General features: G+C 47.7%; 3 protein-coding genes across 3 annotated transcripts; all 3 read left to right on the forward strand.

The window, feature by feature from the left end:
- Positions 1-27,060: 27,060 nt before the first annotated feature.
- Positions 27,061-30,567, forward strand: LOC144098329 (cuticle protein 10.9-like). The gene is made up of 3 exons (XM_077630887.1): positions 27,061-27,185; positions 28,516-28,548; positions 29,441-30,567. Exons 1-3 carry the CDS (start codon positions 27,084-27,086, stop codon positions 29,813-29,815), a joined length of 510 nt encoding a protein of 169 aa, XP_077487013.1. The 5' UTR covers positions 27,061-27,083; the 3' UTR covers positions 29,816-30,567.
- A 9,912-nt stretch (positions 30,568-40,479) lies between these two features.
- On the forward strand, positions 40,480-43,830 carry LOC144098330 (cuticle protein 10.9-like). Its single transcript, XM_077630888.1, has 3 exons — positions 40,480-40,678; positions 41,732-41,764; positions 42,781-43,830. The coding sequence occupies exons 1-3, from the start codon at positions 40,670-40,672 to the stop codon at positions 43,108-43,110; spliced, it is 372 nt and encodes a 123-aa protein (XP_077487014.1). The 5' UTR covers positions 40,480-40,669; the 3' UTR covers positions 43,111-43,830.
- A 13,003-nt stretch (positions 43,831-56,833) lies between these two features.
- Positions 56,834-60,355, forward strand: LOC144098341 (cuticle protein 10.9-like). Its single transcript, XM_077630907.1, has 3 exons — positions 56,834-56,973; positions 58,105-58,137; positions 59,317-60,355. The coding sequence occupies exons 1-3, from the start codon at positions 56,848-56,850 to the stop codon at positions 59,647-59,649; spliced, it is 492 nt and encodes a 163-aa protein (XP_077487033.1). The 5' UTR covers positions 56,834-56,847; the 3' UTR covers positions 59,650-60,355.
- Positions 60,356-71,205: the final 10,850 nt, after the last annotated feature.

Below are 71,205 nucleotides of genomic sequence, written 5' to 3' on the forward strand. Positions count from 1 at the left end.
ATATGCGTGGCGCTACCTCATATTGCGTTTGTAGCATTAAACATTACAAAAGCATGCAAAAGCATACAAAAGCATGTCCCGTTCCTGGTTAAGCACAATCAGGCAGAGCATTTTACTCTTTTCTACGAAAATATTTGAAAATATCAGCCAAATAATTAAAAAATAAGACTGGTTACGAGTGAACGTGGTCGCTCCCAGAATTCACGTTTAGAACTGTGAGTTACAGAAGATTGCCCATTGAGAGCGACTTCTGCAGCAAAGCACGCAATCTGTACTCTTTGTGTAAGAAATGTACCAAAGCAAAGTGTAATGTCGTGTCGAATTTGCATTGGTAGTTGCAAGGTTGGAACTGAAACGGCATGGAAAAGGTAGAGAAGCACGATATATTGCTGTGGTCGTTTTGTTTTCCTATTTAATACTCCCAAATTTTTTCAGGATGGGCTGTCTAAGAAACGAAGAAGAACCTTGTTCCTGTGAAGTTCCCGGTTCTGAAAGGAGACGCCAGCAGTGTACAGCAACGCACATTGCGACGGTTCGCCACCCAAGGACTTAGGGCTGAGTACGCCGACCTGACGAGATGCGGCGCTGTAATCGTATCGGCGGCGCTCTACACGAACGTGCAGCCCCCTCGCTTTAACTTCAGCCGGCGTGCCTCAGTATCCTTTGATCCCGGCGCTAAGTCGAATCATTTATCACGAACATCCCCGGCGTCCTTATGTAAATGGCCGGTGTTCCGGTGTATATAGGTCCAGGCCAGCCGCCCCGCGAGGCTGCTGGCTCCTTCGTGCGGGCACAGTATTAATGAACTGTGGTGAAAGAGAATGTGCCCTTTCACCGCTGGACCGGCGCCGATAAAACCCTGCCACAAGCTGCTCGGTTCGGCTTAATTTAAGGAGAGGGACAAGATCGACTAAGCAAGGACGACGGCACGAGGGGAAGAAGTGATAGGCGCTAACAAAAGCAACTAAAAAAAACAGAAAAGGAGAATTTTTGTCTACAAGCAATTACATCCAAGACAAACCCTCAACATCATCGCAAGTCGCTTCTAGATTCCTCGCCCTTCAGAATTCATAATGGGGCGCGTAATTACTCCACTGTTCCAACAGCTTCAGCCACCCACTGGCGAGCAGTCTTTGAACTTTCGTTGCCATTTAATTTATTAACGAGGCATCTTAATGCATTAAGTCGAGCCCGGATATTTCGAATCATTGGCCGTATCGAACGCACAGATTATCCCCCCAAAAAATCTGTGTACTCCGATATATCTAACTGCGCGCTGCGCTTCTGCCATTGGTGCATCCCTTAACGGCGCTCTTGGATCACTTTTCGCACTGGAGACGGGTCGATTGCACAGACTTGAGCACCTGCTGGCAGCACTAGCGCTATGAAACCTTGCGACTCCACTCGTTTTGGATGCCACACCGCTCTCATGCGGTGAAACCAACCCAACTAGAGCCTATAGCGGCGGCCCTCGGCTGGCGTGCTTTGTTTGTTTCATTGCCGAAGGCGTTGCGAAGCCGGCTGTGCATTAATTTCAATGAGCGAATATTATATTTACTGTGTAAGGGTAACAGGATTAGTCATCTTGCAATAGGTATGTGTATATAGTTACAAACAGCCGACCGGTGCAGCTTGGATGCGAAGGTGGTTAGGCCTAACAGCGTGTAGTTAGCGGTGAGCTGCCAGCTCGCCCGCGTCACTAGCGTGAGTGGAATCTATTCTTACTTCTAAGTTGCAGACAAACGTATCTATTGCTTTTTTATATATCGCATTAATGATATATCGACCTATTTCGTAATCAATTTCTACTTCTATACGAGTATATCTGGGCTGGACTATAGTGGGCTCATGATACTTGATACTGAAATAAAAAAAGCAAAAATAAGCAACGAAAAATATAAGTGCTTTTTTCCCACCACTTTTACGTTCACGCTACTTCCAGTGTATCTATCCGCTAGATTTACTTTCCTCCCCCGTGTAATGCCTGAAGCCTGCAATGCCTTGCATGCTTATGTATGGCCTGCGGGCGTTTAGTTGTAAAATGATAAAATAAAACTGCAAGCCATTGCGAATTCTTGACCAAACGTCAGCTGATAAGGAGTCGAACCCGAGAAAGCTGCTCGCACGTATGAATGAGAAGGTCTCTACACTTCTGCGCTGGCCTCTCCCGTTTGCGGAATAAAGAATCGCCAAAGCACCGCCAGATCGAGAGCTACTCTTACGAGTGGACAGGCCGGGGCTTCGACAATGCTCCGTGGTCTAAGTCAGGTACGGCCTAGCAACATCTGCATTCATTAATGTCTTAGCATGCCTTTACAACCGTTTCGCTCACAGTGTCTGTTAGATGTCGTATATCCAGAGGCATATTTGCATAAAATGTTTCATACGTAATCCTACTTAAGATCGATTCGTGCTCGGCCTGTCACCGTTGGCGCCAGAGAGGACATTATTAACACGAATACGCCTATATGGGTTTAAAAAGGTAGTTAACTCTAGGGCACTCCCTCTGAGGGGCGAGGTATGCTGCACAATGTCCGGAGCATATTTCTATCACTAAATATACGGTATGCTTGCCCTTGCCAAGGGAGGTATATTCCCACCGCAAAGAATAATTACTTGATGCAGTTACAAATGGGAGGAGGATTTTAAGCGCGATGCAGGAGTTCTTTGAAGTTAGCAAAATAGGGGAGGCTGAAACTTCGGTTAAAATTTTCGTAACTGCTAGAACTTCGCATGTTTTGAAGAGGAAATTTATGTCCTTCGCCAACCGAAAGTATGACGTATTTTAGTGATATAAATCTATCCCAAGGCTTGGACAGCATAGCCTGCCCCAAAAAGGGGGTGCGTTAGAGGACTGCTTACTCACTTCTTATTCTTTCGCGTTTAGAGTGAACAATCGATGGGTGGTGGTGGTAGTAACTTCATTCACAGAAATATATGGGTGGGTCTCGGTGTCGAGCTACTCTTCTGATCTTTTGACGTGGTCTGTGGCTCTTCTGACAGGGTTGGAGCTCCTAGTCCAGGGCCCCACTGAGACTTGCCGCCAGGCAGGGTTTCCGGACCAGTCCTGCCTGGACCGCCGGATCCTCGCTGGAAAGCATCCTCTCCCACTGCTCCGCGCTCGGGATTTTGTTTATCGCAGCCGCATTTGTTCTCTTTTCACACTACGTTGTATGAATTAACATGGCTTTGTCCTCGCACCACGGGCATTTGCTGCTATATAGCCGTGGGTGGATCTTACTTAGCATGTTTAGATTCGGGAAAGTTCCCGTTTGTAGCTGTCTCCGATAGACCGCTTCCTGCTGGTGGAGATTTTTGTGAGGTGGGGGGATATATCTAATCCTGACCCCCTTATAGTAATCCAGAATTTCTGAGTATCCTAAGGGCACTGGTTCCACGTCAGGCTGCTCGAGGCTGGTTTGGTTGGAGGCTCGGTTTGTAAGCTCTCGAGCTCTCCTATCCGCCTCGGTATTCCCCGCGATGCCTGCGTGTCCCGGTACCCACATTATTATGTGCTGCAATTGTTTTTCCTTCGGCGGTAATTTGGCTGTCTTTAGGATGTGGAGCGCTGCCCCCCCCCCTCCCCCCTATTTTGCCATTCATGTAGTTTCTGCACGCTGTTTGCGAGCCTGTTAGAATTATTAGAGACCTTTGAGCTGGGTAGCCCTCTGCCGCAGCTAGGGCACCGGCAGCCTCTTCGGCCTCCTCAATCGTGCCATCCCTGATAGTCGCGCCTGCTATTTCTTTGAGCTCATGATTAATTTCTGTTGTGTTGTCTAGTTCTTCCGTATGCAGCCGCATCCGTGTACGTAATGTTTTCTTTGTTGGCGAGGTTCTGTTCCACATACTGTGCCCTAGCCTCCCGTCGCCCTTTGTGCAGGTTCGGATTCATATTTTTGGCAACTGGTGCTACCCTAATTGTTTGCCACAGTTCACCTGGTATTCGTTTTGATCTTTTTTATTTCTGACAGTGCACCCTCGTAGCCGCACCTTTTGAGCACCTCTGTCCCTGTTTTGGTCTTTTTTAGCCTCTGGAGCTGAGCTACGAGTTGGGCCTCCCTTAGCTCCTCAAAGGTGTTACGCAGACCTAGAGCCACTAGCTTCTCCGTCAGTGTTGATTGCGGTGGGTGTAGCGCTGTTTTGTATGCTCTCCTGAGTATTGTGTCCGCTAGCTTTATTTCTGCTTTGTTGCAGTTGTAGTACGGTATGCTGTATGTAATTCGGCTAACCACTAGGCTCTTTACTAGCTTAAGCGTGTCGCTCTTCCACATGCGGTGTGTTTTCCTAGAGACCCTGGTAATCATGCGGGCGACCTGTGTCGCCGAGTTCTATATTAGTCTGAGCGCCTGCGTGCACCTTTGGTTGGATAGAATCCACGTCCCTAATATTCTGATGGTTGTTCTTTCGTATGAGTTGCCCTTCTAGATAAACATCTAGTTTTAGACCTGTTTACGGTACTGATCGGTTGAGTTTACCTCGCCAGACCCTTAGTACTGATTTTTCTGTCGAACAAGCCAAGCCCCTGCCTCTAACATATCTTTCTACGCACGTTGCGGCAGCCTGCAGTTTCGCTTCCTTTTCGCTGAGTGAGCCCTCCGTGACCCACACAGTGATGTCGTCCGCGTACTTTGCGTGCCTTATGCCTTGTATGGTTTCTAGCTGTCTAGCCAGCTTAACCATTGCTGTGTTAAAGAGTATTAAAGTTAAAGAGTGTTAAAGAGTCGACGGGTGACGTCAGGTAAATACGTGCAGTCACGCTCGTGCTAACGCCGGACCAGGTTACTGGGGGAACTAATGCGTGCTGCGCCACGATGTGCTGCCACGCAAACACTCTGAGCGTTTTCAATGAAGACATCGAGATGTTCGACAGCCGAGGCGTTCGTCCGCAAATGAACGAAAAGATAAAGATGGGCAACACGGGGAGGGGAAAATGTTAGATAAATAAAGCATATAATGCAAAAGCAAATAAAGTATTGAATTGATGTACTGTAATAATGATGTGAACAATCAAAAATCGATATTAAGAGCGAAGACGTACAAAGTGCCCCGAGAATCTGGCGCCTCATGAAACAGGGGGAAAATTTCCCAACGTATTGCCGGTACTGGTGTTGCAGCGTAGGTGGCAAACTAAGCGGCTGTATATATATATCCGTGTTGGAGCGCTGCGGTAGGGGCGTTCTTCGCATTAGGGAAGGCCCATATTGGAATGGATATAGGCAGGCCATCCATACAGGTGCGTGTTGCTGCTGCCCCTGGACATCCTTGAGTAGACTTCCTTATTCCACTGAAGCTGTAACCAAGGGGCAAATAAGGGGACCCATCTGCTACACACTTCTACCGCTCTTTGTTGAAATCACCGACTTGCATGCGCTGAACAGCGTTAACGTTCTAGTTGATTACTAGCGATTGACACTTTATACAGAGGTTCGTCTTATTTATGTTCGCTAATAATAGTAATGTAACAGGAACATATGTTTGCAGAGGGGGAACGAAGATATGTGCAGAAAGCAAGCCAACAAAGCGGCGGACATCCTTCAGAGACTAGGGAACAGGGATGTCCTTGACGGCGCGGATATTACCGATATCCGGGCCGAGATGGCCAAGGATCGATAGCTGGCGGAGGCCAAACTGACGCTTTTCTGTAATGGTCTGGAGTCCTATTTTCTGAAAGACAACGAGGATAGCTGAAAGTGCGCTGAGATGCACAGCAAACGTCGGCGAGAAGAACACGGCATCGTCTACATCACAAAGACAAGTTGTCCACTTCAATCTCCAAAAGAGGGAGTTCATCACCGACTCTACAGTTGCTGGTGCATTACCTAAGCCGAGCAGCATCACTTTAAACTCATACCGGCTGTCAGAGGTAAAGATGGCGGCGTTTTCGGGATCCATGTCGTACATAGCGGTCCGCCAATAACCGGAGCGGAGATAGACAGATGAGAACTACTGGGCTCCGTGAGGACAGTCCATGGCATCATCTATGCAAGAAAATAAATTAACGTTTTTTTTTATTTGTGATCCGGTTAAGCTGAAAAAAAAATAGACGCAAAAACGCCAGAAACTGTTGTTCTCTTTAGCGACACCGGTAAGGAGACGAAAATCGACGCAAAAACACCAGAAGCTGATGTTCTCTTTAACAACACCGGCAGGTGTTGGTAATCGACGCAAAAACATCAGGAACTGTTATTCTTTACAGCAAAATCGTAAGCCTCACGGACTAGAGGACAGCTCAACAATCTCCTTGGTTAGCATCTTGTCAACTGCCTATTGAACGAGCGCCTGCTCGGCAGTGGACCTCTGAACTGCCGTCTATGATTAAAGGCAGCGTCGCCGGCGTTTATGCGAAGCTTATCGGTGGGACTTCGACCCAAAGGCCGGTCGTCAAAATCAAACATGTCTCGAAAAGATTCCAACACGCGTCGAATACACTGAGCTTGTGCTGGCGGCATGTCCAGATTTATCCTTTTCGAATATTCGTTTCCTTGCAGAATAAGAGAAGGTGCGCATCTAGATGAGGACGGCGCATGCGCTTTGAGGGACTTCATTAATTAAAAGATTTGCGTAGGACACAGGCGTAGAAGACAGGACGAGCGCTAAACATATGTCTCGAAAAGATGCGCTAGTCTTTTAATGAATGATGACACACGAACTAGCCCCGCTTTCCGCCTTGATCGCATTGAGGGACTTGATGCGGCACTCATTTGGGGGCCAAGGAGTCGCCAGTGACATTCCTTGAAGCAACGGCTGGGCAAAGCGGCGAAAGTGCTCACGCCGGTATGCGAATATCAGGATTTTCATCGAGAAGAACGTCAGTGCCTCGGGAAGTGATGTATTCAGCGTCAGAGACTAGAGGTAGAGATAAGAAGGAAACGTAGGTATAGACGGACAAAGTCGGCGGGATACGGGTGGTGCACGATTGAATCGGGCGGCCACGGGCAAACAGGTAGGTGTAGAGCACTTGTGGCGCAATCGAATGAGGGCTGAATGGTCAGTGACAAAATCAATGCAGAGGATGAAGACTCGAAGGCACTGGTCGAGGATAGTAAATAAAACTGCTGCATCGACAGCTCTATCGCCACCGACAGCGCCGTATACGTCAGCTATAAAATAGCGGCATCCACCTCCAGCACACTGTGGGCTCTGCGGCAGTGCCACTGCACGGACCGCTAATCCGCTTATCTTTGTCATGGAGGTTGGAGGTACTTATAGCCTTTTCGCTAAGAAAACAGGTAATTGTCTGGTACTGCTACCGAGCCCACAGTGCTGCTTTGGTCTTGCTGCTGAATGTGTCAATGTCATCCTTGCTTTCCTGCTACTGTTGGACGATGTTGAAACAAATCCGGGCCACCTACTGCTGATGCCGTTTCGGTCGAACTATAAAATTTAACCACTGGTCAGTCAAAACTACTCCGCGAAGTCCAAGACCTCAAACTATTAGTAGCCACCAGAGGTGGGCAACCTCACGAGGTTTAGACCTCCTCATGAGATCGACATCAACCTCAAAATTACCTGAACCTCACGTCGTGAAGTTAGGTTGAGGTCCAAATGGAAAGCTTTGCACACATACCTAATAAACTACTTTGCGTTACTTCAAGATTATTAATCAGACTACCCGCCGCGGTGGCTCAGTGATTATGGCACTCGGCTGCTGACCCGAAGGGCGCGGGTTGGATCCCAGCCGCGGCGGTCGAATTTCGACGGAGGCTAAAGTCTAAAGGCCTGCCTACTGTGCGATGTCAGTGCACGCTAAAGAACACCAGGTGGTAGAAATTTCTGGAACCGTTCACTACGGCGTCCCTCATAGCCTAAGTCGTTCTGGGACGTTAAACCCCCATAAACCAAAAACGATTCGTATTCTTCTAGTAGTTTCCTCCGCCCCTACCGCCGACTGTAGGGACGGCGAAAGTTCGCAGCGTGGCGGCCTACTTCCCGTGCGATTTCTGGCATGCTTAAGCATTTGTACGTAGCTGTTCATGTTATCGTAAATGCAGTAGCTGCACGAAACGATTCTGAATGGCATGTCGCCTCGCGCGGTTACGGAACCGTAAAAGTAGTAGTAAAAGTACCGTAAGAGTAGTAGAAAAAACCGTAAAACCATAAAAGAACCGTAAAAGTAGTAGAAGTTAGCGCACAAAACTGGGCGAGAGAAGAGACAATACGAACTCTGCTAATAATTATAAGTTTATTGAAAACGACGCAATAAATATAAAACGTTGAAAACAAGTAAAAAAAAGATGAACATATCAGACAGCGGAACTAAATAAGGTTTGACTTGAGGCAGTCATCTCGACAGATGACAACATTATGTCCCAACAAGAAATTTTTGACAACTTTCGGATCACGAGTGGTGTACGACCAGCGAAAATAAAAGGGAATGCTATCAATTTGTGCGATTATAAAACTTTGACAAAATTGGTCTCATCCGTGAAGGATAGCCGTGACCTGTGCATATAAGTCTTTTTTTTTTTTGCAGCGAAGACACATAAGGATGGCTGCCCATTAAAGGTCGTCATCTCGAAACGAGGCACATGACGGCACCACCTTGAACAAGCTCGCTAGATTATGTAAACAAGCCAACGGCTCTTATCAGAAGATGGGCTGCCTCAAGAAACAAAAGGCTCGTTTTGTGCAGTGCAGGAGGATGCAGGTGCGAGATTCCGGTCTCTTGCGGTGCACTTCACGCATGTCACCCCTTTCATTTTCTAATAGAGCTAGCTGCAGCGCGAACATAAATTTTAACCAAAAAACACATGACGAGGAATATGTACGAAAAAAAAACCTCTTTTGAAGCAACAGAGTGACATGGCACATAATTGACATAATTAACAACGCCCTGCCCCATTTCCTAATGATTCAGAAGGTAAGCTCCCGCTCAGAAGGGATGCTTGCATCAAATGCTATGCAACTAGCTCGATGCATGACAAGTAGACGAGTCAATAGAAGGCAAGTAGAGGCGTTTTTCATGACCAACACAGGAACTATAGCAACCCAGTTTCACAGGAAGCAATAATTCATTTATTAACAACGAACAGCGTTTTTTTTTATTGCTACTACGTCGTTTTCGCAGACACGCACATTGCGATGGACGTTCAGAAGGTGAGCCCCCCAAAAAAAGATCAAAGAGGAGTACCCGCAAACAAGATTGTAAACAAACCTTTGACTGCCTGACATTAGCATAAGTTGGGCGACAAACGAACAGAGCAAGCAAATATGTGTCAGTGTCAGTTGTAGCAGCGACAAACTTAATTCACGTTTCTCACGTAGGAGAACCAAAATGAGCTGACGAGTTTCGCACATCCCAGCTTGACACACGGCGCGAATAACTTGGAGAGCACACAGGCATGAATACAGTGGACGCTGATTCATCTCGTCACGCCGTTGACAAATATCCCAGGGTGAGTTCGAAGCCGCAAGCAATGCACACACCGCAGTTACACTAACTGGGAATGCGTTTCGCACCCGGGAAAGTCGTCTACAAGGCTTGTTTCGAGCATTCCCTGTGGCCGACGCCCTCTGAGTTCGGTGGGGAGACGCTGGCGCGGGCAGGTTGTCGCGATCTATTCACTATCAATTTTTTTACAGCACGGATATTGCTTGTCAGGAAGGCGAAGTGACTGTGTCGCATGTACTGTCTGAACACGTCAGGGGCAGCGGTTGCTTGGTCCGGGGGTAACACTAATGCTACCGTACATTTTGCCGCATCAATCGAATTGATCGCCTATAGTTTAATATGCTCTTGTTCCTGGAGTAGTGCAAGCGATGGCGCTGAGATTCCGACTGAAATACCGCCAACAGACTCGTGATTCGTTGAAAGCGCGTAATCCTGGCTTCAACCATAAGCCATTATGTCCCATATTGCATTCTAAATCGAAATTAACACATTCACCAAACCAAACGAGGTCTTTGCTTCGTCAAAAAACTGGTCAGCATTGCAGCTGGCAGCAAGACAGGATAAATTTATATTTTATAGTGCAAGAGTAATGTAGTTCGTGTAATGAAGTTCGATTTTCACAGAGCAAAGACATTCTTAATGTTCAAAATCAGTAGCACTGTTCCTACTATCTCTGCACACCTTTACTATGAATGAAAACCTTTTTATGCAAAATTACAATTTTTTTCTTTGCATAACACTTCGACGTCACGAGGAAGTAATGCATGGCGTCTTTGGCACTAGATTCGAAACAGGGCCTTCCGAGAATAAAACTGAGCAGTCCTACACAGACGACATCACGTTCTACTTCTATCCTCGCACATGACCGCGTGTTTCCGTCTTTAATTTGCTCCGGATGCACTTTGTAACAGGCGTGACGCTTTATGTAGTGTGCTCAATACCCTCTAGAACCTTACAGGCGAATTTATAACGGAATTTACTTTCTAAGGCTTGGCTCCATACATCCGTAAACATTCGTTACTGGGCCCCTGCAGGTATGAACGTTGCACTCCAAGAGTTTTTGTCAACTGATTGATTCAGCGTTGTAACTAATATTGGTTGATAAATTCACTGATTGGTTCATTGTTTAGCTCAATAAATATTTATTATCGTGCTATTGATTGCTCGATCCATCGATTCCCTTAGTGATCCAATGATTGATGTCTTGCATGTTAGACTGATCGACTGATCTTTACGCGCATAAAGAGATGCGCCTTATTGAAATGTTGTTTTTCGTGTCTACGCGGGATAGCAGCTGCTCAGCATAAATTACCCAGATGAAAAATAAGGCTTTTATGCTTGAAACCGAGGAATCGTGAACGATTCGCAACGCTCACGAGAGGCGAAGTGATTTGCGCGATAGAATTTGCATTTACTGTCACTGCGAATGATCTGCAATGCTAATGCTCGTTTCTGCGGTCGCCTCACTATAAACCAAAGGTCCAGGTTGAACTGGTTTGCATTCCAGGTAAGATCCAAGCCAACCACCTAACGGAAAAAGAAAAGTTAATAACGGCAGAATCATCCGGCTTTGTGTGCCGAGTAGGCAGAACCAAAAGCGTAATAATAAACGACCTCCGTTTACTCAATTACGCAAGAACACTTGAAACTTGACGCGCCGGAGAGACCCCCCCCCCCCCCAGCCCTGCATCCTGCTCTTGCACCGTCTAGAGCAAGCATACAGCGCTTAATCACGCCCTCCGTCACCTCAGGCTGCGAGCGAAGTTTACACAAAGTCAACCGGGGGGAAGCACTCCCGACATCATGATGCGCACAACGTTGCACTCGTAGCGCACACGTGTATGCAAATGGAGGAGGTGTAAGCGGAAGTGGAGGCTCGACATTGCGGGGTCATTAATGTTTTTCTCCCGCGGCGCGTAGATATGTTCCGCGCGGAAGTGATCAGCGGTGCCGAGCGTGTTTCTTCTAATGGTGACTCACTGGAGCAGACACACACACCGACACGCGGCTAGGTCGCGCCAGGAGAGCCGAGCCCCGAAGAAGAGCGCGCGAAGAATTTCGCGCGTCCCACCGGAAAGAGGCCGGCACGCCGAGACAAAAGCCCACCCAGCGTGGCCCGCGACGCCCTTCGAGGCCGGAAAGAGCCCCGCGCGAAACTTTTGAGAAATCCGTCTCCTTGCCAGACGCCCGCGGCGAGCAGCTCCGTTCTCCGCCTCTGCACTTGCGTGCACCGCTGCGGAGTCGAGCAGCATTCGTGGCCTCCAGTTGCGCACGGCAGGCGAGAGGCTCGTCGCGTACTCGGGGCGTTTCACGCGCGACACTAATCCTATTTTCTCGCATATTTTACCTTTCCTATTTTCATTTTCCCTCTTTGTTCGTGCGAAAAGTGTGCAAATTTCAGCACCTGTCGTGAGTGCCTTACTGCTTTCGTCAAACCTTGCGTTGCGCTGGTCTGATGTGCACTGCGCCCTCTGTACGTCCTTTTTGTTTGTTGCATTGCATTCTAGATTTGCTTTTATTTTCATTTTTCCATTGTATCTGCGAAGTTACTCATTTTTCACTGTGTATATTAGTGTTGTACCAGCCCAGTGCATATTGCTTTGCCGGTATACACTGCCAATCTCCACTACAATGGCAAGAAATTTATTATAGGCATGAAATAAAAATAAATAAATAAATCTGAATTGCATAGACCACTGCCATTCGATGGAGAAACATTCGAGTACAGCAAAATGCGCGAAAACGAATGAAGGCACGAAAACTAACTACACAACTCAAGCGCCTATGTTCTTAAGCTCCTTGACTTCCTCCATTCTCGTTCTCTTTGCTTGTCCAAATGGTTGCGCGTAGTTAATTCCGCAAGAAAGCTGCGATTAAAGCTAATTTTTAAAGTTAGGTGTTTCTGAATTTACACTGGCGTGAAACGTAAAGAATGAAGACAGTGGCAGCGCGAGTTTTGTTCCCGTCTTTGCAATATTACCGGGAATAGGTGCTTTAAACGCGCACTGAAGACAACTTTATCCAATTCCTTGCTCTAAATAAAACTATACGCTATCTTTCTGGCTATTCATGTTTCTCCGGCTGGTAAAAACACTGATTAGCGAGAAAATTGAATTTGCAGCTTTTCCCACTACTTTATTCAAACTCGTGACGTTGTGAACAAGGAGAGCTCAGTGATTGATGCGACGATGTAAGTAGCGCTGTACCGTAGCCTCTGGGATCGGTGTCGTGAATGCCCTGGCGCATCCCGGTATGCTTGCTTGTACGGCCAATGATTGGGATACCTGCATTTTAAGAGCGTTAGCTCTTACTACCACGTTTCGAGATTTCGTGGGGTCTGCTGCCGCCCTTGATCACAGCGCCATCTGTGGCAGCAACTACTCATCACGTTTCGGGAATTTGTGAGGTCTCCTACCACCCTGAGATCAAAGCGCCATCTATCTGTGGCTGCAACTAGGAAATAGCTCATCTCACATTGAGACTTGTAACGCCATGTACAATAGCATTGTAGAAACAACCACCTGCCGTGTTCCAATGATGACGTCACGGCCAGTATGGTGGATAGAGGTGGAACTGAGTATGACGTCAGGGGACGAAATGGCGGCATAGTTTCGGTTGCTCTAATTCAAGATGGCGGCCATTCAAATTGGTTGTGCCCTGTGATCTCTTCCCCCAAGGAGGTGTAAATGACCAAGGAGGCGTAAAATGGGCCGTCACAATTTGAACTTTACACTAGAGTGGAAAGACAAGGAAAAACAAGAATTTACTTAAAAGCTTCGTCCACCGATGGAGTAAGCGAGAGCATCAATGAAGGAAAAACACGTCACTTGTGCAGAAATGTAAGCCGGCTGCAGTTGCGAACAGCTCGTCAGCTTCTCTGTGGAGTTAAATCAATGAAACGCACCCCGTTGACTTTCGCTAGTCGACCTTTGTGGAAGCAGCGCGGCAGTTGATCTCATCGCGCTAGAAGGTGTCACAGTTTTTTAGCACGCTTATAAATGTTCACTAAACGCGTGTATAGTAAAGCATACTCAGAGTTCGTCGCTAAGCCCTTTGTGTGTGAGAAAGCAGCACATGACGCAAGACGGTGCCTGGGCGTACCTATGCGCAATGGTTCGCGCTTAGTTCGGCTCAAGTGCAGCCGCGAGCTCTCCATACAAAGTACAGAGACGTTCAGAAATTACAACACACAGTCACTATAAATGGCCGTTGACTTCACCGTCCATGACAGCGAAGCAGAGCTGTATAGCACTGCATCAGCGTTTGATTGAAAAGCTAAAGTGCACCGTTTTAGGACAGCGTCCTGCAATTCAAAAGTAGATTCGGGGAGAAGCTCCAGGCGGGCAGCGCTGTCAGTCAGGAGCAAGCGAAACTTGAACACTTTGCAGCCTTCAAGTGTAATGTGCGCATTGGCGCAGATAAATCGCTGCCAGCGTCGTGAGAGCTGTACTCTCTCATGTAGAGACAGGTGCACCCCTACAAGCGCCGAGCCTCGACAGTGTTGCGCGCACTGAAGCGAGGTGAGGGGGAGTGTAATCGTCGTGGAAAAAAAAGTTCGGTAGGGGAGGGCGGCCTTTCTGTCTTTATTGCGCGGCCGGGGGAGGAACGCGCCAATTGCGAACGGCGCGGAGAATCGGGTTGACAAAATAAACAAGGACGAAGAGAGAGGCGCCTATTAGGCTCGAGCGCACTTAGGCGCGGCAGGTGAGCGAGAAGACATGATTTGTGGTTGAGCGTGGGAGATGCATGCCTCACGAATGGTTTACTAAGCGAAGACGATACGCGCGCGCAGCGAGGCCCGCGCTGTGGCGCGAACCTGTGGGAAGCGAGAAAGCGAAGCGAACGCTGAAAAAAGCGAAAGGGGGGGAGAGAGAGAGGGAAGGAAAACAATGGCCTTTTAGCCGTGTGCGCGCACGGGCACGCGCGGAGCCTTTGTTTTATGTATCCGCTCGGGTCGTGTCATGTACTACGCTTGCCAAACGGGCGTCCGCTTGATTTGTGCGTCCCAATTAGCGGGCTGCGAAGGAGGGACGGCACCGCTGCTCATCCCCGAGCCCGGCGGAGGCGCCGCCGACCTTGGTGCGGATTTGGAAGCGCTCTAGCGGCGTGATTCCGCTATTGCACGACGCGACTGGCTCGAGAGGGGGCGGATCGCGGAGCTGTGTGTCGAGCGGACTCTTCTTTCGATCCATTGTTTCACCCTTTAGCCACTCCGAAGAAGCAAACCCACCGCTGCGAGATACGACAATGGGTATGTTTTACCAATGGTAGACAGCGTCCGTTCCGACAACGCTGATAGTTGCGAAAGCGATGTCGATCTCCGGCTTCGGTCTAACAGAAGGGACTGAGCAGTGGCATCAAGGCATAGAACGGGAACCAGTCGCTATACAATGCTGCCCCGGCTAGCCGTTAAGGAACTTTTCTACACGCGTGTATATAGCCAGAACTTTTCCTGCCGGCCCAGGGATGGTTATCTTGCAATAGGGAAGATTGCTGGCTCAGTTGGTTCATGGCTATCACAATGCAAATGGCGTAAAGGTGAGACGAGAACATAACGAGAAATACGGTACCGCTACTTTGATCCTGGTGTTGTGCACAGCAATAAATAGTGGAAGCTTTGCAAGAAAGTGCCTGTGGAACTGCAAAAAAAAAAAAAAAGGTCAAGTAGAGTTCAGCACGAAGCACGAGGCTCGGTATGTTGAATACAGAAGCAAGGTCGTCTACTAGAGTGCTGCGTCATGCGGTGCGACGAATGTCGGCCATCCAGGCCACTGGTTAAATGGCTAATTAAAGTGTGAGGCCACTTTTCCGAAAAAAAATTAATAGCAGATAAAGACGAAATTAGGTGTCTGTCTTAAGGAGGACATTGTTTTATACGAATCAAAATGTTAAAAAATGTAAAAAATATGCATTTTTATATGTACTAAACGTAAATCTTACGCCAGCAGTCATAACTTAAGTTCATCGCTGGTCAAATTGCTTTTCCTGTTCTACACATACAGGCAGGACCTGGGCAATGAACCAAAATATTTACGATACGACCACTTGTCATTGTGCAATAGTGGAATGACCAAAAACGATGGTTGTCGTATCGGAAACTTCCCAGAAAGAACGCGGCAGTAACAAAAAAAAAACCAGGATCTTAATTATTGTGGTTCGCTCCACAGCTACATATATAAGAAATCAGTGCACAAAGTCTCAATAAAAAATATTTTACGTGGCTAAAGATAGGATTGATCGCGTAAGAAGGAATGGAAGAAAAGTCAGTTTCAAGAAAAACAAGTTAGTAGATTAGGAACTACAAAAGCCATAAACCAATGTCCAGGACAGTTCAAATCCATCGTACTTGTAGCTCGGCTCCTCCTGACACATGTCCTTTCTTGATCTTGCTCGTGTGACAGCTCGCTTTTTTTCTTGTTTTTTTTTTTTGCCGCCTCAGTAGACCGAAAGGAAGAGAGAAACGCTGTTGGTTACCTGTCAGGCAAGCTTTCTGCGTATGAAGACCAGGTTTGATTCCAGTGTGCTTCAGAACGCCTAGCGTACTTCTGTTATCATTTCTGAAATGACGCATGCCATCATAGAAGCCAAGCACGAGTGTTGATATCCTGACATAACCAGCCATCGTGTTCCAAACGTCTTGCGTTCCTTCTATGAGTGTTTAAGTTATTAAATACAAACAAAATAGACAAAGACGGTAATAAAAAGATATTGTATACGTCCAAACTGAAAAACGAACAAGAAAAATAACTAACAAAGCGAAAATGAAGTTTTTATATATCTGAAAATGTTTTAGTTTCCACTTCACAAGATGCGCAGAATTAAAACCTAGGCTGCATCTTCGAAACGGTGTTAATTTCAGCCAAAATTATTGTTGCAGTTCATTCAGTAGTAAAGTGGCATTTTGAACAAAAAAAATTTGATAAATTGATTTTTATCACATCTACTGCGTTTTAAAAGTTGCCTCATACCTAAATGTACGGCGCGAATGATGACAGGCTGGAAAAAAGGATCACGCTCGCCAAGGATGTGATAGCCTGCAAATGCACTCCAGAGTTTAAGAACAAAAAAAATGTTAATTGCTTCAGCGAAAAGAGTAACTTTACGGAACATTCATGAGTATCCATAAAAAAGGAGAGAAGTGCCTCAGCGGGCCCTCTGTTAACATATGTGGATATGTCATTTTGTAGATTAAGACAGTAAGAGTGATGATGTTAGTTTTGTTTCTTGTATTTAAGAGCATAGGTCTCAAAAGATCGTCAAATGCTTTCGCGACGGCGTTGGAGCGGTGTTGTAAAGGGAAGGTAGCCGAGAGAGGATGGTGGCAGCTATATAAGCACAACGCAAAAAGCCCGGCACAATAGATCGGCCCAGTTCTTCGACCATGGTGAGCGAGGCAGACGCAGCTGCTAAGCCCACCGCTAAACACGCAGCAAGAAGAGCTGCGTTCAATATCACAATACCTCAGGGGTAAACGTCCGGAAAATTTTTATGAAGAGCAACCCCCCCCCCCCCCCCCCCCCCCCCAACTACTGCTCCGCGTCGCCCCACCACGGGCGTTCCGGAGCTGACCCTTAACCATGAATCATCGGCATGCAAAAAGTGTAATGCTCCGGCTTCCGCAACGGTACAGCGGCTGCTCCGACGCAGACGGACCACGTGACGCACGGCCCCTATCGCTACGCCCAGAGCGCAACCAGAACGGGAAAACTACGCTGCTGGAAATTTGGTTCCTCTTAAGATTTTGTCGCACTGAAGATCACTAACCCTCGCTTTGTGGATTTTTCTAAGGGCGTAACCATTTCCGTCTGAAAGCATATCCCTAAACATGACGATTTGTGCGTTACCTGCTGTTACATTAAATGTTCCTGTAAAATTCGACAAATTCTGCGTATTCGACAAAACTTGTTCACTTGAAACCTTTGTAAAAGAGCTGGAACTGCGTTGTATTGATTTATGATACCATTCCCAGCCTGTAACAGCCCGCAAGGGCTAACAGTATCTGGAAATAAATAAATAAATAAATAAATAAATAAATAAATAAATAAATAAATAAATAAATAAATAAATAAATAAATAAATAAATAAATGGGCCGAAACAAAACCCCATTATTATGGCCCCACATGAACCCAACATAGTTAACTGGAAGGAACCAAAAATTCATCCACGGACAAATATATTCACAAAAAAAGATTTGCATTCTGAAATAAACTAAAAAAGTGCGCTTAACTAAAAAAACACCGAAAAGTCCAATCCTTAGGACCTGTAACAATTCTTAAACATCGCACCACTGTTCCGCAAAGGCAATGTCTTGAAAAGAACATCAGCCTTAATTAAGCACAACGCATCCATTCGTAATTGTGCACCCGCACACACCAAGACGTCGCACAAATCAGCAGCCTGTTAATCTCTGGCACAAGCAGAAAAAAATCGCACACAAACACCCCAAATAGAAAAATGCAGTCCCACATTCTTCGGTGAAGCGACTATCTTAAGGGGGGACGCGGCAAGTAATATGGCAAGTTTGGTCAATATTTTTATTTCTAAATTTACATTTTCCGCATCTCTCGACTGTTCGTCTATTTCCTGACGAAAATTACAGCAAAATATGCAGTACAAACTTTGAAAATAGCTTATTTTTCATATGCGGACGTCGAGATTCCTGGGCGAATCGCCCTACTTATGGTCCCGGCGCATCGCTAATTCCGCGGTCTTCTGACGACGGAACACCATTAAGAGGAGAGATCAGAAGATCAGTTGGTTATAAAGGCGCGTTTCTTTTCGTCTCTCTCAGAAGCCTAAACGGACAGAAAATTGTCCGTTTGCAAGCAGTAATGGCCGCCCCCTCATTCTAAACAACGACTGCTAATAGTGCTCCGACGCAACGTGACCAAAGCTTCGGGGATCTTCCCTTCCACGTGCTGTACTGAGTGGCCACTGGAATGTTGGGCTTGCTCCTTAGACCTGGCCGGATTTTCTCGCTTGACTACAGACAGAGGCGTTTCGCGACGATTACTGCAGTGCAAAATGACACATGCATCAACAGGGCACACGCAAGCATCCCCCTCATGTACAGTCTTAGTCAAAAATACACAGCTCAAGGGGTTTGATTCTAAGCTTTGTAGTGGGGCCTATATGAGTGCACTAAGCTTGGGAGGATTGAGGACAAATTCCTTCCGCCTTCGCGAGATTAGGGTCACTGACTATGCAAGAGGAGCCGCACAGCAGGGCTCAGAAGCAGCGCCGCAAAATTGCCCGTTTCCCCAGAGTCAGTTTGGCGGACTTTGGGTGCGTTCGCCCTGGCAGACGCGGTAGGTTTGTTCGGACTTTGAATTTTTCCGCCAGAAATTACTAATAAAAAAAGTTCGCATTATGCTCCTATGATTCTTCTTTATTTTCGGCCCCGGGTGTGCCATGAATTAGAACGTCTGTCTCGGAAAAGGCAACGTATACTTGGGCTGTATACTTTTGAAAAAGAGTGTACGTATATGGGTCCAAACTTTTTCGAAACTATTATGCTTCCCGACGCAGACCTTCCACTTGCGCGGTATATTTTAATTCGGTGCTCATGTTTCTCCAGTTTTCCGCACCACCAAAGCTATCTGCGTCTTCATCTCTACACTACACCCTCGCTGCTCTCAACTGCGAGAGCAGAAATTGCAGCTCAACAGCCTAGAATAGAAATTTTTCCCCGCACCATCCACCTTTTTCCCTCCATTCTCGCCCCTGCACCCTTCACGAGCGCCTCTTCATTGCCTCATCGGCGATGAAAATCGAGCTCAATTCGTTTCGCTCACGCGGCTCAACTGTTGCGCATCCCGGCCGATAGTATAGTGAGAGCTACGGCGCCGCGAAGTATACGGCCCGTTATTCGCGAAGAAAGAGAGAGACAGAGCGACTACGCACGAAAGGCGTTTCTCACGTTCATCGCTCACTCGCGACTTTCGGCGCGGCTTTTAGGGCGGCTCTGTCCTTCCGTACCGCAGTGACCCGCTGGGCTCGAGCGATACATCGCAGCGCACGAGGTTTCCACCGCCGGGCGTTTAATCGAATGAGGCAACACTTTTTGCGACGATACGGCAGCCGACCGATGGAGGGGCGACTCGCTTGCACCGTCTTTTGTCCGCCAGCTTTGCGCACGGCTCGTTCGCGGCCATGATGAATGCGTTTGATGGTCGAGCCGGGAGAATGCGAGGACGAGGCATGTTGCCGACACTGCGCGGTGGCGGTGCACGTGCGCGGTGTTCGGACGAGGGAAACAAAGGGACGGTCCGTCTGTCGCAACGCCTCGGCAATCACGTTCGTGCAGCCGCGGGACCTGCTACTGATGTGGCGTTTATGGACCGCCTCCGGTGCACGGGGTGACGGCTCCATCTTCGCGCGAAGACAGGTGGCGGTGAAGCGTGGTGGGGAACTCGCCTCGGATCTCTCGGCTTCTTGGTTATGCTCGTGAGCTCAGGTATGGTGAGAAAATTCCGCTCGTGTGAAGAAGAGAAACGCCGGTGATCTTGAAATCATTTTGCTAGCGCTTAGAAAATAAACGGTGTTCCTGAAACGTGGCGTTGCTACTGCGCGTGTGTAAGTGTCAGCATTTTAAAATGCCTTATATTGAATGTTTTTCGAATAAACGGCAGCTGAGGACTAGCGTCTGTCCTGTGTATTTGTGTTCTTTGCCTCGTGTGTTCACTAAGCGCTAGCAAAATGATTTCAAACGTCTTCCAACTAGCCCAAGTTTCCGCCTTAATAAGTGCCGGTGATCTTCGGTGTCAAAATACTTGCAGTTTCTTCCTTTCCTTGCGATTTCATACTTGTCTCTTCAGGGGATGCGTACTATAGCTCATCCCCGTTTCCTCGTCGGTAGCTGAAAATTAATGGAGGGATGGGAGGCAGGCATATGCACTGAGTCGAGGCTTTATTTAAGAAAAAGACCACGTAATACTGCTGCTTAGGCCAGTACTTTCAAAATTAGTTCAGATATGCACTGACGAACTGCCTGTAGGCAATGCTTGAAAGGAATTCACAACCTGCGCAATAAACAACAGCTTCAAAGAGCAGGTACTTGTCTGAGGCGATGTACCTTAACTCCGACGTACTGGTGTCGATTAAACGGCGTGAATAAACAAAAAAAACTGATAGGTCTAAAAGTCACCTGCATTAGAGACAAGGTTTCGCATTTAGAATCGATGACATTTAGACCCTAGGCTAGAGCTAGGATACAGCAGATATGTTTGTCACTTCATCATTATGTAGCACTGTCGTAATGCTGAGAACTTCAGATGATTCAGGTATTGTTGTAAAAAACGAAAACAACCGATTTCGTCCCTCTTTTTCATCTGCCGTCTTGATACAGGTGGTCAATACCAGTTTGGTGTACTTAAAGACTTTTGAAATAAATATAAAGCGGCAGCTTTGCTTTTCGTGTCTTTCCTGGGGCTGCGTTCCTTCCGCTGCAAGAGTGCGTTGGATCTGTATGTGTAGGTCTTTACTCGAGAGCATTTCGGCGCATTTACAAACGCGTACGTGTGTAAGAAAGGGGAAATGCGTTGTGTGAGTGAGCGTAGGTGTACACGTATGCGCCCGCGTGTGCGGATTCGCGTAGTTATGCACCTGCGAAGGTAAAAAAAAAATGCGAGCTCCTACATCCCGCCTGCGAATCATGAGTCAAGGATACACGAGGAATGAGCAAACTTTTCTTTTTTTTTAACCGTAGCATGGTAGCATACTTATTGGCGCCTCCTATGGTGCTAGCAAAACGCAATGCTGGGCGAGTTGAATTTGGTTCACTGTGAAAAGTAAAGCTTAAACTGGACGAAGAGACAAAGAGGAGAGGTAAAGACAGGGCATGCGCAGTTGTGCTTTCAGGACTTCGGAGGCGTATGACAACGCTGAGAATAAAAGAGTTCTCGGAATAATAAATTAGAAACTATAATCTATATTCAATGTCAAACGCAAATGGGTATTGATTAATTAACTGTTTTCTATCCCTGAAATCTTTATGTGAAGAGGCTTTGCATGACAGGTGGGCGTTTATTATGATTGAAGAGTTGTTCGATGAAGCGCCTGAAGTAGTAATAGTTGCTAAGGATGACAGCAAAGATGACAGAAGCATGACAGTCATTCCAGTCATTGAATGTTCGTACAAAAAGTGAGGAAAAATGGGTCGACGAACGGGCTGAAGGTGGGTAGAGTCTTGTCCTGGTTGATGCTGCAGGCGTGGCGGTGGGCAGGAAAAATAACAAGTGTGCAAGGAGATTCACATAAGGAAGGGGGAGAAACCGGCGACTTTGAGACGATATAGAAGGTTGTGGAGGCTAGCTTGTGAATAAGGTTCAGTAGTACTACATGCATATGAGGAATCAGGAAATGTTAAACGTTCAGCACGTTTTTGAATTGACTCTAATAAGTTAATTTGATTAGCTTGGTAAGGGTTACAGACAGCACAAGCATATGAGTCTGGGTCGAACAAGGTTGAGGTCGGCTAGTAATTTTACGGTGGGAGATGATAATCGAATGTGCAGCGTAAGTAGCCGAGGAAGTGGCTAGCTACATTGGTCCTACTGACCGCTCCTGCTTTCCTCTCATTAAAATTTCTTTCTCTCTTTTCGTAATGTGGAAAATCAACGAAAATTCAGCGGATAAGGTAACTCCCAAAAACTTGTAAGCAGTTAGGAAGATGTCAGAGCCAAAGAGAGCGGAACTCCTGATCAGATGAGACTGCCTGTGATGGAAGGAAACAGCAGATGATATCGTAGTTATTAAATACACCAGCCATTGTCTGCACCAGGTATCGATGCGATGAAGGTCAGACTGAATACCGATAACTTCGGTTAGCAGGAATGTTGTTAACATATATTATGAATAGAAGGGAACCGAAAACAGTGCCATGTGGCTCACAAGATAAGGGACGAGGGAAGAATTGCTAAGGAAAACAAACTGATGACGGTTGGCTAAAAAGCCACGCATACAATCTGTACTGATGGTGGGCAATTTACCGAATGTTTTTTCGTAGTCCGGAAACAAGGCGCCGAGGAGAGTGTTAGTATCAAGGCTGGACCTCACGTCGTTAATAAACAGGGCGAGCGGAATATTATGTGAAATCCCTTTAAAAAAACTTTGTTGGTTATAAAGAAAAAAAAGCAGCAGCCAAAAGAAATTTCATGATGATATGAATAAATTACATATTCCATTAAGTTTCAACAGGCACTTGTGAAGGATATGGGGAGCGAGTCCATGAGAAAAAACGGGCCACATTTTTGGAACTAGAATGACAAGGCTCATTTTCCACTCCTGTGGATGGTTTTGTTTATGGGGGTTTAACGTCCCAAAGCTACTGAAGATATGCGGGACGCCGCAGTGAAGGGCTCCGGAAATTTCTACCATTTATGGTATAGGCCTCCCAGAAAAATCCGCAAATAAAGAGTAAATCAGCCAACTAAAAGAGGGCTGGGAGGCGACCTTGTCCGGCTGCTTGGACCTGCAGTCCCAGAGGGCTCTGGTTCAAAGAGCGCGTGCAGCTGCTACCGCCAATGGAGTGCCGGAAGGAGGACTACCACCCGGGCAAGGGAGCGGTGAAACCCTCCACTCTCCTCTAAAACGCGCCCCAGTGCATATACGGAAATGTTAAAACTGCGCAAAAGACGAGGACATAGGCAACGAGGAACACACAAAACACCAATTGGCGCAGTTGTGTGTTCCTCGTTGCCTGGCGTCGTCTTTTGCGCAGTTTTAACATTTCTGGAGCTATGAACCCACTAGCCCGCAAGAACGTGTGGCGCTATATCAGATGAGAGCGATTATTGAAAAAATTGCGATAAAGAGTGTGCGATAATGAAAAGTGCAATAAATCAATGCATAGACAGGAAGAATTCAGCTTAGATGTGTTACATCAGCACGACATACACCGTAAAACATGAGCGTAACAATACTATAAGGATAACTTAAAACTTATAATCAAGACTTGAACCATATGACTGACTGACGCCGTGCATTATATACCCCGAGCTCAATATGAATTGTTCAAACTGGTGAGTGAAATGTTCGAAAATTATGGAGTCATGCTGCGTGTGGTTGGATTTTTTTTGTTCAGGCCTGTGCAGTTGCATCCGCCAGTTTTCACTTTTGCGAGAGTTCATGCCCTTGTACCTTATTTATCATCGCGAAAAATAGCAGCGAGAGGACGGCGCACGCTTCGGTGGCCTTATGGCACTGACCATGAGGTCACAGGTTCGACACCCACGCGCCGCTGGCACAGTTCAATTTGATGATGATATCAGAAAGTATTTATGGTTTAAGCTCCAAGGGGTAGAACATAATCTGCAGCCTTCCAACATACCACGTTCCTCAAAACCAACCATGCAGGTTTTGGGCGCAAAAGTAGAGGAGAGTGAAAGAGGAGCACATTAATTGCTGCCAGGAAAAGAGGGCAAGAACAGGATTGGAAGAGGGTCTGGGAAAGAGCGTTTGCCACGCGTCGTTCGTGCGATGCCCGGTGTGGTCGGGAGACCGACTTTCTTGCAAGAGCTGCACCCACCACTTGTCGCGTGCAGCTTATCTGCGAGCGAGGCTCCTAAGTATCAGATAACTATGCAGATCGCAAGACGACCGGCACGCTTCTGAAGGGACATCTTTCAAGCAACCAACGCAGGCAGCGTCGCACTAGCACGGCGCTGAGAAACCGGTAAAGGAGATTAGAGACCGCAGGAGGAAGCCTTTCATCGCGGTTACTCCTCCGGTTTTCCTATTCAAAGGCGTGAGAAACTCAGAAGCGTTGTGATTAGGAGTCCACTGAACAGATTTCAATATATTTTGCTTTTATCAAGACAATAGGAGACAGTTACTTCTAAATGCCCTGAAAAGTCGTATTTACAACCTGCGGCTCGCTAACTACTTCGGTAGTAGTTAATTCACTAAACATGACTTAACAAATCTCACTGGGCAGTAGCTTAAGAATTGCAATCACAGTACGGTTTAGGACGTCGGCTTCGTCCGCTTTTGAGCTGCGTAGTTTACGGGCTTCTCATATTCTGTGCCAAAGTTGAAATATTAAGTGCAGCAATTTTAAGATTTTTTTATTTGGACATCTGTAAATTCAAGTTTTGGCTAAAGTGGCGCGCCGCCGCGGTGGCTCAGTGGTTAGGGCGCTCGACTACTGATCCGGAGTTCCCGGGCTCGAACCCGACTGCGTCGGCTGCGTTTTTATGGAGGAAAAACGCTAAGGCGCCCGTGTGCTGTGCGATGTCAGTGCACGTTAAAGATCCCCAGGTGGTCGAAATTATTCCGGAGCCCTCCACTACGGCATCTCATTCTTCCTTTCTTCTTTCACTCCCTCCTTTACCCTTCCCTTACGGCGCGGTTTAGGTGTCCAACGATATATGAGACAGATACTGCGCCATTTCCTTTCCCTCCAAAAACCAATTATTATTTAAAGTGGCTCTTTCAGCTTCGTACTTTATGCAGTCGTGCAACAGCTACCGACTTGGATATGAAAACCTGTGGCAACGTTAGCTGCTAGCGGTTTTATCTAGCTGCGTGAAAATATCGTCGCAACGGTAATTTAAGTTCGAACTGTGGAATAGGCAGCGACACTCGAGTGCCAGAGGCCCGTCGCTCATGGCGAACCTTTCGAGGAAGTCGGCGGACGCAAAACGCTGGACATTTCCTCGCCGCAGCGACAGTGAAAAGTTGAACTGCCTATAAACATGTGCTGGGAGGTTCCTAGTTGACGTTACTGTGTCGGCATCTTTAACAGCACCGAATCGCTTGTAGTTGTTACTCTTTATGGGATAAGCCGAATCTGTTGAATTACAACGTAAATTATCTGAACCGCCTGATCAAATTTGCAGTTTGCTAACAAAATTCGTTGGATGAAAGTACTGTCAGTGAAGCCCATCTAGCTCACTGCGAAATGACAGGCGGAAAACGTTAAATTTGTACTGAGATCACACTTTAAATTGATCTGAGAGCATAAGGAATAGGTAAGAAGGACAACCAACGCTCCCCAAAGAAATAAGCTATAATTTCGATAATCGGTGGCGCGGTCAACATGAACTCTACAAGGATGACAATCTATTTCTTCCAAGTCGTCCTCACGTGCTCCTGTAAGGACTTCTGTAAGGCTTCTGCAAAACACAGCACAGTAGACACAGTGGACACAGCAAAACGCTAATTGATGGGTTCGTCGCAGCTACGCAAATTCGCCGCAAAAACGCAGGCCCAGCTACATTTTCCAGGGGCATCTGTCATAGTGCACGGAACACTGTATAGGATAGATCATCGCCATTAAACTTTTTTCTTTTTACTGTGCACCTAAAAAGCCGCGAGACTAATTACATCTCGTGGTTTACGGTACGGGTAGGCATAGAAAACGAAGACTGCCGGTATTGCGTGTAAACTGGTCTTCAGAACTCACCAAAATATGGCGCTTGGAACATCGGGTGCGCACACGTCAGCGAGTAAGACGGAACAAGTGCTATCTGGAAAGAGCGACGCACTTTTCCTTGTAAATCAGCTCTCAAAGAATGAAAGTGAGGCATGTTTGAAAAAGTGAAGCTACTTAAAGCCAAAGTCAAGATACTTAAATATTAACGGCGGTCTCCTCAAAAGCGTGCTTAGTACTGATTCTCGCACCTCCTCCCGAACAAATGCGCAGAGTACGCGGAGCAGTAGTTGCAACCGAGGCGCGTTAGATTCTAACCAGCCAGCAAGGAAGGGAGCCCACTCGTCGACCCTCGACGGCGTCCGGCCCGCGCACCTCGTGAGCGCTGCGCGCTGGACATCTCCCGCGGTGCTCGAGCGAGCAAAGCACGCGTTGTCCCTTCGGTCCGTCCCCGACGAGCCGCACGCGTGCACACGCACGCACGCACACGCCGTGGCCGTCGCGTCAGGGCCGCTGGCGCGTGCGGCTCTCTTCTCCGGCGTGCGCCCACGAAAACGAGGAAGAAGCCGCTCGTGGCGGCGGCGTCATGCGGCGGAGGCCAACTTTCTTATTGCTTTCGTTTTTGCCTCCGGCGGCGCGGCGCGGTTGGCGGCGGAAGATGACCGCCCACTCTGCCATAACGGGTTGCCTGCCCCAGGCAGCAGCAGCAGGGCGCCCGAGGGACGACACCTCTCCCCCCCATTGCACCCTCCGGTGCTGAACCCTCTCCAACTACACCGGCTACACCTCTCCCATTTTCTAACCCCCCCCCCCCCCCCCCCCTCCAGAGAGGCCGTTCATGACACCGTGCATCCCAAACCTGCAGCAGGTCCTGCTGCGATCCCTGAAAACGGGAGAGGCTGAGGGGGGGATCGGGGGTCAAGCATGGACTGGTCAGCTTGGCTCCTCGCTGCGCTTACTACTCCCTGATTAACCAACTGCGCACGTTGCTGGCCAGGTGTTGGTGCTGCCCGGGCAAACTGGCTTCGGCATGTTGTTGTTTCCGAAGCTCCTCTCCCGAGCAACGGAGAGCGAAGAGAAGGGGGCGGCGGGATTTTTTTCTTCTTCTCAACGAGAGCGAGGCGAAAGCCGAGGCACGCGAGAAAGGGAGGCGGGGGGCTGGGGTCTAGGGTTAGAAGAGTCTCCTCCGCGCCGATTGTATGTACGCGTGTGCGTATGCAGACTGAGGAATGGCGACGAGTTGCGCAATGTAGGACAGCGGCAGCTGATTGGTGGCGGAAGGCACGCCAATGCCCGGGTGTACCTCTATAAAAACGGAGATGAGCAACGCTGCGAGTCATCCGCCACTTGCCTCTAAGTGCTCTTCCCCGACCGATCCTCACCGAGTGCCGACGCTCGCCTGCGCAGTAGCCATGCACAAGGTGAGTGCGTCGCCTAGGAGAGATAAACACGACGAGCCGACACCACCACTGGATTTGCACCGGCCGCCGTACCGTGGTTCGAGACCTCACCTTTGCGACCGCAGACTTGGGATTACGGCCAGAGCCTGCCCCAGCGTCGCTTCACTGCGCCATCACCATCACTCACCTTCACGGCTTCCCCCCGGAGCTGCTTCGCGGCTGAGTCACTTTCCCCATCTCTGATCTTCATCCATTTCAATCAGCCGCGTTGCTTATCCTCCGCGAGCCTCCCGGCATTTGCTACCTCGCAATGCAATTCAGATTCCGTCCCCCGAGTTCTCCTTGCTCTCAGACTTCCAGAGCACGTCTTCGGCATTTCGCCCTCAGGTGATACTGTTCAACGATCCATGGACGGTATGTTGATAGATCGCCTCGCCCCCTGAATTCATTCCTTCGGGAGCATTCGCATCACGTTTTCACGCGTTCTGCTACAAGTTTTACGCCTAATTTAGTTTCGGAAGTAGCGCTTTTGTTACGTATTTAGCCCATTAATTCATTTGCACCGCGTGTGTCTAGGAATATGTTGTGTTATGCTGTTTCTCGCTATATTTCCCATATGAACGCTGATGCTGATAAAAAGGAGCTCAGTCAAGCTCAGCTTACGAATAGCTAGTATCAATCATCGCGGTGGCACACATTTATTCGGTTTCGAAGATTTGCTTGCAGTACGCCGTCCATAAATATTTTCTTGTATGCTCTTTTCTGATATCCTATATTACGTGCTCATTTTCATTTTTCATTTATTGAAGTGGGCATGTGGCTGCATTGCATATCGAAAAATCAGTTTCGCCGTAATTTTTTTTTTTGATAGAAAATTTTTTCTTCGCATCCTCTGCAGATGTAAGAAGGTGTTAGCATTCTCTTTAAGAAACCTTTCGTTTAAATAACCAAATTTAATTGTGCTAATCAAATCTAATGGTTAAAATTTAAAATAAAACGAGATCTCTACACCAAACATCAGCTACTCACTGCTGCACCAAATTTAGCTAAGCACAGTAAGTTTTATCAGCTAAGAAGCAAGTTAATTATGTTCGGGGCTCAAGGCTTGGGAACGTCACTAAGAAAGTCCCCATTAATAAAATAACGACGCAGTCATTTCCCTGATTACTAAATTTTTATTGGTGCAAGCGGTTTTAGATATCGAAAATCACTGAGTAAATAATATTTCTTTGCGAATTAGTCAGCCAGTTAAACCGGCTTCTTTCTTATACATGCGTAGAATTCGTGCCATACATTGCTACTTTTATTTAAGATGATTCTTATGCGCTTTTATTTCTCTTTTCTTTTTCAGTTCGTTATCCTCCTGGCCTGCCTTTGCGTTGCCGTAAGTTGGGCTGCTCTAGCCGACTATCCTGAATATTAGCGATCCGTTCACAAATAAAGTGACATAAAAATTACTATCGAGCATGACTGTTTGGCTCTAAACGAAGCAATTTTGCGATGCGCAGTAAATTTTAATACAACGTGAGGATGTGGGAAGTTGCGTAGCACTATTATGATTTGACCGAATATTCTATACAATACCAAAAGATTATACAAATTTGTCCTGCACGATCCAATCGATTTGATAAAATGTTTTACAGCAGATATCACAAACTGCAAGCATGCCCACGTTGCAGTACTGTTCCTTATGGTGCTATCTAGCTATAGTTATTACGACGTTAATCTTTTTTCAAATATTCACGTTACTAATTACATAAACATGCGTCAAGTTGGCCCAAGTTCTTGCTTGCGGTTCCAGAGCTGGCTAGATGCACGTACTGCGTCATTACAGCTGTCTACTTCACATTGCAATATTTACACGTTACCGGACTCAGTTCCACTGCTGCCTCTTTCATTTTATCTGTTTTCTAGCAGCAGTGATTCAAGTTTAGAATTGCGTCGTTCCAAGTAGGTGCGGGCATACTATCAATCGAAAGCACGAACTCTTCCGCTTTTGCTAATTGTTCACTGCCTCCGCTCAACTATGTCTACATTCCGCTATATGTATATATGGTACACTGTTCTGTGCTTCATGTACGCAATTACATTATATTCGTGATTCCATTATTATGCTTGCACTGTACAATATTCCAGGCTAAAGGAGTCAAAAGAATCTAAAACAAGCCTGCCACACAGAACCTGAAATAAGAACGCGTGGACCGAGTGACACTACAGAGATTTATGCGTATATTAGTGCACTCGTTGACTTTTCTTTCCTTCTCCGAAACGCGCAGGCCGCTCAGCGGGGAGGCTTCGCTCCACCGGCCGAGAACTACGGTCCGCCGATCCCGTACTCCTTCAACTACGCCAGCCAGGACCCCGAGGGCTCCCACACGCGTGAAGAGAGCGGCGATTCAAATGGCCGCGTGCAGGGCCGCTACACCATGACGCTGGCCGACGGCCGCACCCGCACCGTCACCTACACGGCCGACGAGAACGGCTACCGCGCCGAGATCGTCACCAACGAGCAGGGCACCGAGTCCAAGAACCCCGCCGACGTCGTCATCCAGTCGAGCGCCGTGCCCGGACCCGAGGCCGCCATCCAGAACGAGCCCAACCGCGGCCGCGCACCCGCCCCCGGCGGCGCCCCAGGAGGCTTCAGGGGCTGAGCGGTCGCTGTAAAGCAGGCTTCCCCTCGGACACACAACGCCGCAACACACCTCCGCTTCCTGCGTGTGATTCCGTGTACGGTTACGGAAAAAGACCCGCGCCAGCGAGAGCGCATTCCGAGCGCCGCTCGCTGGCGTTGTAAATTTTTCTTCCTCCTCCTCTGCCCCCTCCCTCTTCTCCCACACAGTGTCCTTTGTGCTCATCGTCTCGTTCGTCGGTGGGTAGGGGTGCGCTCCGTCCGTTGTCCGCGTCGCTTCCTACTCCGCGAGCCAACCGCCGCAGCTGCAGGTCTTTGGGTGGGTTTAGGGCGTCTTCTTGCCCCGTCTTAAAGGGTTGTCCTCTGCGGTGCAGGCGTCTCGCTTGCCTTGCCACGGGAAGCGGGTCTCTGCGGTCGCTGTGCTTCGCGGCATTCCGTCTGGGCAGCGTGCATTAGCTCTTTCAAGCGGGGATCTCGAGCAGCAGCTGTCAGCCTTCCCTCGTACCGTGCTTCACCTCGTTCTGGCCGCCTAAGCGTCCCCATACCGCACGTGCCAAGGTGCGCGACATCAACCACCACGCGCCGCCGCCGCCTCCGTGTCGTTCATGAATGTTTTGTCGTCGTCACGTCTCGTTTCACCACGTCATTGCCTCTAGCACGGCCGTCCTGTTCCTCTGTTTTGTTCCTGCTGTAGAAAAACAATATATTCGTTCCGTGTTGTGAATTGGATTATCTTTTATGTGTAAATGTGTGCACAATAAAGAGTGGTACTCACGTTCGATCCCCGTCTTCTTTTTAATAAAAATGGGCCATTTTTTTTGTTTCTTCTTTTCAGCTAAAGAGGGAAGAAACTGTACCCACGTAAGGGAAATGCGAGATCGCGCATGTTTCGAGGTGTCTGTACGTAAGGGCCAACTTCTTTTGAGGCAAAGTAAAATTACGGACACCATACTTTGTAGTCCTACTTAGTCGACATACACTTCGCCGAAGCACTTTCCGTCGAAATAAGAAAGTATCAAGCACTTTCGCTATGCATAAGTAAGGTAATTTAATTAAAATTGAGCGAGGGTATAAATGCAATATAAATTAATGTATGCAGTTATCGCTGCATACATGGGATCAGCTCTTAAAATTTTGATCCAGTCTTTGCATCGTTAAGATGTCTTTCCTCGAATTTGACTCTCCGTCTTAATTCCACGTCCTTTTTCGCGAGGTCTTTGAAAATCTGCAGGCAAGCAGACGTAGTGGTTTGCGCGATTTCAGGTCCCAATGGGAGACGCCGCAGTGGAGTGCTCTGAATTAAAATGACCGCCTGAGGTGGTTTAACGTGCATTGACATCGCACAGCACATGTCCGAGGTAAACACAGCGCCCAGAAATAAAATAATGAGACAAATTATCAGCATTACTTGCTGTAAACCTGTTTTAAAGCGACTTGATAGTTGCAATTCAAAGTCAGCAATTCACGCCAAGGTCCCTAGTTCGCGCCAAGGTCAAGATACTTTGTGCAGTTTTCTGATCAGTCTATCGAGACTGCAGCACCTCGCATGCTGTCATTGTCACGCAATGCTTGTAAATCTTCTGTCTGCAAGCATTTATGCTATGTTCTCCGATATCCTAGGTTGAAAATCCCGATGAAAAGGCACTTTCAATCAAAATTTCAAATTTCAATCGATATTATGGTCGCGATATTAAATTCCGCGCCTTGTATTGAAAGCCAGCACGTTTTTCTCAGTGCATCTTTTAAATTGTTCATTGAGGTCATACCCCCCATTTCCAGCAGTTACGGTGTTTTGACGGAGATTAACTTCGATCTAGGCAAAATGGTAGACGGCCAGTTAGCAGCTCAACTCTTTAAATAGTCCCTGCTGGCCCAAATTAACCCGAACACTCCCCTATCACCTCCATTATAGAAAAGATACTAGCGCTGATAATTCCGCATAAGTTGTTATTTTGTACAGGTTGGGCCATGCTTATCGCGAACAGTTGAGCGCATGGTTCTGCGGCTCGCTCAGCGCCAGCCGTCGGTGCATCGCGCAGCTGGAACACTGCGGCGCAACGCCTAAGACCCGCGACACGGTGTCTATGTCACGCTGTCTACGCCTGCCGATGGCGTTGCACAAACCGCAGAACGACCCGTTCAACTAACTGCTCCCTCTAAATGTAGTCAAGTCCGCATATTCACCAAAACAGTACAAAGGTATTGCAACTTATCGCTTCATCTCTCTTCCTTTCTTTAGCGCATAAAGCGCGCAAAACCTGAATAGCTGATTGAGATACTAAAAAAGAAGATCGGCATAGGTGCAAGGACGACTCTTCCAGACCGCAGTGACTCAACAACTGCATTCTCTCCAACGCTCACACCTGCACATAGATTTGCATAAATGAACGCGGAGAAAGAACGTCTGCCGCCCGCGCACGAAGAAGTAATAAAAGAAGTGCAAGTAGAACCCCGCAGAAGAACGACGCCCACCCGTGCAAGAACGACGCATTGTATTGGCTGTGCCGTAAAACGAGAAAATGGAATGCGCGTCGCGGTCGACGCAGGTTGAGTGAGAACGTTTCACGAAACTGGCTTACCCGCGCTCACGGACGGCCTACAGGTTTGTACCTTATTCTCTTATTGTGAAGTGTTATTATAACGTACTAGTGGTTGCTTACCAGCAGCAGTTGTATTATTAGCAAATGTCAGCATTGTGAAAGGAACAAGGAAATTAAAAGCCATGCTTGAAGTTGCGACCTAAAGGAACAGGTACTACAAGATGACAATTATTACAGGCTGCCTAAATGGCGGAGAACTTGGTATATAAAGTACAGCAATATTAAGCCGGCTTTGATGTCACCATCAAAATATTTGACATTGTATAAACGCATATAAAACAAGAAAAATCAATACATGGTAGCAATGAAAGAGATATTATTATTCCAACTTACAAAATGAATTAATTCTTAGACCACATTACCTACCACGTCGCGTCGGTAAGCCTCCCAAAGTTGACATCCAATTATGGAGAACAACTTTTTTTCCAGACTCATTTCTTTCCCGTAAATAAATTGAACTCTCGATCCAGTGAAATTATTTTCCTTTCCAATAACATTTCTCAAGAAGACTTAGCTAGTACTGTATAAATAGAAACAATTTCCAAACAACATTTTTTGTAGAGTGACAAATTTTGCGAAACTTAGCTTACATTTTCCAAATGAGTACCTTTTTCTCTGAGACTGATACTTTCACGTTGCTTAATTGCGTTTACTTTTCACTTTTACCAACTCACCCTGCAATATGTGTTTCTGAAAAAATCGGCGATTCAGAGACGGAGTTAAAGGCAGCTGTCATAGATAAAATTTTTTATGATACGCTGGGAGTTGAAGTAAAAACCGTCGAAAAAATCCATCGCATAGGGAAAAAGAACAAAGAACGGCCTAGGCCAATTATTATGAAATTTTATGACAGCAGAGAAAAACAACAAGTGCTGAAGAACTGCAGCAAACTGAAAGGACAATCGGTTAGTGTGAGCAATGACTATGCGAAGGAAACGGTAGCGGTGCGAAGGAAGTTGTGGGAAAGTGCCTCTGCTGAAAGGGCACAGGGCGAGAAGGTCTTTTTGATCGACGACAAGCTCAAAATAAATGACAAGTTATACACATGGGATAACAAGAAGAACGCACGCTCGCTCCTGAACTCCCGAGATAAGTTCAAGCACCGCACTCGAAAAGCAGGCAACTCGCATGATGGCTCTAACACCTCGAATAATTCCGGCGAATCAACACCTAAACTCACCCCGTCATAGCTACGAATCTTATCATTGAATGCTCGTAGCCTTTTTAACAAAGTAACCGAGTTAGAATATGTATTACTGACAGAAAGTCCACACGTGCTCGTCGTAACCGAAACATGGCTAAACAACGGTGTGCCTAGTCACTGTATAGTGCCCCCAAATTACCAGATGTTCAGATGGGACAGGGATACTCGTGGTGGGGGTGTTGCAATCATTGTCAAAAGATCTATAGATGCAGTAATGGTCGAGTGCACTTTGCCTGAAACAGTTTGGTGCAAAATTACTTATGCGAGTGTTGCTTACCTTGTTGGCGCAGTGTATAGGCCGCCTGCCACTTCACCAGAGTTTTTGGATGACCTTAATATGTTCTTATGCACTCACTTGAACCGTACCACCAGACTAATAATGACCGGAGATTTTAATTTGCCTAGCATTAGCTGGGACAGGCTCCTACCTGGGAACGTTGAAATTTCTAGTTCCGAAGCACTGCTGCAGATAATGTTTTCGCACAATCTTAAACAAATCGTGGAAGAAGACACGAGGGTAACACTCGAATCCCGGTCACTTTTGGACTTGGTGTTTCTTTCGGACAGAGTGGGTGACTGTACTGTGTCTGTTAAAGACGGGATATCTGACCACAGAATGGTTTCTGTGCACATTCCGATCAGAACAAACACTCGTGGCCAACCCTTTGTATCTGTACAATTTAAGGCTTATAGGCAGGCAGACGACACATCCATTCAAGATTTTTTAGAAATGTCATATAATGAATTCGAACTTGCCTGCGATTGTGAACCAGTTGAAAACCTATGGCTACGTTTCAAGAATATCATAAAACATTGCGTTGACAGATTCATTCCAACTCGAGAAAAGAAAATAAAACCCCGTAACCCTTGGATTAATCGACCTATTATACACATCAAGCGCAAGATAAAGAGGCTGCGCAGGAGAAAAGTGAGCTCAGCTGAGGTATCGAAATTGCGAAGGAGTTTAAAAACGGCTCTGATGGAATCAAAAGAGCAATTTTTTAATAAAAAATTAAGTAGCTTCGTTAAAACGGCACCTCGGAAGTTTTGGCTTTACCTTAGTGGCAATAAAGAGGAAATCAATAGAATTCAAATTAGTGAGAACATAGTAACAGAAAAAACAAAAATAGCAGATCATTTCAATAACTTTTTCCAGTCTGTTTTTTCTAAACCAAGCAATGATGACTGTGACGCGTACCCGGCTTCCTCCCTTTCATGTTCGATGGAAGACCTGGTCGTGACCCAGGCCGGCGTACTTAATTGTTACTCTTGGATTCTAAAAAGGCTAGCGGGCCGGATGGGATTCCAACCCAGTTTTTAAAGCGATACGCTGAGTGGATATCATTTTTCTTGACGATAATCTTTACAAAGTCCCTACACACTAACTCGTTGCCACAAGATTGGCGGTGCGCAGTCGTAACACCTGTTTTTAAAAACGGCGACCGACTACTCGCAAATAATTATCGCCCAATTTCCCTGACAAGTATCAGCTGTAAACTATTGGAACATATCATAAGTAAACATATACTAACTTTCCTCGAGGATAACGCGTTCTTTTATCAGCATCAGCACGGGTTCCGAAGAGGGCTATCTACCATAACACAGCTCATAGAAACGATACATGATTTTTGTTCAGCCATAGATGCCCAAGAACAAATAGATGTCATTTGCGTAGATTTTGCAAAAGCATTTGACAAGGTTCCACACAGTAAATTACTTTTCAAGTTACACAAAGCAGGAATTAGCGAAACCATTCTTAAGTGGATTAAAGCCTATTTGAATAATCGCAGGCAGGTTGTGCATGTGGATGATTGTTTTTCTTCTACATTAGAAGTATTTTCTGGCGTTCCTCAAGGGTCGGTTTTAGCTCCATTACTGTTCCTAATTTATATTAATGATATTAACGAGGTTACCGAGTCTCCCGTAGAATTGAAGCTTTTTGCAGACGACTGTTTAATTTATTCTCGAATAACACAAGCTGCCGACCAAATTAGAATAAACCGTGTCCTTAATTCCTTGCATCTTTGGTGCGAAAAATGGGGCATGGAAATTAATTACACAAAATCAACTTTTACGCATATAACTAATAAGAAGACTTTGCAGTTATTTTCTTATAATGTTGGAAAAAATAATCTAAAAAATGTTGATACCTTCAAGTATTTAGGTGTCACAATTGCACATAATCTGCAGTGGCATAAACATATTAATAATGTGTGCTCGACAGCTTCCCAAAAACTTTACTTTCTGAGGAGGAAATTGGAACATGCAACAAAAGATGTCAAACTGATAGCTTACAAAACATTCATCCGCCCATCCTTGGAGTACGCTTGTGTCGTCTGGAGCCCGCACCAAAAAGTTCTAAAAGATAAACTGGAACGAATCCAAAGAATGGCTGCTCGGTTTATATCGTCAAGATACAGAAGAAGGGATTCAGTGACGGAAATGCTGAACTCATGTGGGCTCGAGTCACTGGAAAATCGAAGGAAAAAATCAAGACTAAAACTTTTCTTTCAAATAATTCAAGGGCACTTCAAGATAAAATCAGATAGATATGTTCAGCCTCCGGGAAGACGGAGCGCGAGAACAAGCCACACTCGATCGATCAAGCCTTACGACTCACGTATTGATGTTTTTCGTTACTCTTTTTTTCCTGATGTCATCGAAATTTGGAATGCTTTGCCTGTTGAAGTCGTCGAACAATCGGAAGTGCACAAGTTCGAACGTTCTATCGATATTTTGTGTCGGGGGCACCCAACTTGATGTTATGAGACATGAATTTTTTTTGTTGTATATTGTATTGTATTCCCTCCCTGTAACGACCCTCAAGCGAGGGTCAACAGTATCAATAAATAAATAATATGTATGTAGGTCTTAAGGGATAATAAATAAATAAAAGTCGACTCGTTCGTATGGGTTATAATACTACCTATTCGCTGCTTTATGGATGGTGTGGCCTCCTGGAGTTTAAAATGCTTCCAAAGCATCCGAAGTCGTTGAATAGTTTCATGCGTTTGGAATACAGTTTCGCCATTTATCTGTATTTCGACTGGCTACAGTATTCGTGCAACCGCACAATGCATACGTTTTGTGCTCCACGTTATTAGGATCATTAAGGTGAGGTTGCTTTGGATCACACAAGTCCCACCGATGGCAGCATCTGGGACCCCAGGTAACTGACAGTAAAATAAATTTATTTATTTATTAATTTCTAAATACTGTAAGCAGCCGTGCTGCCCAAGCAGGAGAGGATTACAGAAAATGAGTTTGCAGAGAGCGCTCAAAAGTGTTAACGTTAATACATTGAACAATCAAAGCAGGCAGGCGGTTCCATTGTGAAAGGGAAATACGATGTCTTGAATTGTTTAGACCTGGCGCAATATGACCGTATAGCCTTTGTGAGGTTCAATCTTGGTTATCGCTGATATGCAGAAAAAATGCATGATTCACATGGCAATCCTATTTTGTTCTCACACAGCAAGCACGAAAATTTTAACCCGGCAATCTTTCTGCGCAACTGGAGCGGCTCTAACTCATTCTGCCTCAATGCACTTGTGATTGATGAACGCTTGCGATAATTGGATGAAATGAACCTGGCTGCATGCTGGTGGATGCGCTCCACTTGCCCGCTGATTTTGGTATGGTGCGGATCCCACGCCAGAGAGGCGTACTCTATAATACTGGTCGAATCATAATGCAATATGCTTCGAATTTCACGCTTTACGGGGAAACTTTCAGTTTCTTGCGCAGAGAGCACAATTTCCTGTATGATTTTGAGCATATATCATTAAGATGCATATCCCATATCGCAACGATTGGTCGCGTGTGGTTGCTACGGAAGAGAAACCTGGGCCGCACAAGTCCCACCGGTGGCATATAGCCTGCCATCACAGGGCGCACTGCTTAACCGCTGCACCACTGCGCCAGGAGTGGTATACCAGGACCGCCAGGAATCTATTATTGTCAAGTAGAGAATGAGCAATTCTGCATATATGAACATCAATCCGTAGAGCGCGTGCTGCGCTAAGGCGGCGACTGGCCTCAAGTCCGCGCGCCGACCACAAGGGGTGCAGCGGCGGCTGCGTAGAGCCATGCAGGTGTAGAATTGCCATCTGCGCGGCATCGGGTTACATCACGCCGCGCAGCGACTGCGTTCACAAAGTGAGCGGGCGGGCCTACGCCTTCTCACACGCAAGCTGTCTTAAATGTCTCTGCCGACATTTTGTGCCGTTTCTGAATGGAGGGGAAAGATATGTGTAGTGTTCAAGGTATTACTATAAACAAGGAACTAAAAAAGCAATTGTTGCATGCGCCAGAAATGATCAGTCTTGCTACTGGCGTTTTAAGTAGGAGCATTTGTAATTCACAATTTAGGCGCTTTGTCCCCTTTAACTAATAACTTTTAAACCACTGGGCTCATCATAAGAGGTCGAAAAAAAGGCTACATGACATTTAAATAGCCAAAGCTTTAACGCGAATGTTTTTCAATTAACTCGACCGTTACTTATATGGCACCATTTGTTGTTCCTTGTCGTTCCTTGTGCATAGCCTATCACCGCAGCCGATCGCGCCTCGTATTAAACTGCAACACAATCTCGCTCTGTGCATTGCACATTGTCTTCTTCATCAATTAATACTGCAATCAAACTGATATTCGCGCTTTGAGCTATGTGGCAGTAGTGACAGAGAGATGTGGGCTGCATGCGTTGGCGTGGACAACGCTGCGCCAAAAGCACAGCTCTAGAGCAATACGTGTTGACGGTGACAACACTGCTGCACAAACGCGGCACTGGAACACACGCCGCCGGCGTACATTGGGTAAATTGGCACTGACGACGAAAAAGTTGAACACGCGCAGAACTGGCTCCCTGGGTCAGTGGACACCTCAATCGTGCTTTCAGGTACGTGGCGGTGGTGTCCACCTTCAAAAAAACTTTCTTCCGTCCAATATTTCGTGCATAGCAATGCTAAACCACCAACCTTTTTATTGATTTAAGAAGCGAACTAACCTATAGAATTACCTTTTCGGTGCGGTCTGGGAAAGCAGATGCCCTGCAAAACAGTAGTGCCTTGGTCGGCTATATTGAAGGAGCATCAGGGTGCCTTCAGAGGGAAATCTTGAATACATTCACTGCAGAATATGCAGCACAGATCAAGACACTAAATCACACCTCCTCGTAAAATTAATAAAATCTCCAAAACTTATTTCCTTCAGTCAGTGACGCTGTATGTTTAGAATGTGCGCTACACACAGTTTCCTTTTTTTTTTTCTTGGAGCTCTGCAACATTTCAATAGAATCATTTCTTGTAACGCCCGCGCTGAAATAGCTAATAATTATACATTACGCGATTAGTTCTTATCCTTAATTACAAAGTGTGAAGTAAATAATACTCACATTTGCTCTGGCTGTTAAAGCTTGATTCGCTGAACGTATGCCCCAATTTTTTATCGTTCGCTTACATTTAATATGGTGTACGTGTCATGACACATGCAAGCAAACCCGCACGCACAAGCTAAATGATCCTGGCGTAACTTGGAAGTGCAAGTGAACATAGTGAATAATTTTACTGCATTACTCTGTAGTATCTCATAGTGTACCTACGTTAGACAAAGGGCTACAACGGGCCTCTAATGATTGGTCGGTCCACACAGTCCTTAGAGGGCTTGGCACAGTTTACGGCACTTCCTCGATGCCTTCATTTTATTTCTAGTGCCTCACATCCAAACATACAAGCGGACGGTGTAAAGCACCGAGTTTCATACACATGCAAACAGGGAATTAATTTCCAATCCAGCTTTGAGAGGCCCGACCTTTAAAGCGGATGCAAAACCCGACCAGAGAAATGAGTTAGGCTAAATCACCTTGTTTGTTGTGTACATCGCATCACCCAGAACACTGTGCCCGTCCTTGCTGGTAATATCAATGGCACTGACGATGCGAAAAAGACAACGAGCGCCACTACTTCATGTTAGTGCTATTTGTTCGAATGATATACAGCCTGCATTACTGAGTGATTTGACACTGAGTGCGGCAGTGATCTTTTTACGGGCAGGCACTAGGCGGATCGCTGCAAGAGCGAAAGGGGCCGCAAACATTTCCGGTATTCCAACTATGTTTATACAGCAAACAAAAGTGAGTCGTACGCAGCCAGCTGGCAAGCGTATGAGTGGGTGGCAGAAAAGCTTGATCGAAGTTGTTTTAGCGCGGCGGAAAGCATTCATTATCATTAAAAAAATAAGTAGACCCGCGCAAGAGTAAAGTGCACTCCACAAAATTTAGAGCTCACAAACGGTATAAGTAACATAACCTTTGCCCCCGGGTTACATCCTTGACCGTGCTCTCTCGCATAACAAGTTGCCTGCCCGAAGGCATGCACCACAGAAGACGTCGCTATCGATAACGCTGGCATCCGTAAGCAAACCCCCCCCCCCCCCCCCCCTCCTCGTCTCGCGTCCACAGTGAAGCGGCTTAGATCAAGTAAGCGCCATGTGATCGCTGAAAACAAAAGCACAAAAGTAAGACTGCGAGGTGCGGGAAGCAAGCGGCAGTTTGTGGGGAGGAGAACTGGGGGGGGGGGGGGGGGGAGGGGGGGGGGATGAGTTGGTCAATGATGGAGCGTCCCTCGGCCAGCCTTGTCGGCTACTCGCCAGCAGTATACGTCTTGCGGCAGCCGTTTGGCGGCTGCCGCAGCCGCATAGAACTCGTAGCGGATGGTTGTTGGTGCGTGTCGTTTCGCTCACCGACGAAAGGAGGGTGGGCAGCATCGGAGAAAGGGCTTTTCCGCGCAGAAAGCCCAAGCGAAGGCGGCAGCGGGGGGTTAGAGGGGGTGAGGGCGGCTAAGGTTAGCGGCTCGCTGTGTGTGAGCGCGGTCGCCGTCTGTGCAGCACGGCGTCTGCTGCTAAGGCCGGCGACGAGGTGTGCGGCGCGATGTAGGACAGCGGAAGCTGATTGGCGGTGGAAAGAGCGCGCCGCTGGCCGGCTGAAGCCCCTATAAGAACGGAGATGAGCCACGCTGGGGACTCATCCGCCTCCCGTTGCCCACCTCGTGCCGGACTTCCACCGCCAGCCTAACCATGCACAAGGTGAGTGCACGCGATGCAGAGGCACGCTCCATGGATTTTGTACGCCGCGTCTCCCGGCCCCTGCTTCCCGGCTGATTACTCCGGATTCCAGTGGCACCGACCCTTTCCCTTCGCTCCATTGTATTGTCCCTCCTTTCCCCGACGCCCCCTACCCTTCTCCGCCCGTTAATTTCGACGCAGTAATCGCTCCTCTCAGCAGCTTGTCACTAATTGTCAACGCTGAGTTCACTGGAGATCGTCTTCTCAGATAAGTCAGCTGCCTTACCAACACGTCACCTGGTTTTAGCTTTTTTGCGATGAATCGCCGTTCTGCTTACCTCAGTAAATCATTTCCCTTCATTTAGATTATTTTCCTCATGCGTACCCCTCAATACCGCTGTTTTTTTTTTTTCAAGCCGCATTTCCTGGAAAATAATTTTTATATTGCTCCCGCCTTCGCGTATGTTCCCATGGAGTGTTCTGTATTGGGTTAAAGGTTTGGTTTATAGGGGTTTAACGTCCCAAAGCGACTCAGGCTATGAGAGACGCCGTAGTGAAGGGCTCCGGAAATTTCGACCACCTGGGGTTCTTTAACGTGCACTGACATCGCACAGCACACGGGCCTCTAGAATTTCGCCTCCATCGAAATTCGACCGCCGCGGCCGGGATCGAGCCCGCGTCTTTCGGGCCGTATTTGGTTAAAGAAAAATTAAATTATCAGTGTGACGTCAGTTAACGATCTACATGTCATTTTCTTTTTACGGTATATTCTGTATTTCCCAGGTCGCGTCAGAGCCAGGAAATTCATCGATTCATCTATTCATCGAGTTGATAGCTGTGGAATCCATATTGCGTTTTACTACACTGGTGAAATCCAAATTGCATTGTGCTTTCTGAGCTGTAAAGCGCGTCATTTGGTTGAGAAGCCTCAAAGGCCTTAATCTGAATGTTTTATTGTTATTCTACACGGCTGGTTACAACTGGGCCAGTGTTTATTCAGGGCCTTGGTGAGTTCCTGGGTCATGCCAACGGAATCTGATTATTTGCTAATACTCGTGAATGCTTCTATTTCAGCTCGTCATCCTCCTGGCATGCATCTGCATCGCCGTAAGTTTATCTCCTCTTGTTCTTTACGATATGCATGTAACCATAACCCCATGTAGCCACTCAGAAACTATTGCAGAGAAGTTTACACCGCGATCAAGGCATATGCGTCGAGAAGTAACCTGGCGCTTTAAAGAATATGGGTACAGCGCAGAGCATAATTTTAAACCAAATATTAGTTCAAAGTAAAATACTGCAATACTTCCAAGACCATTTGCAACGCGGAAAACTTGCTGCTGCATGCTTTACATAGATGAGGTAAGATAGCTTGTAATTTCGCCTTGGCGCTTAAACATGAACGCATGTTCCTGTTACATGGGTCATAGAATTTGCCCCAAGGAAGCGGCTCGTTCGCAACAGAACCATTATTGTGAAAAAATAAGGGGACGAAAGTAGAAGTTTCGTGGACAAAAGGAAGGCGGGGAGAATGAGCGTAATCGCAGAGAATGCGAACAAATTAAAACGCAGAACAAGAGCTAAACTTCGCAGTAGCCGCAAGTGCAAGAAAAGTAAAACGCATCTTTAGCACAGAACTTGCACTGCTGCAACAGGCGATGTCTTAAGCGGTATATGTGGGAGCAATATGGCCCCAGCGCTACAGACCGTGAATATGCAAGACATGACAAACCGGTCCTTGCCTTTCTCGGGAAGAGATATCGTCCCTGGTTATACAGCCAGCAACAGCAAAAGAAATGCAGTAGGAGCTTACGCAAACAGGATTGCTATGAATGGAACAATGACAAATGAAAACGGCACATACTGCCAATCCTGATGGAAATATAGCATAAAGCGAGACATCAGCATTTATTTGCCCGTCAGGCCTATTTCCCTCTTCCGCAGAACCGAAATTCATTTTTCAAGGTTCATGCCCTCGGAAATTCGAATCGTAGAATGTGGTTGCATTGCAATTACCTTTGCTCGCCACCAAGTTCTACGAGCGACGAGCCATATTCGTGAGACGAACGCGAAACATTCTGGGGGTCAGAACGTTCGTTCAGAGATGCTGTGCCTCGATGCAGGCCGCTCAGCGGGGCCTCGCTCCGGTGGAGAACTACCCGCCCATCCCCTACTCCTTCAACTACGCCAACCAGGATGCCGAAGGCACGCACACGCACGAGGAGAGCGGAGACGGCAGCGGACGCGTCCAGGGCCGCTACACCCTCTCGCTGGCCGACGGCCGCACCCGCACCGTCACCTACACGGCCGACGAGAACGGCTACCGCGCCGAGATCGTCACCAACGAGCAGGGCACCGAGTCCAAGAACCCCGCCGACGTCGTCATCCAGTCGAGCGCCCTTCCTGGACCCGAGGCCGCCATTGCCAACGAGCCCAACCGCGTCAGGGGCTAAGCCTGCTTTGAGCCAGCTGCGTCGCTGATTACCTCCGCTTCGTGTTGTGTGACTCCGTGTTGGGTTGCGGAAAATCCGACGCCTGTACAGCACTCGGAACTCGATTGCTTGTAGGTGTTGTAAATTTTTCTTCCTGCTCCTCTGTCTGTCCCCTCCCGCTAAGTCCAGTCCTCTCGTCCTCGTGGTTTTGGCATGTTTCTTGTCCTTGTGTAGCCGTCTCGTGTGGGTAGGTGTTCGTCTTCGTTAGTCCGCGTCTCTGTCCGCACTGTGTAAAACCTTCTTTGTACGTCACAACCTCCGCCTTAGGATCAAAGTAAGCGCTCCCTAAAGTGGTATTGCTAGGTAGGCCACGTACCTGTGACCGCCTTGCGTTCCTCGCTATGGAAGCTGGTCGCTGCAGCCGCTGGTATACGGCCTCGCGTCCTGTTGGGAGCGTGCTCCCCCTCGGGATCTCGTGTGGCATCTCTTTCTTCCGTTCCTAGTTGAGATCGTGTAGCCTCCTCATCGACTCGCGCGGACCACGTGTGTTGCTCATGTGCCACCCACGAAGTGTCTGCCCTCGCGTCCCGTGTCACCTCGTCATCGCCGCCTCCTCGGCGTGTTGCTCCTCCGTGCGCTCTCGCAGTGGAAAAGTAGCTGTCCGGTGTTATGAACTTCGGTTGCATCTTTTATGTAAATGCGTGCTCAATAAACCATGGTGCTCGTGTTTTGGCTCATTAAGAGTTGTCGGTGACCAATTTCTGCCCTTGTTCTACTCGAACGTGCCTAACGGCCGAATCAAACACAAGGCTTGATACAACAATACCGTAGTGAGGTTAGGACGGTCAGCAGGAACACACTTCTGTCGAAGGTAACTGCACTGGGAAAAAGAAACAAGAAACCAAATAGATGCAGCAACAACAAGAGTAAGGGCAAACTAAAAAAAACGAACAAAACTAGCTCTGCCATTGTAAACGGCAGAGTACGCTCACAGGCCTGTAGTTTTCGAGCGACACACACTTTCTGCGACACACGCCACTTTATACTATGGTGACTCCCTCTGGCTATTGCCAGCATTATCGCGATCATTAGCACGGTGATTTCTCGCTGATAAAGTGGCCTGCATTATCACAATCATTTGCAAAGCAATTTCTTCTTGATATACCTGCCTTGTGTCATTCAGAAAAGGGGTGCTTGGCTACCAGGCAGCCGTGAAAAAAAAAAAAGCATTAACTGGCATTTTTCTGCTATTGCAGACCTCGCTGACAGTACAGTGTCAGCCAGCCTGGTATGAAAATTATGCGCGTCCTTCAAGGCCGTGCAGCCGTGTGTACAGAAGTGACCGAATTAAATGTCACGGCATTCGGAATTAACAGGTGGCAATGAGAATTGCATGTCGCACCGTAGAAGTCAGCGTGCTCCTTTTGAAAAGTCGGAGTTCATGGTTGATTCTAGGCGCTTTACGCAACGGAACGTCTTCAGTAAACAAAAAAAAAGTTTCGTGGAAGCATTCGCTTTCGTCATCAAAATGAAAACGAAAGAGCTCATTAGCGGACATGTAGTACAGATTCATTGTCACTTGAGCTAATGTTGATGACCCATTCAGCCGCTCAGCGCAGAATTATCGTTTCCTCTCTTCTGCTGAAGGCTGCTTAATCTGCGGGACCAAGTGTGTGGGTTACGCTAGTTTTAACGCGACCTCAAAATACGGTGTCGGCGTTGTCGTTGTGAGCGAAAAATCACTGGCATGGCTACGGCGGGTTGTCCCCAGAGAGCAACCTAGGAGGCAGGTGGGCCAACCTAGGTCACGTGACCATGCGCCGTCATCACAAACTGCCCGAAGGATAGTGAGCAAGCTGCTCACCGTGGCAGGTGACAGTTAAATTAATGATTGGTCGCTCGAGAAGATAAACATGGGCCGCACGAAGCCCATCGCTGGGAGCACCTGCCATCGCAGGGCAGTGGCGCATCGCTTAACCGCTGCACCACTGCACCAGGAGTACTGGTATGAGGACCCCCTGGAATCTATGAATGTAAAGTATAGGGATCTGCATATATCGGAATTAACCCATTACGCTGTCGCGCCAAAACCTTAAGGCGGAGCTTAAGAATCCCCTCCAATTTTATCAATATTACTGTCGGCATAAATTTCGTGCCGATTCATGCGAAGCGCCACTGCTGACGCCCCTTGTAAGTTATAGCCACCAAACAGGGATCATTTCAAGTCTGCAGCTCGGGCAATGTGTTGCAGAAGCCGTATTTCCTGGCGGTTCTCATCACGATTCATTCATTTCGCTTACTTCTATTGGCAGCTACCAGCTACGATGTCAGCGCTCATAGCTAGCAAGCAATGCATGTCTCCGGTCCAGCACAAAGGCCTTAAGACATGAAGACAAAAAGGGGTAAGAGGTTAATCTGAAAAATACAGTAAAAAAACATGGTTCCATGTTGTTCACGTGACCAGCAGTATTCAAGGCCGATGATATTCAGAGACCTGGTCCTCTCCAAACATGGCAAATGTAGCAGACTATACATTCACATTGCTAGGGAAGCTCATCGGTGAGGTAGATCCAGCAACGTAAACACGTGCGTCAGTGCTGCACAGGTGGAGCAAAAGCCGGAACTGCTGCATCCAAGGGCAAGGAATGTTTGGCTTTCCGCTCAAAGGCTCGCAATGGAAGTCACTCGAGGCTGCTCCTGGTATCATCGTGGAAAAAAATAGTCTTCTGCGGTCGTAAGCCTTGACAAAAGACTACTAGGAGCGATTGTTGGACGAGCCATCGTCGCTGATGCTACAGCTTTGGATCCAGCCGTCCCCTTCGCTCTATGCGAGCAGAGGCCAAACAACTGAGGATAGCTATTATGGGCTGGATAATAGGCGGTATATGACAGGCTACGGCACTTACTAACAATACTATACGCGTGCACCATGGTGGTGAATGCAGTAGTTTTGCCAGTGAATAGATTCCCTGGGATGTTACCAATTTTAACAACGCTCTTGAGAAAAACTCTGACGTAAATGTTAATCTGGAAATAACTGTTCGTTGACTTCGGAAGCAGGTGAATCATTCAGAAACAGGAAATCTGCCCTGGGTCCTGTCTTGCTTTCGTTTCCAATGATATTCCTCCGGCCTCTTCAATGGAAATTTTTCCCTCAGACCTGAAGAAACTGGTGCCACGAATGAAGATAAGATTTAATTTTTTTTTTCGAGCAGACCAGAAAAAAGCGCTCAAATATATAATAGGGTCTTTGAGGTGGGATAACGGACCTAGTGCTGAGAACTCGTGTTCTGAATAAACGTACCGCAAGACTTTCTGTTTGAAAGTTGGCGCTTTCTATCGCAAGTATGCCTGAGTTGGCACTGCGCTCCGTATTCCCTCAGGACGTTAATTACTTGTGTTAAGGCAGAGACTTGGGCAAGTTGTTACATCATGCTTAAGAAGGAAAAACAGGGCAGAAACATGGGACCAGAAAGCAGCACGTAGTGCCATCCTGTTCTTTCGCGTCTCGTGTTTCTGCGCTGTTCTTACTTCTTAACGTTTATTATTGTCTTTAAGAGAATTGTCAGACGCGGAATAGCGAAAACATGCATGACATCTGCGATGATTAAATGTTGCAAGTAAACAAAAACTGAAAAATACAGGTTTTAACGCTAAAGTTTTGTTAAATACTGCCAATTTCATTGTTTGATTTAGTTTAAGGCTAGCAGCAATTCTGGCAACCCTGAACCAAGGTCCGACTCAAGATGGCGGACAGCTTTCACACGTAATCTGGTCGGATGGCACAAGGTCGTTGATTAGACCAGGTTTATTTGATTAGTCGAGAGGGCGCCAGTATATTGCGCCGTCTTCATCTCCCGAAAGCCCTCTTACTATATATCGTATGCAAAGCCATCAGGTCCCCACATTAATCAATAACCGTCTTTAAAGTAGTGCCTCTGTGACTTATTACGTGGGACCATTTTTATAACTGCTTCTGTTTCACCACTTCCCAAAGAAATTCCCATCTGATCATTCTCACGTCGGCTCACATTATCACTACACTTGGGATTTCAGTGATCTACATCTATCAAACCCTCATTCAGCTCGACTTAAGAAATACGCAGCGATAGAAATAACTAATATTTTATTTTGCCAAACATTGCGTTTAAAGTTCGAAAATATTAAGCAAAACAAAAACAGTACGATGTTGCGCTACTCTTGCTGCCGCGGGGGTGCTCTGACGGCGGTAAAAGTCAACAAGCCGCTTTGCACGAAAGCAGCCGATTCCACACCGTGTTGTTTTTTACGCGGCATCTGAAATCAAGCTATTGTGCGGTTGGCCTAAGTGAGCAGAAAAATTTGAACGAAGGCAGTGAAGGCTGCGTGCCTGCCGAACAAACTTGCAAGGAGCGCTTGGTACAAAATCGACCAAGACAACTCGTTGAAGTCAGTTTTGCTCGGCGCTTACGATCGATTACAAAAGTGTCACAGGGTGAAGTGTTGCAGTACGTGATATGTGGTTGTCTGTTTCTTTTCTATTGGGAAACATAAGACGACCACGATGTGCGATTTGTTGGGAAAAATAGTTCTTTGCCAGCGTAACCGTGTTTTGTTCATATGTAGCTGCGGCACAGAGGTGACCGCGGTAACCCACCCATTCTGCGCGCTAACTTTGCAGATTACCTCCAACAGCCGCCGCACGCATTTGCTCACCGTCGGTTGTGCGATGCCGACGTGCGCCTTGTTACCAACGGCAGCTTGAAAGCCGCCGGTAGCAACGAACCGCAGTGCACACAACACCTGCAGCCACACCGACGACGCGCTTGCACGCATACCTCCCAGTTCATCGGCGACTTCGTCGCATAGCCACTCCACACTCTGCTTTTCCAGTCGAAAAAGGCGTCGAAACAGCTAAACCGGCAAGTCAAACGCGTCTTCGTGCGCCCTCCATCGCCGTTGCTCGCGCCGGCGCAGCAGTCGCATCGCTATGTACACTACCGCCATTTTCTGTCACGAACGCAACGGTAAAATTGACCGCCTCGAGGCGATCACAAAGAACAATCAATTTGCGGCTGCATAATTAGGTGTGCAACGTCATCACTTCTGCCACATCCGTGACGTAATCTGTAGCCACCCATGACGCAAAAAAAAAGCGACATGGCCGTTGGCCACAACCGACCAATAGAAGCGAGGCTGATTGATCCGTCTTTGACAAGTTTTTGACAAGTTTGTGATTTGATCGTTCCGTAATTCGGCCCCTGGTGCCGAGAGCGGTCCACTGGCGCGCGCCTGTCTAGCGGAGAGTGACGCAGCGCCATCGCTGCGCCAGTCTCCGCAACAGGGGTGCTTCATTAGGTGGGGCCCGTCTGCAGCGGCACTCGCTTGCAGGGCTCTCCCAACTTTGCTCACGATAATACTACCGCGGACAGAACGCCCCGGACTGGCCGGGGGTGGCTCATACGCATCGCTGCGTCACCTAGTGGTCCGAGAATAACGGGTCCATTTCGCCCGCCAAGGGGTGCTCGTCTGAAAGCGTATGCTCTTGGGCTTGGCGCGAGAACCAGCCCACGCGATGAGTCGACAAGATGCAGCGCTTCCAGGCGTATGCTGCTCCCTGATGAGGCGTCGGCAAGCTGCATTTATTTTTGAATTTTACCAGCAGCTCGCCGCTACTGAACGCCCGAGCATTGCCTCGAGTAGCTGAAAGACTGGAGCACCGTTCCAGGGGACGTTCTTGGAACATACATGGCGATAAAATCATATAGTACCACCGCCAGCGATACGTTTCTTGTTTTTTTTTTTTTTTGCGAGCTCTCGTGCACGCGCGTCCTGCGCAATTCAGTTTCCGATGGTGTACTTCAAGCTGCTCTGTTTCCTCTCACAATTCCACCTTAGAAGACTCGAAAGGGCATCAGCTATGAGCCGTTCTTTTCCTGGTTTGTACTTAACGTTGGCTGGAAACTTTTCAATCACCAGCCTCATGCATTGGAGGCGCATTCGGTATTCACACAGAGCTTTCTTCAATATCATTTAGAGTGGTATGTGATCAGATGCCACCGATGCCACCGATTGCCCAAATATGTAATCTTGAAACGTGTTGCAGCCATGCACGACTGCCAAGGCCTCCTTTTAGATGTGTATAGGGCTGTTGTGCTGCGGTTAGCGAACGGGATTAGTAATCGATAGGGTGCGCGTTTTGCAGCAACACGGCACCCACATCGTACTGGCTAGCGTCAGCTGACAATACCATGGGTTGATCTTGCTGAAAGTAAGTATGCCAGTGCTTGCACGAGGCTAACTCAGAGCTAGTAAAAACTGCTCTCCTGTTCGTCGTCACAATGTCTTTTAACAGCTCTCTAAGTGGCTCATATATGGCACATACATTGGGAACACAGCGCACCACAAAGTTGACCACCCCGAGGAAAACTTGAAGCTCCTTACTGTTCTGTGGTGGTGGTACTTGTAGGATGTCCTCCACTTCCTCAGGATCGAGGCAGAGTCTCTCCGCGGTGAGTACATGGATCATGTAGAGTACTGGAGGCTGAAAAAAGTAAGTTTTACTAAGCTTCAAGTCACGTTCTCTGCAACGCAACAAGCAGTTGGACAGATTTTGTCGTGCTACTTGCGCGTTTCCCCCCAGACTAAAACGTTGTCCACCACAATGGCTACACCGGCCAAACCCTCTACAGTTCTGTGCATGGCTTGTTGAAAAACTGGAGTGGACGCTATGTCGACTATGGCGTGCGCTAAAACCTATATCTACAGTACACGCAGTGCTCATGGTGGAAATTACGTGAGCTTGGCTCGTCTAACATGACCTTTGAGGATCCCGGTGATGTGTATTGGGTGGAACAATATTTCATAACAGAAAGTTTAGTTTGTGGCTGTTAACGTCCCAAAGCGACTCAGGCTATGAGGGACAGCGTAGTAAAGGTCTCCGGAAATTTCGACTACCCGGGGGTTATTTACCGTGCACTGACAACAGAAAGACGCGGTACTACATCCTCTAACGTTGGCATGTGGTGGTGCTCCCTGAGAACACCTTTGTCTGACGGGTCTAAGCATATCCGCACTTTCGCTTTTTTAACCCCTACCATCACGTGACTTGACCAAGAAGTAAGTACAGTTACCTTAGCGATGATCCCGGCTCTTTCCGTTCTTTGGAGCTCGACTTTCACGCCTTTTTGAACAGCAACGGCGGCTCTTCTTGCTGGATTAACCGTTTCTTGAGCGCCGGCCTTGAGCTACATGGGGCCCGCAACATCCTTTGAATCTCCCAGGTCTTGAAAGACGTCTTCAAATTCACTTGTTCGATTGCTACAGCCTGCAGTATCGACTGAACCTATACGGCGTATCAATCAAAACCGTTCTGCAACGTAACCGCTCAATGTCACGACACGTTCTCTTCCGACGACGAACTCCGCTTCCGTGCAGTCTGATTTGTGGCAAGTGGGCAGCTTTTTTGATGCGCTTCCTCTGGGCCCGAAAACCGTCTGTAGCGTAGCGGAACACGGCTGCGGAGGCTTGAAAGTTATACGACTTACTACGGTTACGGGCAATACGCAGCAGTTGGCAGCTGCTTCTATCTTTCACCGCACAACCGGCGACAAACAGGCCGCGGCACACGACTGGCGGCAAGATTCGGCACGACAGCAACTGCGCTCCATCTGACGTTGCGCTTCTGGCGTCGAGACCTCGGTTTGCTCACGCGCATCCTTTCATCCTCGCAGCCGTACCTTTTTGCGTGCTTCCGGGGAACAAACTGGTGATACGCAGCGCCAGACGCAAGGCGGCGCTGTTTTTCAGCTACCACGACGCTCGCGCAGTTCAACGGCGCTAGAACAGGCCCTGTCCGCTTTGCAGCGACCAGACAGATAACTCATCTTGCATGTTTCGGCGACGAACCACCTAAGCATGCGCTATCGCGTGGTTTTCGTGGGTTTAAAGACAGCGTCTCATCTTCAATTATGAGCGAGAACGACAATAAGTAATTGAGGCGAAAAACTTTTTTCAAGCACTCCTACGTACATTGTCGAAGGTGTGGCGCCTGATCACGATTCCTCCAGAGCAATCCAGCCGTGTCTGGCGAGAATGAAAATTACAACGCATGCCACGTGGCAAACAAAAGATGATATGACCATGTGTGAGCCACGATAAATGCAATAAAGTTCGAAAGAAAAAAACCCCACAGGACGGTTCCAGTGCATATTTCGAATGCTCAGCATTAGCTGGCGTCCCGAAGTAGCTGCAGCGTGGAGGAAAGGAGGAATGTGAGCAAACGGGGTTCACTTCGAGGGGAGGGGGGCGAGAGGGGGGGGGGGGGGGGGGGGTCGTTTGGTAGTGAGGTACTAAGTTCGAGATGCTTCACTAACATTCTCGATGGCGAGAACGAGAGTCTTTGAACTCGATGGGGATCGGCTTAATAGAGGTTCGCAAATGAGCGGCCTTGCACACGCAGTAAAGTTTTAAAAAATGCAGAAAATCAAACAAGTAAAGAAAATCTTTTTGATTTATGCAGAAAATTTAAAAGCTACGTCAAAAAGTTAACAAGCTAATTCTTATTCATTAGCCAAAATGAGAGCTTCGCAGACGTCTAGCGGTCAGATGTAAATAAACTGACGCTGGTCTTGTGTTTCTCCCGTTTTCATCTCCCAGCGCCCCTGTGAACACCGAGACAGTTAAGTGCCCTGCAAGTATTGCAACGTTAGTGGTTGTGAACGGAGCAAAGACGGTCACTGATCTGTGGCAACTTTGCCGGCATAAAGTGGCTGCTTCTAAAACGAAGCGCGTTGCCTATCGTGGGCCCGCCATCGCTGTCTGTGAATTCAGCCTAATTGTGAGGTATTTGAATAGCTCTTTCCGGACAAACTGTCATGGAAAAATAGCATTTACTTCAATATTCGCTTTATTTGATTGCTGCTTCTCTTGATTTTCATGTTGTTAACCTTAGCGCCCTCTGTACGATTGCATGCTCACTACTCAATGAGCATTGAAATTGGCCGTGTGGCAGTGGTTCATTCTGGTGACCATCAAAATTTTTCGATGGTCATTGATTCAATGGCATTCAGAATGCCCGTATGGCATGTATACAAAATACTGCCTGCATTATGACATCACCGTTGTCACCAAGCCGCTGTCAGGTCCGTGGTGCCAGCCAACCAAGTCTTTACGTGACATATACGTGTTGCGCCGAGGTGCCTGAGCAGCCACTCTTGTCCTCACGTCTATGCCCAAGCTTGGCATGTTCATTGTCTTCGGAGAGCTTGAAAGAATGATCGCAAGCTGAGAATGCATCGGAGTGAACCAAGCCATCATTGCAAACACGACCTGTGTGCATTGACACATGAATGGAGGTTTTAAACAATGGACAATTATAGTGTCTAAAAAAAAAAAAGTCTGCAAACCTTACCTTTTTTCCTTCTTCCATGGCAGTTAAGAAGTTGAAAAAGGCAGATGTGAAGGAGCTGGCTTCACATATAGGAACATCTTCATTAAAGGCGTTTGGTCACCTCATAAATATTGAGAGAACGCATGAAATCAGCGGCAGCTGTCCCTCTGTACCATATAAATAAATCCCCTGGCTGCTGTCTACCATTACTTCTCGTGTTCTCTGTTTGCCATGATTTAAAGGAATGAAGACAGCTGTGGCGCAATAAATTTTCTTCACAGTAGCCTCACAGCTTCAAGAAACTGTATTGTCTGTTTCAACAGCTCCCGTTAAAGTACGATCGTGAGAGTAACGTGCGACGGCGCTGTGATTAATGGCAACCTCCGGTTTCTAGTAAGTGACGATAAATTTCGGTGTATCTCTTGCTCGATCGTTGACATGATTACAAGGTTGAGCGAGAGCGCAAGTAGCGCGTGTTCTACATGGCGTCTCGTGTTTCCGCAGAGGAGCGAGGCCAGTTTGACCAGTTCAGATCGTTTGCATTCGCTACGTGAAACTTGTCCTTCGCCTACTACCAGTGGACACACGCGAAACTATGGGGACGTAGTTGTGCGAGGGACATTCTTCGGAGTGTAAGATGATGTCGTGGACGTCGGAGTACGTCGGAACGAAAAACTGTCCTGTTCGCGTGCTGCCCGAGATCAGTGTAACTCACGCACTTATGAGCCATATGGGATCAGAAGCACGCTCCCCCATAAGGGGGGAAGCCGTGGCTTTCGAGAGCATGCTGCCCCCTGTGCTCCCGTGACCCAGATAGGCCTACGAGCGGCTTTTACTGGTGAGGTCAGCGGAGTGGGTCGGAGCGCGCTGGATCGTTCCAATAGAGCTCGAAAAGTATTATCACGCGTTTTCATTTTTTTTTTCACACCCTGGAAGGAAGCAAGGTAGGAACGTAAGAAAGAGATTAAATAAACACACTTAGCAATCAGAGCACGACCTTCTGTCACACGAAAATAGCTCACATGATTGCTTATTACTCGAAGAAAGCCGCTTGAAGAAAGCCAGATCGCACCCATCGATACGTCGAGTCAGCGGAGGAATGAAGCAAGCGAAAATTCCAAGGAAACCCCAGTTTGGAGCGCTCATACTGCGAATCGTAGTGTTTTACATTTAATTGCGCAGGGAAGTAAGCAAGCAAAATTCATTATGTGCACAATAATGGCTCTGTTCATAGCAAGGTGGAACGATTAGTTCCAGGTGAGAAAAGGAGGCAAAAACAATCACGGTGTTTTCTTTGGTTGAACGCTGACTGAAGGAACGCATAGCGTAACAGGGCGCCGGAAAAAGAAACAAAGCGGCAGGTTTCACGACAGACATCGAATGGCTTTGTTGACAGAAAGACACGCACATGCAAGTCAACAAGGCCCATTTTGATCGCGTGAAGCCAAACACATGCGCGCATCGGCCATCGGCGCATTAACAGATTAGCCCGAAGACATGGCAACGAGGGATCAAGAGCGCGAGACAAGGAATAAATTAATTTTCTGCAAAGTAAATTATAGTAATCTAATTACTTTCATCTGCAGCGTGTAATTCCCCCCCCCGCCCCCCCCCCCCCCCCCCCCCCCCCCCACTTTAGTAGACCGCTACAAGCAGCTTGTGCCAGGGCGCTCTTCGGCTGCAAGCTGTTGTCCTAACGCGCCATTGAACTTCACTATTGTAATAAACACGTAATTTTAATAACTTTATCTACTAATTTAGTAATTAAATAAAGTACTTTGAAACTGTAACTTGCCACCAAAAATAATTACGTCCGAAAAACATTTATTGAAATGCAATAATGTTCTTTGTGTCAGAAGAAGCAAAGGTTTGGTCTGTCATGAGCCGGATGGAGCACCTCGAATCGCTAGCGACCCGCGGCAAGCGTGGGCCAGGGCTGCAAGGAATCGGCAAGTATACACAGAATTTTGTACTGCCGTTATAATATAATGTCCTTATATATTATATAATATCATTACCTTTTGTGAGCAGTAATTTGTAAAGTAACCTCAAAACATTTGCGCGATTTTAATAGGGTGATTGCTAAATCAGCTACATTGCTTTTTAAAAATAGTTTTACCACGCATGGAAAGAGCAAGCGACAAAAATGCACGCGTCAGAACAGCTCACGAAAAATGGCGGAACACAAAGCAGCACAGCGATGAACAACACGTCGACAGAACAGCATACCGTAGAACAGCTGACAGCTTTATGGGACACTTTTGGGAGCATGCGCACTGACATTCTCCTAAGTTCCGCCAAATGCCCTAAAACTAAAAGCACCTTGAAAGCCGAGTGGTGCCCCATTTTTGTCGGTTTTTGATGCATCTTTTATTTTATGCTGCTCAAGCATAAACCACCATAGGGCGGAGTGTTTTAGTCCCGCATTTTGACAAGAGCATACAATGCTTCTTTAAGCAAAGTTTTTCTTGTCCTGCGCCTCTATCTTGCTATTAGTTTAAAAAGTTCGGCTTTCCGCGTAAATTCAGTGCTGCGTCTCCCATCATGCGCTTTGATGGCGCCGGAGTTCCTCCTTTCGCTTCTTTGCGGCCTCTCCCCATCGCTCAGCTTACGGCGAGACATAACAGAATGTGGATTCACGCGTGAAGCAAAGACTTGCCACACTGCCAATAAGCCCACACTCCTGAACGAGAAAATATTACGAGCCCCTGTATTTACACGTTAAAAGTAATTTTCACTTCGACCTTATAAGAAATATGTATCAGCAAGAGTGAAGGTGTCCCAGGCCGCTGCTGATAGCCTTCGCCATTCATGTCATGCACAGTCACCTCGTCTCTTCTTAGCGACCTATCTTTCTGACGAAGTCAGTTTGATAAACTAACGGAGCGCGCTTCATGCCGCTGCAGACAAGTATCTGCGAATGACGCCTAATCAGAAGGATTATTCTGCATCCTAACTTTCACGCACCTGAGCTTAACAAACGTAAGCATGCCGAAATAGTGCTCCAGGCGTATGCTGGGAAATGCACCCCTAAAATGCAATGGGGCACTGTACGAAAACATATAAGAATCCATTAAAATTCATTCATTCATTCATTCATTCATTCATTCATTCATTCATTCATTCATTCATTGCCGCCGCGGTGGCTCGTAGAAATGGTGCTCGGCTGCTGACCCGAAAGACTCGGGCTTGACCCTGGCCGCGGCGGTTGCATTTCGATGAAAGCGAAATGCTAAAAGCTGGTGTGCTGTGCGATGTCAGTGCACGTTAAAAAACCCCAGGCGGTCGAAGTTTTCCGGAGCCCTCCACTACGGAGTCCCTCATAGCCTGAGTCGCTTCGGGACGTTAAAGCCCATAAACCTAAACTGTACCATTCATTTATTAGCTGTCATCTGAGTGTAGCCACTGGGCTTCAGACGTGGCTGCTTGTCAGCGAATGCGCGGCCAAATAGACCTACTGCCCATCAGTACACGAGGGTACAGCGTATCCACCGCCGAACATCTCCAGTCAGACTTTGCTTCCTGGACCTTTCTGTGAACCGCGCCACACCTTGCGCTCTGTCTGCCACACTCCAGTGCGCTCCAGTCCGCAAAGGCGGAAAGGGTTCGGACAGTTTAGAATTCGTAAGCAAAGAGCATACCAGCGCCGCAGCCTGGACACGAACGTGTCAGTGGACGATTGATTCAGCCCCACGGTCAAGCAAGAGCAGTCGCCATTGTGATGCGCGTGAGAAGTCTCTCTTCCAACAGCAAGGACAAGCGAGGAATCTCATGCTCGGGAGGCTCGCCGATTCGGAGCTGACAGATAATGTGAAAATCACGGCTGTCCCATCGGCGGGCTCCCATGGGCGACCATTCTCTCCGCGAACGGGTTACGTGCCCCGGTAGGCACGAGCGTCAACGCCTCCAGCGATGACCCTCGCCCCCGACGACTCTTCCTCTCCGTCGTCCCCGCAGACTGGCCACGCCGGAACGAAGCGCGAGCCGTGATCGCTTGAAACAAGTGTGGAGGATGAGGGCGCAGTTTGAATCTGGAGCATTCCTAAGCTAGCCGCGCGCGTGTATGGACTGCCCGCTCGTTGCGTATTGCAGCCGTTACCTCTACCCTCGACCGCTGCTGCTCTCACGGTGCGGACCTTGTTGTTTTTGCGCGCAGAGAAACCGAGAGTGAAACGGAGAAAGGGCACTCGAGCGGTGAAAGGTGAAGACGAAATCGCGGGAGAGGGGTGGCCAGGGTTAGAGGCCCTCTACACGATTGTCCGCGTCCGTGCGTGCGTGCATGCGTGTGCGCGCGCGTGTGCGTGTGTGCTCACGCCTTCTAAGGCTGGCGACGAGGCGTTGCGCAATCTAGGTCGGCTGCGTCTGATTGGCGGCGGAAGAGCACGCCGATGGCCGGGCGTAGCTCTATAAAAACGGAGATGAGCCCCGGCGGAACACATCCCGACACTTGCCCGCAGTGCCCAGCCGGTTCATCACCGAGTGTGCCCCACGAAGACGCCGTAGCCATGCACAAGGTGAGTGCGCACCGGGCCCCGGAGGCGGAGGCACGCTCCCTGGATTTGTGCCCCGTCCTCTGGTTCGCCGTGGCGCCGCGCGGACTTGGGATTACGGCCCGGAGCGTCCGTCAAGAGCTGCGCATGCACCAGCGTCGGTCATTCTCACCGGCACCGCCGAGCTTTCTAGCGGATGGCTTAACTTGTGTTCCTTTCGCTAGTCAGGGTAATTCTCTCATCATGCACCCAAGGCTCGATGGCTTACGCTGTCATGTACTGACGTCCTTGGTTTGGTTGGGTGTAAGTGTTCTGGAGAGAGTAGCTGCTGTTAGTGCAGCATTACCTTCCCGAGGAAAGTCACATAACTTTGGGATTTATTCGTGATAACGGCGGACTGAAATCATGATGCGATAGATTCAGCGTTTCTCGTGCAGGCTTAAACTCGCTACGGTGTGTGTGCTAGATGTACACTATAAACTGTTTGATTTGAGCAGTCAGCACTCCACCATCTAATTCATGAGTATTTATTCTATAATTTGATTAATTCTGCAGTGACAGGCTTTACCAGCGCTTTCACAAAACGAAGAACTCTTATTCTGTACACGCGGAATATATTAAATAATCAGAGCAAGTTATGCATACGCTGTTTGTTTATTGCTGGAAAGACAGAATACCATATCTAGGCGTAAATGATTTCTCGAGAAAATGCATGCTCTTATGAAGGCGGTCCGAAAAATGAGCTCCACGAAAACTATAACTGCCATTGGATTACTTTTCGTTCAAACACTCACCTTGAGTAGATATGTCACATTATTTACTTCGTAGCGCAAGAGCAACACTCAGTTTACATCTAAACTTCTGTGCTGGATTTGTTAAACATGACTAGTTTTAACAGTATGTATGGAACAGCAGGATTCATATTACTGCAAAGGCGTGATGGAGGAGAATATTGCATTTCTACTTTAAAGAACCAGCTCGTCTTTTATTTGTGTGTTATTAAGCATTGATTCTGTTCACGTGACTCCGTCCAGTTCCTATCAGTGAAACTGACGGCAACTGTGGGCCTCTAGTTGATATGGAGACAGAAAGTTTCATTTTGCATAATGTTCTGCCAACAACCATTTATAAAGACTTGCATTTTTTTTCTTTCAGTTCGCAATCCTCCTGGCCTGCATCTGCGTTGCCGTAAGTCCGCTGGTCCCTTTTTCTCGCACTGTATTTTTTTGTGGCACATATTTCATTTCGCAACTACTAGTCTTCAGAGGAATAACAGAAGTAACGTAAGCAAACCACACGTTACAAAGAGAAGCGCTGGCAGAGTTGGTTCTGTTGCATTTCTAAAACAGGAACAGCGTTATAGGAAGCAGGGCGCAAAAAAAAAAGAAGGCACAGTATGAGCGGTTTTGCTTGGACAACCCCCAAAATATCATATTTGTGAAAACTGTAGCTCAAAAGCACGACTCTACGCCGCGAACAGCTACTATAGTACTTGGTCCTTACTGCCATCTGCGTTCTTGTAGCCTAATAGAGCACTATTTAGAACAGAGAAAGTTGGCTCACTTCGCATTTAGTACGTTTTCAGTAACTTTTTAATGTCATAAAACGTGGGGATCCAAGTAATTTTAGTGGTAACTCGCTCTTACATCGTAGAAAACCACTGCTTCTTGAGCAGACGCTACAAAGTGGCATAAACACGTGCTACAAACATTTACAGAGAAGGAAAGGAACTACGAGAAGCGTGCAAATAATGGTAGCATGCGGGTGATTTTAGGCGTTAGCGCGTCACCAGTGGAAAAGTTATGAAAGCAAGGGAAAACAAAAAATTGTTGATATTGCTAACTTGGTGAGGCCGCAATCCTGGTAGAAAACGATGAGAGAAAAAGGAGTATCTTACAATTAAAATAGTCTAAATGGAGCCGAAATTAAGGTCAAGCAAACAAATGACCAAGCCAAAAGCAATGACCTCGCTCTGTAATTAATCCTTCCTGAGAGCAACTTTCGTTGCCTGAGCAACTCCGCAGTCAGTGCAATCTGCTAACCTCTTCAACCCACATCTGGGGTGGAGGGAAGAACAATTAAGAGTCATTTCTCAAAGCTCTTCATCTTCAACTAGCGCAATCTATCCAAGACCATTTTCTCCCGATTCACTTTGAACAATTACCTGTTCCAAGACGAAAAATAGGCAAGAGTTTCATTTCCACGTTGATAGCGCCTTATGTTGAAGCAAGTAGTTCATCGTCACGAACGCCTCATAAAAGGCGCGCCACTCTATACGCTGTATGGAGGTGTCTGTATACTTCCATTGGCACAGGCTTTATGTTGGAAGTGCTGCCTCAGTGCGCTTTCTTCTGTCTTCCCACGCAGGCCGCACAGCGGGGCTTCTCTCCGGTGGAGGACTACGGTCCCCCGATCCCCTACTCCTTCAACTACGCCAGCCAGGACGCCGAGGGGTCGCACACGCACGAGCAGAGCGGTGACGGCTCCGGCCGCGTCACGGGCCGCTACACCATCAACCTGGCCGACGGCCGCACCCGCACCGTCACCTACACGGCCGACGAGAACGGCTACCGTGCCGAGGTCGTCACCAACGAGCAGGGCACCGAGTCCAAGAACCCGGCCGACGTCATCTTCCAGTCGAGCGCCCTTCCTGGGCCCGAGGCCGCCATCCAGAACGAGCCCAACCGCCTCAGGGGCTAGGCTTCTCCTAGCTCAGCTTCGTCCATGACCACCCTCGCTTCATGTGTTGTGAATCCGTGTTCGTTTGCGGACACCTCCACGCCGCTTAGCTGGCGCTGTAAATTTTTCTTCCCCTCTTGTTTTTATTCCCCCTTCCTTGTGTTCCTGCAGTCCCCTGCAGACCCTGCACTCCCCTTGTGGTCCCTGTGTTGAACGTATCGCTGGGTTTGTGGTGTGAGTTGTATTGTTGCCCGTCCCTGTCTACCTCCTGCTTGGTGCGGACTCACCTTTTCTACTTACACTGCCGCTTTAGGTTTTACTTAGGGGCAGCGTTATGAAAAACGGCATCGTCCTCTCCGGTGAGGGTGCATCGTTGGTCTTCTGCTACGAAAGCGGGTTGTCGCAGCCGCTGGTTTACGGCCTATAGCTTGTGGTGAATGCAGTACTCCCTTAAGTGGAATATTCCTTCTCGTCCGTCCCTCGTTGTTCCGGTCGTTTTTCCCCCTCTTGTTTGTACGTGCCAAGACGCGCGAAATCGACCATGTGCTGCCCTCGTGTATGTCGTGACTGTCCCTGTGCTGGCGTCCTGTTTCGACACGTCATTGCCGCTACCTCGGCGTCCTACGCCTTCTCCTTTCCCCTCAAAGAAAAAAAAAATATTTGTTCGGTGTTGTGAATCGACTTGTGACTTCGGTGTAGACATGTGCATAATAAAGAATGAAACTCATGCTTGGCCTCTTGGTGGACTGCTGGCGGGACATCTGTCGGGTCGTTCGCGACTACAGCCGGTCCTTGACAGATAAACACATGAACCCACACGATCAGCTCCACGCGTGTCATAGACATGCGGCTTCTGAAACGACTCAGGCAAAGCATGAAAAGTGTCTGATATCAAAGGTCTCAAAAGCATGCGCGCTGCTTGTGCCTGGAGCAATTTTTCGAATTAAAACAGTGTCGCGTGTATTCAAGAGAAACTGCCAAGATGGCTAATGCTTCATTCTCTCCAAGTAGAAATGACAGCCTCTCCTCCGCGCCTCCTCGACGGCTTAGCGTTACTTTCTGTTTATCGCGTGAAATTTCTGAAAAGTGCATTTACATTACCAGCCTGTACGCACTTGAATGCGAAGGTATGAAACACACCGTGAAGACGGTTGCTGCTCCCCATTTTTATGCGGACGTTCATTTGATCAGGACGAGATGTTTCAATGAAGAAGAGCGTACAACGATCATCTTTACTACCCATGATGCGAGTCGTAGTGAAGGAGTTGTAGCCGACAGAGGTTACAAAGAAAGAATGAAAAAAAATGGTGGGAACCAGCGTAGGGCTGCCACCTATATGCCAGACCTGACTCAACAACGGCATTCTTTCCGACGCTCACGCTGGAAGGACGATTTGCATGAGCGAACGTAACGAAAAACGAATGTTAGCGGGCGGTCGCCCGCGCCCCCACAGGTCACGAAACGCGAAGCAAGGACAGCGGTGGGAACGACACCCACCTCTGCAGGTCCCTTGTGTAGGAACAACGCATTGTATCCTCCGAACGCATATGCGAAGAAAAAAAGAGAGAAGACAAGGGAAGACTCGGCGGTAGGTAGGAAATATTGAGCACGAGCAGTTGAGTACATCCGAGCAAGCGCAGTTTGCGATCATCTTCTATTGTCAAGCAAGGCATATGGCAGCTTTGAAATAAAATACTGACAAAAACTGCGGAACCTGTCTTCTCTGACACACCGAGAGAGTTCTGGAGCATATGAGCCAGACTGAAGCAGGTGGACTACCACTGTTTGTCCAAGGGCGTTATATAGTGGAAGTCGACGTGGAGCAGGTCTACTTCTCTTTTCCGGCGCTCGTGCACGCAGTACACTCCGTTCCTTGTACAGCACGCACGTTATTATTGAACGCAATAACTACGACTATTTCAGTGCACTACTCTAGCACTCAAGGGCGGCTGCTGCGCATCTTCAACAACCTTTATGCTGTCATGCGCTGACGCTTGATACACCGCAAAAAGGAGCCCTACCGGCAATCTAACGCACGTCGTACTCCGTGGTTGTGCCCCTTGAAGCACAAATTGTTTTGCACCTGTAAGATCAGTGGAAAGTGGCATGCCTCTGAACTACAGCGCGTGAACGTAGCGTACTGATGACATGCAGCCGGAGTGTTTTCTAATCTGCAAGGAACGTGATAAAACCTACAGCGTGTGTTACTTGAAAACGTAGCGGTAGCCACGTAAAATGTGACTGGATGACTCTGTCAAGTAGCAAACGTAGTTTCAACCAGCTCAGAGACATGCAAAGGCGCACTGCTTCCCCGTGTCCTAGCATGCAGGTTTTAAAGAAAAGACCTCCTCATGTCTGATCAAGAAAAATGTAAACTTGTCGTGACGCATATAAGCGAAAAACGGTGAAGAGAATGGTAACAAATCTGGCAACTTTCACTTATGGTATGAATGGGTAAAACTACAAGGTGGTCTTCAGTAGCTAGGACATCACTGCCTCATCTTAGCATTTACATTATTTTATTTTGTCTTAATAGATTTTTACGTTCCAGAGCAGCCGCCGTTAGTGGAAGGGCTCTGAATTTGTTTCGACCGCCTGATGTTCTCTAACGCGCACAGCAATAATTGTACCGAGGCGTTTTGGCAATTCGCCTCCGTCGAAATGGATTCGATCACGCCGGATTTGACACCGGGCTCGACCCCGCGACCCCGCGACCTCGAGCATAGCACCATGTGCAGCAGCCATTGAGCCACTGGGCCAACGTGGCGGGTCCGGTAATGCCACAAGATTGTTCGTGACACGAGGGTGGCCGTACTCTTTCGCTACCAAGGACGGATGCACATGAATAAGTCGGCTGTCCTTGGGAGTCGCGGCGCAGACACTGAAGGCGTACCACAACGCGTAGGCACACCAGGGGTCAACGGAGGGGCAGAGATGCGACTCGAGATAGGAGCTGCTGTTGACGTTGGTTGGTGCGCTGCCATGGAATCCTTCGAAGCATGCCAGGAGAGAAAATTGGAAGGCTGGCGCCTCCAGGGCAGCTTAGCGCAGCGCTGGTCTTTCCTACACACATGACCGAATGCAGCTACGCGACTACCTCGAATAATCTACAGCACTTAGTCTCGTCTTCAAGTGCGATTTTTTAGCTACGCTGACAATGCATGTGACAGAACATCGTAAGAAAAACGATTTCTAACCACGACTGTTCGCATTATAATCGTTGAATTTTCTTGCAAATCACTGCTTGCTGCAACCAACCTCTACATAGAGAAATATTTAGTTCATCCACGAAGCACGAAATTCCCTCAATCAGAACAACAATTTCCTATTTTAGGCCCTTTTCTCCTGCAGCAGCATGAAAACGCTGTTATTTTGTAAAAAGTAAAACAAATCCGGTGCTTAAATTTTCCTAAATATCCGTAAAAGTTGCCTTTCCCCCGATTTTTAACCCTCCAGTTTCCTGAAAAAAGAAACATTCTCCGAATAGAACGTCACTCACGAAAGACAAACCTGAGGAGTTATTCGTACGCTTAAAACGGTATCGTGATTGGCTATATAACGGATGCCGGAATTGCACAAATAGAAGGAAAGGCTTTGCAAATGCAGTCATTTCATCGGCTTCCTGCCCTGAGGCTATATGTTTCCTTTTAGGAAACAGAAATTTCGATTTGCCACTTGATATCACCAGACAATGCGAGGCCTTCTGGAACTCACACTAAACGAGCTCAGAGGCTGCCCACGCTGGCTGGCATTCCTCGCGACCCCAGGTGCCGTTCTCACGCCATTAACGCATCGCGTACATCACGCATGCCAAGATCGCGGCATTGTTCGCGCACGAGGACGGGCACAGCCGAAAGGCCCTCCCCGGAGGCCGAGCGTCTTCAGCCGCGCAGTAATCCACGCCGAAAACGCAAGGACGAACTCGTTTCTGCCGGGAGTTGAGTACGCTTCCCTCTGGGACGACGCGGCCTCAGCCTGTGTGCGGAGGAAGCACTGTGAACGCTGGAGACTTTAGTTCGGTGCAGCACTGGCAAAACTGTTCGCGAAGAAAGATGCCGCCGTCGCTCTTGCGCAAGATAAATTGATCTCGAATTGCACAAGCAAGACTGTGGCCTGTTTGTTACGCGCTAACTATGCACTACATTTTCAACTGACTTTAATCGCTCCACGGATGCGTTATGCAATACAGACGTGACACCAACGCGCTTAATCAATTCGGTAAGTGACTAAAGGTGATAGCGAGGAGGTGCGTAGTCACGTTCGTACGCGTTACGCCGTGGCTTCAGACCGAGTCGTGGGAATTACATCTGTCTGCGTCAGCAGTTCCCACCAATCACATGCAAGTCGTTACCTACCTAAGCAAGGCTCGCGCCCAAATCTTTTAGTGTGCCCCATGTAGCGCTCAGGCAGTACACAGTGCAGAGAAAATCTTAATTAAGCAGTTCATTGTGACGGAAAGAGCCAAATAGCAGCTGGATCCCCAGGTGATGCAGCGCGATGAACACAGTTGAACACAGTTACTACCTAGAGCGAGATGGCGTTTGCACCGCCCGTTCCAAAATGCTGAGCAAGGACAGCGCGCAATGTTGGCTAGGGTTCAGACTACGTTGGCTAAGAAATGAAGTTCAACTTTCTTGAATAAAAAATTAGAATATGGGAATATTGTAAGGTACTGTATGGAAAAACTGAAGGTAATGGTCCATTCTCCCGACGCGTACCAAAATTTTTCTTTTAAAGCTTTTCCATTCCTCGCATCCACTAGTTAAGACTGGCACAGAAAGCCAATAAGGAACGTTTTTGGCGATAGCAAAAGCGTTTGTTATTAGCAGAACAATGCAGGCCTGACGAGAGGAAGTCAGCGGATATATTTATTGTTATAGTGAAATCTTACAATATATGAAATAAATTGCGTTCATAAACTCTTTCTGGTTGAAAAATGTTTTTGTCCCCAATTGCCGGGCATGGTACCGTTCTGGACGGTCAACGATAGATGATATGTTGATTTTAAGAATAAATACAGGGCTATTACTGCTACAAATCTATTTAAGAGAGGTTTCTAAAGATTGCTATGCATTCGGCCTACGTTTGAATATAGGTCTTATAAGCGTCGCTATAAAGTATGCGAAAACTGTAACATATACAGGATACGTTGCGGAGGTTGTTGGTCCCTCTTCTTACTGCTGCGGGGAATTGTTGCAGCATTTGACTGCAATGCGAGAAATTAAGTCTACACGAAGACGGGGCCATGCACACGTCGGAAGACAGGTAAGCGTACGGTGTTCGCCGTGTTGGACGTGCGGTTTTTTGCTTCCCAGAGAGAAGTCTTGGATGTGAGTCAAGGTGTGTAGGAGACGCCGCACGGTGCCCGCTCTTGGCATCGTTCCGATGGCGCCTGTGTCACCGTCCTGGAATTTGGCTGCAGCGGGAGACGGAGCCCGTTCGACTGTCTGCACAGCTGTCGTTTCGGGATGTCCCTGGTGGAGTCGGTACTACTTAACTGCTTAATTTAGCCCAGCGAAGTGGTAGAAGTTTCAATATGTTTCTTTTTTTTCAGCAGTATCCTGCACTCTACAGCCGTAGACAGAAGAGCGCCACATGCAAATAGCTGTATTCGGGTAGAAAATCGGACGAGTTGGATGCCATTCATGTTTGAGGAAGGGCAAAACCGACCTATACTGGAACAGAGACAGCAAGCTTGCGCCTGTGTCGTCTCAGTTCTAGTGGAGTTGTGTTTGGCGCTTCTATGTCAATATATGCGGCATAAATGGCTGAAGATGCCGGACTAATTTCAAACTGCCACAATGAAAGTGCTGATTTTTGCCTTCGTTTTAATGTCTTTTGTAATCCTTGTAAAGGAGAGGCCTGCGAATCGATGCACCATGTTTCATGAATAAAGGCAAGTTGATTTTTCAAAGCCACTTGGAGTCCTTTCTTCTTTGAGATTTTTCTGAAGGATACATTCATGCTCTTGGAAAGCAGGAGGTAAACAGGAGACAACAACACGGCAAAAAAGGGTCATCGCGCGAGAAGGCTTCGCCCGGTTCCCTGCATGCAAGCCAGGTGGTGCTGCCAGCCGATTATGGTGATAAAAGAAGAAACATCATTACAGTCCAAAAATTCCAAAAGCTTCAAGTTTGAACAAAATATTTGTTCTGCCTCATCGTGCTAGCGTAAGAGGCGACGCGAAAACTTGACTCTTTCTGCACGTGTGTGTTACGAAAGAATTTGTGTTGTTATTATGTCTTGAACAGTACAAAACCGTTTGGCCTAAAGCAGCAACTCTTGCAGAACCAGCAAAAACCATGTGCGACATATACGCGCGCAGACAGGACAGAGTATGCACAAAGTTCCAGCTAAAGTTTTGAAAATGCTTAAAAATCAGCACGTTATATTTAAGTGCCAAAACAACCATTTAGTTTGTGGAGGTGTTGGCTGCCACAGTGTGAACCAGCCTCAGAGGCTCACAGTGTGAACCAGGCTCAGATCAATTCATTTTTTAATCGCTAGGGAAGACTAAATGTTATCAATCGGAAACCTGCAGAATGACGCGAGAAAAGACATATTACGAGAGCTTCTCCCGCGCTCTGAAACTAAGTGCGAAAAATTTTAACCATCTACGTCAGGAGCATGAGAGCCCGTTTTCAGCATCCCACGCATGGCAATGCTCGCTCACTATGCATTGTCGAGTCAGGCTTACGTTACCGCGCTTGCAATGGCTACTAGTGCGCGCGAATAGATGGAGCCGGCTCTACCTCTGAGGTGTCGCTTGCATCTTTAGAGTGGGATGCTGACGATAACTATTGTAACATGATGATAATGATTCTTTATGGCACAATGACATCTGTGGCCAAAGAGCATCATGGCACAAGTTGTTTTCGTCTACTCAAGGCGTGGTCAAAGGCCCATTTCCAAAGCATTTCACTCCGAAGGAGCCGAACATCAGGCTAAGGGAAAACTTGTGCGCGTTGTATCATCGGTGGTTACCCGGCGGCAATGGGAATCGAACCGCTGTGCCGCGCAATTCTTCATACAGCTCAAAGTCATTCAGTCCGCAAACAATGTGTTTGTCTGAGGCCAACAATGCTGTTTCAGTTTCATTGGCTTAACACTTAGCTATATTTGATTCCTTTTTCCTCTAATCGTCGGCTTACGTCACGTCAGACGCACCACCTAGAGTGGAGGCAACGTACGCACGTAGGCGGGTGTTACGTGGCAGAACTTTGCCGGTGTGCACGATCCCTCGTTATATACGAGCGACACTGTTGTCTACTACCAGCTTCTTTTTTACCGCGCGTGTCCTCCCCGTTCCGCTCTACCGCCTTCCTTGCAAGGACGAGGAACGCTGGTGCGTGCGGGTTCTCCGCCGTGCCCTTTGACACCGCACCCTTCTCCCTTTCAACTTTTCACTTCTTTATTTCTTTGTTTTTTCAGTCCCAGACGTAGGACGACTCGCCGCCGACTTTCGTCTTCCGCTGCGTGCCGTATTGAGGTCGCTTTCCGCAAAACTCCCGCTCCGGACGGAAGCTGGCGCCAGTAGGCGTACGCGCCAGCCCGCGTCGCTTTTTCGCTCTCTCCTTTTCTTCTTCCTCCGCTTGGCTGCCGGAAAGAGGCTCGTCCTCGCAGCGAGGAGCAGGGGTGAGTGCATGGCGCGAAACAAAGTGCCGGCCCAACGTCGGCTTGCGCAAAACCCGCGTACGGTTTGTGATCCGCGCTGTGGCCGTCTCCTCAATGCGAGAAGGCGCGTTGTAGCGCTTCGTGATTCTCCTTCACTGCGCAAGAAACGCCTATTCATTTATTTTTAATTTCCCACTTCCTCCCCTCTTCCTTCACCTGTCCATTGCACAACTTACGCGAAGCTCCCACGGGCACGTCTTGTAACGAGTCCAGATTGTTTTGTTTTTTTTTTTTCTACGGGAGCTAAGACCCGTCAGAACCTGGGAAGCGGTGCGAGGCGTAAACTTTATCCTTTGTGTAGGGCAGCAAAATTTCTGGGGGATGATTAGAGTGTACGGGGGAGGGGGGGTCTGCATCCGGGCAGCAGCTCTGTGGATACGCCCGCGCATACTCCTTGCGGTATTAGAGCCAAGGCTGCTAGTTATTACACTGCTATCGGGAGCGATTGCTGATTAGTTACGGCTTTGTTTCGAGGAATGTGTCTAATCTGCGTTACTAGCGCCACCTGATTCTAGTCTTGCGCCATCAGGTTACATAAGGCTGCTTTCAATGCGCATGAGATCAGCAGCGCAGCAGCGCGCCTATAGTTGCTTCCTCGTGTGCTGTAAGGCAGTGGCCGTCCGGGAAAGTTCCTTATGGCGGACGTAACACGTTCTGGGTTGTTTAATCCTTCCTGTTACGAAGCCCGCATCAGAATCAGGGAGCTTTGGCCAGTTTACGGGGGCCAACAGCAGACGGATGCGCCGCCTCCGCACTTCGCAGTCAGCTATGGGTGACACTTCTATTTCTAGTGTTTTAGAGTCTTTAGAATAGCTGTGCGCTCCATTTTAGTGCTACAAACGGCGTTTCACGTAAATCGGTGTGCCGGAATGTTAAAGATGTGCCCTTGTACTTGCATAGTAAAAGGGCGATTAACTTCGGCAAACCGCTTTGAATTTTTATGCATTTCATAAACTGAGTAAACTATTGCAGAGCAATGGCGAGAAACCACCCGCCTCCCGTCTGAGAAGTTTACCAAACAAAACTGTTTCATGAAATTTTGTAACATTTCATGTTTCCGAGTTTGCAACGTTGCTTCTTCTTCACTCTTTCATCCAGCAGTGAGTGAATAAAATAGGAGAATATGGCAGCAGCAGCTCTTAGAACCAGCTGGAAGCCCGACCGAGGACTGGACCTGACGGCTGTTATTGCCTTTGTTCAACCCACAAAGTCGTTTTATCTCCACTCTTGTTTAAATTTTGTACTTCCTTTGTAGCCTCTTGTGCGGACTACAACTTACAGTAAATTGCGCTATTCACTGCAGAGGCATGTTGAGTAAGGTCAGCCTCCAGTCTAAGAAATTTCAAATGCCGCTATTATGACCGTGACAAGAACTCTCTGAAGTTCTCTTAGAACATGTTTTTCCTATTCACTGAGTGCGCTTTTCTTTCCATTGATAAACTCGGTGTTGCGTTCGGCGCAGTCTGTTTTCACTTCTGTCGCGTACTATCCATTTCTCGTCTTAATTCTGCGCAGTCTGCTTCCTGCTTCGACCCTTATCAAGCACGTAAGCAATGCTCACCACGTACGCAAGTATGAGCTTCACGAACTTCACCCGCATCTTCCGGGGCGCAGTCGGCGTCGTACGCGTCCTTATCTCACGGATGGATCCCTTCGGTGGGAGAAAAATATCGAAGAATAATGAAGCGAGGAAACTGCTTTTTTCGGAACGGAATTGACCTGGCTTGCTCGATGTCCGTTGTGGTTAGCTCGGCTGCGTCGCTGTCTCTCTTTTCTGTTTTGTTTTGCTGCTCTGTTTTAGCTAGCCGTGGCCTCCAACCCCGGAAGAAAACGGCCCGCTGCTGACAGCGTCGCGGGAGGGCGCCACGTATCCGCTTGCGTCCGCACGTCTCGTCTCCGCAATGTTTTAACGGAGGCAGTTGCGTACAAGAGCGGAAGTACGCCATTTTGCACAAGTTCAGCACCCACTGTGGTGTATTTGTATTATTAAGAAAACTACATTGTTCATTGCCGGTAGGTGCCTGGCAGGGAGTTAAGCAAGTGTAAAAAAGGAAAAAATCTCGAAGAACTGCTCGTCCCTCTCTCCCTCTCTTTCCACGAAAGAGTGAGATCGACAGCTGTACCGAAGCCCCCCCCCCCCTTTTTCCGCTTCTTTTCCTTGTACAGCCGTCATTGTCAAAATAAAACAAAAATAAATAAAAAGCCCCTGTTATGTCAAGGTGACAGAAGCCGTATGGTGCTGGTAGTTCATGTAAGTTATATGGTGCTGATGGTGTAGGCGGAATAACATTTCATTTGTTTGCAGCGCATGTTACTTTCTTCATAGACAATTTGAAATTAAAGTAGATCTAATTTACCTCAATGTACTTAAACACAAACGTGGAAAGAATTGGTCGCATTTTCGTGTGGCAGACGGAGTTGCGTTGAAATTGAGCAAAACAGTCCCGGAATCGCGAGACTCCATCTGTTCGTGTATGACCCCTCCAGAGTGTGGTTCGGGAGCAATGAGAGTAATACTTTTTCTTGAAGTTGTCCGCAACACGAATGTGAAGCGTGCATTCCATTAAGCAGATACGTTGCTTATTAAATAAATGCATGTCTAGACATGTGCACAGCGTATATGCGTCACACAGTCACCTTCCTGATTGGCAGACCATGCCCGGCACATGCGTATGTTTTCGTTAGCTTTGCTGCGCGTGTTAACGGCAAAGCGATAAGTTTATGGCGTACGATAGAAATTCAACTTAGAGCAGGCAGTGAACGCGAACACGGCATCAGAGTGAAATAACTAGGAGAATAAGTACGGGGTGCCGTTCATTTGGCATGCGATCTCAGGTGACGAACCGCAGTTTACCAGTACCACTCAAGAGAATAGTATATAAGAGCTGTATTCTATCGCTACTCACTTATGGGGTAGAAACGTCGAGGTAAAGGAAAAGGGTCGAACGCAGCAATCTATGGAATTGAAAATCATGGATGTGACGGTAAGGACGGGAAGAAAACAGTATGCGCCAGGGAACAAGCGCGAGTTAATGACATCCTGGTCAAAATAATGGAGAAGAAATTGGCATGGGTGTGGCATGTAGTGCGAAGACATGATAACCGGTTTTCGTTAAGGGTAACGGACTGGATTACAAGAGGATGCAAGCGTAGCAGAGGGCGGCAGAAATCAGGTGAGAGGATGAGATTAGCAAGTTTGCGGAGATAAGGTGGCCGCAGCTGGCACAGGACAGGGCAAAATTGGATTTGGCATGGCCTTTGTCGTGTAGCGGTTGCAATTTATGATGATGATGATGACTGTTAGACTCCAGCGGTTCAAGAGATGAAGCCGTTTACATTTTTTTGTGCACTAAAAAACAATTGCAGAAAGGCTTGGCTGTGGCGTCCGTGTTAGGACAACCGCCTCGCCGTGGAGGGTCCTAGGTTGGGCATCCGCTGCATCTCAAACCAAAAATTGAAAATTGGTTTTTGCGGAAACAGATCTCGCATCTCGACGGACAGCTGAACCGCGCTGTAAGGGGAGGGCTAAAGGAGGTAGTGAGAGAAGGTTTATTGTTTATGGGTGTTTAACGTCCCAAAACGACTCAGGCTTTGAGGGACGCCCTAGTGAATTGGGCTCCGGAAATTTCGACCACCTGGGGTATCTTTAACGTGCATTGACATCGCACAGCACCCGGGCCTCTAGAATTTCACCTCCATCGAAATTCAACCACCGCGGCCGGGACCGAACCTGCGTTTTTCGGGTGAGCAGCCGAGCGCCATAGCCACTGAGCCACTGCGACGGCGGCAGTGAGAAAAAAAAAGGAAGAAACAGCAGCCATACCCCGGAATAATTTCCACTACCTGAGGGTCTTTAACGTGCACTGACATCGCACAGCACACGGGCGCATTTTTTGCGTTTCG

Source organism: Amblyomma americanum, chromosome 7 (assembly GCF_052857255.1).
Source record: "Amblyomma americanum isolate KBUSLIRL-KWMA chromosome 7, ASM5285725v1, whole genome shotgun sequence".
In the NCBI taxonomy this organism is placed as follows: Eukaryota; Metazoa; Arthropoda; class Arachnida; order Ixodida; family Ixodidae; genus Amblyomma; species Amblyomma americanum.

Excerpts from the sequence above, each read along its gene's own strand:
- LOC144098329 (XM_077630887.1), top strand. The coding sequence starts at position 27,084 with ATGAGCAACGCTGCGAGTCATCCGCCACTTGCCTCTAAGTGCTCTTCC. Across the intron at positions 27,186-28,515 it reads GCGCAGTAGCCATGCACAAG|TTCGTTATCCTCCTGGCCTG; the intron begins GTGAGTGCGTCG and ends TTTCTTTTTCAG. Across the intron at positions 28,549-29,440 it reads TGGCCTGCCTTTGCGTTGCC|GCCGCTCAGCGGGGAGGCTT; the intron begins GTAAGTTGGGCT and ends CGAAACGCGCAG.
- LOC144098330 (XM_077630888.1), top strand. Across the intron at positions 41,765-42,780 it reads TGGCATGCATCTGCATCGCC|GCCGCTCAGCGGGGCCTCGC; the intron begins GTAAGTTTATCT and ends GCCTCGATGCAG.
- LOC144098341 (XM_077630907.1), top strand. The coding sequence starts at position 56,848 with ATGGCCGGGCGTAGCTCTATAAAAACGGAGATGAGCCCCGGCGGAACA. Across the intron at positions 56,974-58,104 it reads ACGCCGTAGCCATGCACAAG|TTCGCAATCCTCCTGGCCTG; the intron begins GTGAGTGCGCAC and ends TTTTTCTTTCAG. Across the intron at positions 58,138-59,316 it reads TGGCCTGCATCTGCGTTGCC|GCCGCACAGCGGGGCTTCTC; the intron begins GTAAGTCCGCTG and ends CTTCCCACGCAG.